At 32.8% G+C, this 72,089-nt stretch overlaps 4 protein-coding genes and 1 non-coding gene across 5 annotated transcripts; 3 read left to right on the top strand and 2 right to left on the bottom strand.

Annotated features, from left to right (window-relative positions):
• The first annotated feature begins 9,789 nt into the window (after positions 1–9,789).
• Positions 9,790–11,064, top strand: LOC131609720 (replication protein A 14 kDa subunit B). Its single transcript, XM_058881510.1, has 3 exons — positions 9,790–9,945; positions 10,316–10,577; positions 10,804–11,064. Exons 2-3 carry the CDS (start codon positions 10,319–10,321, stop codon positions 10,866–10,868), a joined length of 324 nt encoding a protein of 107 aa, XP_058737493.1. The 5' UTR covers positions 9,790–9,945; positions 10,316–10,318; the 3' UTR covers positions 10,869–11,064.
• Positions 11,065–13,568: 2,504 nt separating this feature from the next.
• Positions 13,569–13,641, top strand: TRNAA-UGC (transfer RNA alanine (anticodon UGC)). Its single transcript has one exon. It is a non-coding gene; the product is annotated as a tRNA-Ala (tRNA).
• Positions 13,642–20,320: 6,679 nt separating this feature from the next.
• On the top strand, positions 20,321–22,637 carry LOC131642362 (uncharacterized). Its single transcript, XM_058912624.1, has 2 exons — positions 20,321–20,583; positions 21,311–22,637. Exons 1-2 carry the CDS (start codon positions 20,487–20,489, stop codon positions 21,565–21,567), a joined length of 354 nt encoding a protein of 117 aa, XP_058768607.1. The 5' UTR covers positions 20,321–20,486; the 3' UTR covers positions 21,568–22,637.
• Positions 22,237–26,609, bottom strand: LOC131642355 (ribonuclease H2 subunit A). Its single transcript, XM_058912618.1, has 7 exons — positions 26,323–26,609; positions 26,131–26,254; positions 25,585–25,672; positions 25,194–25,331; positions 25,031–25,118; positions 24,817–24,937; positions 22,237–22,636 (listed from the first exon to the last, which is right to left on the bottom strand). The coding sequence occupies exons 1-7, from the start codon at positions 26,477–26,479 to the stop codon at positions 22,459–22,461; spliced, it is 894 nt and encodes a 297-aa protein (XP_058768601.1). The 5' UTR covers positions 26,480–26,609; the 3' UTR covers positions 22,237–22,458.
• Positions 26,610–30,783: 4,174 nt separating this feature from the next.
• Positions 30,784–32,258, bottom strand: LOC131609728 (small ribosomal subunit protein eS27y). Its single transcript, XM_058881522.1, has 4 exons — positions 32,112–32,258; positions 31,918–32,019; positions 31,799–31,827; positions 30,784–31,163 (listed from the first exon to the last, which is right to left on the bottom strand). The coding sequence occupies exons 1-4, from the start codon at positions 32,112–32,114 to the stop codon at positions 31,037–31,039; spliced, it is 261 nt and encodes an 86-aa protein (XP_058737505.1). The 5' UTR covers positions 32,115–32,258; the 3' UTR covers positions 30,784–31,036.
• Between the last annotated feature and the right edge of the window lie 39,831 nt (positions 32,259–72,089).

Here is a 72,089-nt window from a genome sequence, read left to right on the forward strand (position 1 = left end):
TCCCCGTGGATTCCCCGACTCCGACGATATATTTTAATTTATATATTTTTTATATTATATAATTATATAATTTTACATGAAAAATATTAATGTATTAGAAAATGAAGAGTCATTAGAAGTTATAGATTTGTCACACATAATCAACCACTTGCGTTGGACGACATCGGTATTGTTGTAGTAAATTAGTGGAAGCACGGTAGCAAGTTATGTTACTATTTATTTATTTATTTTTACATAAAAAATATTAGCAACATCAAGTTCTTTTGTTTTTTTTATTTATTATTCATGCAAGATGTATTTTTATTTTTTTATAAAATAAAGATGCAAATATATGCGTTTTAAAAAATACGGAAAAAAAATAACAAAATACTAGTGTCATATTTTTGATCAAAAAGTGTAGAAATTTTCTTAAGATTCGATCTCCGTGGATATCCGTGGGGATCTGTGGGGATGGGGATGGGGGGAAATATTACCCCGTGGCGGGGATTGGAGATGGGGATGGGGACTAAATTTGGGGGCGGGGCGGGGAGCGGAGAAACATCCTCCGAACAATATCTGCCCCGTTGACATCCCTACTTATCTATCATATAAGAAAAAAAGGTGTTCTTTAAAAACCTAAAATACCCTTCTTGCTTCATATCATGCCAAGTGGATGCCTCTAACTTCAAGCAATTAAATAAAATTAAATAATAAACTAATAATTAATAATGATAATAATTACTAATTAATTTTTCCCACAAATTTTCTCCACTTACAAAAACCACCTTTAAACCCACTACTTCATTAACTTCTTCCATCATCCATAAACCACCTTTAATTCCACTAATTCATTAACCTCTTCTATCATTCATTTGTTCATAAATTTTACAAATCATTTCATATTCTATTAAATCTTTTATATCAATTTCTTTTAACCAAATGCTTACTCTTTGAATGTATCTAACTTAACTTTCCCGTTATGATATTAATTCTTCTTCTTTTTTCAATGCTTAATGTTATTGTTGTTTTCTTCTATGGTGGCTAGCTATATATTAACTTTCTTTGATGTTGTTTTAAATGATAATTTGAATTTGGATACACTTGAAGGTTTTGTGATTAAGAGGAGAAATCAACATATTAAGGATGAAGGATTTGCAAATAAAGTTAAGGTATTTTTCATTATTGAATTATTTTGTGTTACGATTTATTACATTGTTTATAACTATTTAATCCTCCAAAAATTATAATAAATAATAACGATTAAAATTAAATAAATATAAATATTTAATTGAGATTCTATTTCTAATAAGTTGCATTTCTACGCATAACATGTAAAATTGAGGTAAAATAAGGCAATAACAAAAATTGAAAGAAAGCACAATCTTTTTCAAATTTGAGAATCATTTTGCATTTCTCTTTCAGATTAAAGAGAAAAAACAATAGTGGCCAATTATAAAAAAAAAAATATATTTTTAACATTTAACTCTACTAATTTTTTTATAGTTTTGTTCGTTTCTTCTTTCTGTTATGATATATTATCTCTTTTTTCTTTATTTCTATTTACTCATAAGTTATTTATATGTTGAATGTTAAAGAAATAATTTTCATTATTTGTTATTATTTATATGTTGAATGGTGAAGAAATTGCTTGCTCATGTGTAGCAATAGAAATAAGAATTTACATAAAGAAAAAGAGATTTCTTTGTAGGTTTTATTATCTCAATTTTCGTGTTCTATTTTATATTTATTTGTAATTAAATAATTTATTATTGGTTTATAATAAATCATCTATTATCTTATAATGTTATCATGCAATCTATAACAATAGAGAAAAAAATTCCAATGCCGCAAATAATTAATAATAACATATTGAAAATTATTTTTAATTGAACAGATTTTTATTGAAAATATAGAAAAATAAATCATACACTATTATTTAAGTAGTATGATTTGTAGTTAAATCTCACTACCTCTTATTCTTCTTCTTCTTCCTTCTTCCTCTTTTTCTTTGTGTTTTACATTCTTCTTCGTAATGGTTACCGTAGACGGTGTTTTGTTGTGATTTAGATTTTGTTTTTTTTGTGTTTTAATTTAAGTTTTATATTCTTTCCATTGGTATATTTACTTTTAAGTTGAGAGTTAGAGTTTGCTTTTGATTTTCATAGTTATAAATGTTTACATGAATCGTGTTGAGGATGATGCACCATTTTCTGGCGACGGTGAATGTGACTATCTAAAAGGGTTTCGCGTTTATGGATGACATATGATTTTGACAATGTGAAAGGCATGGATTGATCGGTTGTGCACGGTAAGGAAATGTTTAGTTTCTAATAACATAAACTTAGGCAAAAAGTGAAACAATGAAATAACTAATGATGCTTTTGTTGAATTTTATAATAATAAATACTTTATAAATTAAAAAAATTACAAAAATGGAAATACAAATAATAATATTTATAAACGGGAAAATAATTTTTTGATCCAAATATTTGTATATTTGAAAAAATTATATTCATGCTTCAAATATAAATAAAAATATGTTTTACTTTTAAAAATATTAAACTTTCTTGGTTAAATAATTTTGTCTTTTAGTTTTTTCATTCATATTACATTTAAGAAACATATGCGCGTAACACATCAGTACTCGTACAAACGCACGAGTATCCATATCAGAATTGTATGAATCCGAACACGAGTAAAATATATTTATTTATGGTACTAATATTTATTTATACAATTAAAATAATATTTTTAAATATTACGTTGTTATTTAATATTTACATGCGGAAAAATACAGGGTTGATCCAAATATTTGTATATATGGAAAAACAATATTTATGCTCCAAATATATTTAGTTTTTTAAGGCATATTTATATTATTGTTTATATACTCAAAATAATTTATGAGTTCAAATATGGAAAAAGTGTGTTTTTTTAATTATTAATGTTACTAATATTTTTAATTTAAGATATAATATTTTAAAAAAATTAATATACGTGAAAATACAAAAATGTGTGTCAATTATCACTAATTTTAATTTATACAATTCAAAATATTAGTATCAAGTGTTCTATCCGACCCTAGCATCTAGGGATGGCAATTTGACTCATCCTCAAAGGGCACCTGCAAAAATTATCATTAACGAGTAGGGTAAAAACCCGTAAAATGGGCACAGGTAATTACCCACTAAAATAAACGAGTATGGGCGCGGGCACGAGTACCTTAGGTCCCACCCCGCCTCATACCCGCATAATGTATATTTATATATTTATTATTATTATATATACATATATGCTTATCAATTTTATTAAATACATCACTATTAGATTTATACGCATTTTGTTGTGAATTCAATGCCAAGAACAAAGTATAATACAAAAGAAGAATAAAGGACAAGGAAGAAGAGGAACACAAGAATTGGTTATAACTGCTATTCTTTCACTTTCTCTTAGAACAAGATTACAAGTTTACAAGAATAACAAATAACCTCTCTCACCCTAAATTAGGATTTGCAGCTTAGCAATGATGAGAGACTAGTATGCTATTTATAATAAAACCTAACATACTAACTAATGGGCTTTTTCAGCAAGGCCCATTACACAAGCCAACTTAATAAACAAGCTAACTTAACAAATTAGGGTTTAAACACTAAAACCTAATTTAACATGCTAACAACTCTAGCATCTTCGACATCTGCATGCTAGACCCATCTTCGACTATAGCATGCACACTTCGACACCAGCATGTGAACAATCCTTCGACTTCATGCTTAACTCTGTCGAACTGTCGAACCAAGAAGCTACCCTTCGACAATACTAGAGTTCGATCCAATATCTCACAAATCTCCACCTTGGACCTAACTCTACAACGTCAAGGAACAAACTAGCTATCTTCATGCAGCTTTATCAACTGCATACAGTGGAAAAACTTGCAACTCGGCAATGTTTTGGTGATCATATCAGCAGCATTGTCTTCAGTCGAAACCTTCAGCACTTGGACTTCTCCACGCTCGATTACTCCTCTGACGAAATGCAGCCTCACATCAATGTGCTTAGTTCGCTCATGATAGGCTGAATTCTTTGACAGGTGTATTGCACTTTGACTATCACATTTAACAATGATACCTCGACTTTGAAGTTTCAACTCCTTCGCAAAACCTTCAAGCCACAATGCTTCTTTCACAGCTTCAGTGAGAGCAATATATTCCGCTTCAGTGGTTGATAGAGCAACAACCTTCTGAAGTGTTGCTTTCCAACTAATTGATGTGCCAAACATAGTGAAAACATATCCAGAAATAGATTTTCTGGAATCCATACAACCTTCCTTCTGAGTGAAACCCCTCGCAACTAACCTTGCCTTGTATCTTTTCGACGTCACTCCTTCAATTCCTTCCTTAACTTTGAAAATCCATTTACAGCTGACTAACCTTGCCCTGACAGGTTTCTTGATCAGTTCCCAAGTATGATTATCATGAAGAGATTTCATCTCATCATCCATGGCCTTCAGCCATTCAGTCTTATTTCGACTCCTCATAACTTCCTTATAGTCTCTAGGTTCTTCGTCTAGAACCTCACTTGCAGAGATTAAGGCATAAGCTATAAGATCTGCATATCCAAGTCTCTGAGGTGGCTTGATGACTCTTCTCGACCTATCTCTCGACAATAGGTAGTCATCGTCAGTTTCCTCAACTTCAGCATCTTCTGCTTCTTCTTCGACTTCATCTGGGATATGCAATTCAGCATCAACATGCTCCACCTCAACAGGAATCTCTACCTGTTCCAGCTCTTCTGCACTTCGATCATCATCATCAGTTTTTTTAAAAGCCATTTCAGCTTCATTGAAAACTACATCTCGACTGGTGATACACCTCCTGTGACCTGGCTCTAGGCACCATAGCCTATAAGCTTTGACTCCTTCAAGGTATCCCATGAACATGCATTTCAGAGCTCTAGGTTCGACCTTGTCTTGCCTAATGTGAGCATAGGCTATGCAGCCAAATACTCTCAGTTTGTCGAGATCTGGTGGATGTCCCGACCAAACTTCTTCAGGTGTCTTCATATCTAACGCTGTCGAAGGACATCTGTTTATCAGATATGTTGCTGTCGAAACAGCCTCAGCCCAGAACACCTTTGTTAACCCCGCACTAGTCAACATGCATCTGACTCTCTCCAAAATAGTTCGATTAAACCTTTCAGCCAAACCATTTTGCTGTGGAGTACCTGCAGTAGTTCTATGCCTTGCAATACCAGAGGCAGCACAAAAACAGTCGAATGCCTCATTGCAAAATTCAAGGCCATTGTCGGTTCTCAACCTCTTGACCTTTCTGCCAGTCTGATTTTCAACCAGAGTCTTCCAACTTTTGAAATTCTCAAAAGTTTCATCCTTAGTCTTCTGGATGAATACCCATAATTTTCTGGAATAATCATCTACTATGGATAGAAAATACCTTGCTCCTGAATGTGATGGACACCTTGCAGGCCCCCAAAGATCAGCATGGATGTAATCAAGGGATCCATGTGTTCTTTGTTTGCCTTTGTTGAACTTCACTCTGCAAGATTTTCCAAGCACACAGGGTTCACAAAACTTCAGCTTTTCGACTTTGTCTCCACCAAGCAGATTTTGTTTCCCTAATTCGACCAGACCCCTTTCACTGACATGGCCCAATCTCATGTGCCAGATTTCTGTTTTCGACAAAGGTTTCGTGGATGCAACATTTGTCGAACCACTTACAACTTCAGCCTCAAGGGTATACAAGCCTTGTTTCTTCACGCCTCTCAAGACTTCCTTCGAACCCTTCATGACTCTTAGGATACTTTTCTCTCCTTGGAAAACATATCCTTTCTTGTCGAATTCACCAAGAGAAAGCAGATTTCTCTTCAAATCAGGAACATACCTGACTTCAGTCAACAACCTTATTGACTCATCATGGAGCTTGAATCTCACAGATCCAACACCTGCAATCTTGCAAGCCTTGTTGTTTCCCAGCAATACTGATCCACCATCTTGATCACATAATTCCTCGAACAAGTCTTTGTTTGGAGTCATGTGCCAAGTGCAACCTGAATCCATAATCCACTCCTTCTTAGAGTCACTGCTTGAAACCACAAGAACATCAGATGATTCGAAATCATCTTGAACAATGGCAGCGTTGCCATTATCCTTACCTCCATGATATTTCAAGCGTTCAGGGCACACCTTTCTTGTGTGACCCTCCTTCTTACAATGGTAGCATCGAATGCCAGATGCTTCGCCACTGTAAGTCTTCGACTGGCTTTTGCCTTTCTTCTTGTCGAACTTACCATCCTTTCGTAAGAGTTTTCCTTTAACGGCCAAACCTTCGCCAACAGTCGAAGGTTTATGCTCCTTTCGTTCATTCAAGTCCTTAGAGTACAAGGCTGATTGAACTTCTTCAAACGTCAGGGACTCCCTTCCATACAAGAGAGTTTCTTTGAAGTGAGCATGTGATCGAGGCAAAGAACACAATAGTAACAGCGCTTGATCTTCATCATCGATCTTCACATCAATATTTTCAAGATCAAGAATCAGCTTGTTGAACATATCCAACTGCTCAGCCAATACTTTGTCTTCAATCATCTTGAATGAATACAAAGCTTGCTTCAGGTAGAGTCGATTTACCAGCGATTTGGTCATATACAAACTTTCAAGTTTCACCCATAACCCTGATGCCGTCGTCTCCTTTGATACCTGCCGGAGAACCTTATCACCAAGGCTCAACAAAATTGCGCTGTGTGCTTTCTCGATCATATTCGTCTTCTCCGCTGCCGTCAATTCTGCATTCATGGCTGCCTCTCCCTTCAACGCTTCCAAACAACCCTGCTGAACCAGTAGAGCTTTCATCTTTAAGCGCCACAGACCGAAATCATTCACTCTGGTGAACTTTTCAATCTCATACTTTGTTGAAGGCATCTTCTCCACGCTCACCGCACCAATTTGTTGTGAATTCAATGCCAAGAACAAAGTATAATACAAGAGAAGAATAAAGGATAAGGAAGAAGAGGAACACAAGAATTGGTTATAACTGCTATTCTTTCACTTTCTCTTAGAACAAGATTACAAGTTTACAAGAATAACAAATAACCTCTCTCACCCTAAATTAGGATTTGCAGCTTAGCAATGATGAGAGACTAGTATGCTATTTATAATAAAACCTAACATACTAACTAATGGGCTTTTTCAGCAAGGCCCATTACACAAGCCAACTTAATAAACAAGCTAACTTAACAAATTAGGGTTTAAACACTAAAACCTAATTTAACATGCTAACAACTCTAGCATCTTCGACATCTGCATGCTAGACCCATCTTCGACTATAGCATGCACACTTCGACACCAGCATGTGAACAATCCTTCGACTTCATGCTTAACTCTGTCGAACTGTCGAACCAAGAAGCTACCCTTCGACAATACTAGAGTTCGATCCAATATCTCACACATTTTAATACGAACGTTTGTTAATTTCTTAACTCAACAATAACATCTTTAATTTTTTTTATGAATGTTGTTAAAAAAACTTAAAACCACATGATAAATTATAATTGATCATGAGTTTTTAATAAAAATGCGGATAAATGGGTATGGGTACTTAGGTATCCATAGGGTACGGGAACAAGCTCAAATGTTGGTGCCCACGCGGATATGTGCTCGAGTACGGGGATTTTTCGAACTGCGGGTATGGGAATGGGTACTATAGTACCTTATCCATACCCTACCTATTGTTATCCCTACTAGCACCTATCATTTGTTATGTCATTATCTTTCTTTTTTTAAATAAAATATTTAAATCTTTTCAATGTATTTAATATAACCAGATATAAATCACAATTAATATTATTAATAAATTAGATATAACATTAGACTACTACTACTACCTATCAACAACATAAATATATTTTTTAATTATTTATATTGTTAATAAATACAAAGTTTTTTCATTGATTCATAATAGTTATCAATACACTGAATAATATTTTTGTAAATAATGCAAAACAAAAATTATGTTTATATAAAAAAAAATTCATTTAAAAATTTTATATATACAAAAAATGGTTAAGTCTAGGATGAGGGCTCAATTAAGTCCCTCACCGGTGAGACCTCTAAAAATAACCATAGGATTAAATGAATGCTTAAGATTTATTAGGATAAAATTGAGAACATGTAAAATTAGTTAGAGGTGATTTTTTTTTTCAGTGTCATTTTTTTTTACTGTGTCATAAATATTTTTACTTTTTGTACGATTTCTGTTTCGTACATAAACATATAACAAATCTCTTTTCTCTTTTCTATTCTCTGTAAATTCTCTGTAAGAGTACAAACCAAATTTCTTCCTTCAATAAAATACCTATCTCTCCATCTTTTCACGTCTAAATTTTTCATCTCTCCATGTTTCTCAATAACATCTCTATTTTTTCCGGTGGTAACCCGTAACTTGAATCGAAGCGGAAGTGGTTTCAGTTACAAACACCTAATTGGACCACCGACTTCACACGGCGGTGGCTGGTGAGGTCGTCGGAGAGGTCTTCAATAGTATACCTATCTCTCCATCTCTCCATGTTTCACGTCTAAAATTTTCAATATATTATAAAATAAGGTCAAATTTTCAAGGAAACTAATTTCCCCCTTGCAACTGAGGTTGCGCGTAAAGTTGTTTCTGCTCCTCTGCACTTTGGAGGTGCTAACCGAAATAAGATGGCTAACTGGAATAAACCAAGGTATTATGTTTTTCTTTGATTGCTATGTGCACAAGTGTTATGCATCAGATACTAATATTTCTTTGATTGCTATGTGCACAAGTGTTATGCACAAGTAATATTAGTATCTGATGCATAACACTTGTGCACATAGCAATCAAAGAAAAACATAATACCTTGGTTTATTCCAGTTAGCCATCTTATTTCGGTTAGCACCTCCAAAGTGCAGAGGAGCAGAAACAACTTTACGCGCAACCTCAGTTGCAAGGGGGAAATTAGTTTCCTTGAAAATTTGACCTTATTTTATAATATATTGAAAATTTTAGACGTGAAACATGGAGAGATGGAGAGATAGGTATACTATTGAAGACCTCTCCGACGACCTCACCAGCCACCGCCGTGTGAAGTCGGTGGTCCAATTAGGTGTCTGTAACTGAAACCACTTCCGCTTCAATTCAAGTTACGGGTTACCGCCGGAAAAAATAGAGATGTTATTGAGAAACATGGAGAGATGAAAAATTTAGACGTGAAAAGATGGAGAGATAGGTATTTTATTGAAGGAAGAAATTTGGTTTGTACTCTTACAGAGAATTTACAGAGAATAGAAAAGAGAAGAAGAGATTTGTTATATGTTTATGTACGAAACAGAAATCGTACAAAAAGTAAAAATATTTATGACACAGTAAAAAAAAATGACACTGAAAAAAAAAATCACCTCTAACTAATTTTACATGTTCTCAATTTTATCCTAATAAATCTTAAGCATTCATTTAATCCTATGGTTAGTTTTAGAGGTCTCACCGGTGAGGGACTTAATTGAGCCCTCATCCTAGACTTAACCACAAAAAATATAGGCACTAATTTATTATTTTTTAAAAATAAAGTAAAATCTGTTGGTTAAATTAATTGACTTTCTTTTATTACTTTTTGAAAACAAATATGTGTACTATACCAGTACCCGTGCGAACGCACGGATATCCCGCTAGTTTCCGTTCAAAAAATAAAGTTTTCAATGTTTTTAGACAAAATTTACGTAAATTTCAAACTAGGGAGAAAATAGTAAAACTCATCCATATTTGTTTCCCGCCACAAAAACCAAAACCAATCGAATCTTTCCCGCTTTTATTATTTTGCGCCTTTTCCGCTCCCAATACATAGAAACTACTCTGTAACGCTCTCTCACAAACGCATTAGGGTTTCTCTTTCATCCACTCTCAGGGTTTCAAGATCAAATCTCCAAAACAACAATAACATACGGTAATTCTCCATTCTTGTTCTCTGATTCAATCCATCTGTATTGTATGAAGTGATTCATTCATCATTCAACATCTCCACCAGATTCTTCTCTCTCTCTTTTTTTTTTGTATGCACTTAACATGTTTGTTGAAAGTCCCCCCAGACTTTTTCCTTCCTTTTTGTTTTTAATTTTGATTTTTCCTTATTCTCATGCTTGATAATTACTGGGTTGAAAGTTAAAATCAGATTTTTGTTTTGTTTTAGATCATGTGGTTGATTTTATGTTTTTGATTGTAACCCAGAAATCAGAAATTTGAGTGGTTTAATTCTTGTTTGAATAAGACCTATAAAGGTGCATTCTTTTTTGATATTGCTGTTTTTTTATGTTCAGGTTATGGACACTTCAAATCCTGCTGCATTTGTCAATGCCCAAGTTCTTCCCAATTTCATTGGAAAGAAAGTAAGGATTGTGGTTCAGGTGAATCAGTCTGATGGAGCGGCTATCACGGGGAAATCCACTGATGAATCTCAGATAATTGTGAAAGGGTTATCATCACAAGTGCCTGTTTTGAATTATGTTGAGGTTATTGGCATTGCTGAAAGTAGTAACACTATCCGGGCTGAGATATTTACAGACTTTGGTGCCACATTTGGTAGGAAGCATTGTTGTTTTATCTATATGATTTTCTTACATGTTATCGATTAATTTGATTAACTTTTTAATTTTCAAATTGTGATTAATATGTTTGTTGTCAATCTTTTGCTTACAACTTAAACACCCAAATTAGAATTAGATACTACTATTTTTTTATTTTAATTTCCTGTTGTTGTTCTGATGTTTACCCACTTTTGTTAATTTTGATTTGTCTTTCTTTGTAGATGTCAACTCTTACAATCAGTTATGCCAACTTGCAAATGGTGAATTCAGAAGTCTGTTTCTTTAGGGATCTTGAAGATTGTTGGATCAGCTACTGGACCGTTTTAAGTTGCAGATTCTTTGCTAAAGAATCTGCATACTTTTTAGCATTTTATGATAGGAACTAATATAATGTATATGTTTATTCACTGAGGATCTGATATGAAGACATGTGTTGTGTTTGAACTATATCTTTATGCTATGTTAAGCTGTCTTGTTTGGTTTATACATGTGCCAATTTCATTATATATGTTTTTACCTGTGTCGATGGGTTAGTTTGTCTGGTATTTCATTTATCTCCCCTGCCTTATGCCACATTCATTCCATTAAAATGAATGAAGCATTAGTTTCAATTAGAATGTTTGGTTCTTCCACATCTAAAATACTTTAATCATCTTCCCTTCTGAACTTCCTAAGAAACCTTGCTAGTCTTTTGAGCCATCCACACTTTTGGTTTTATTATAAACATGATTAAACAGATTTAACTCAATCTTTGGAATAAGAGAAAAAGAATGAAATATCTCTTTGATTGAGTAGTGATATAGTAAATCATTTTGAAAATGTACCTTTTAATAAATATTTTATAAAACAAAGTTTGTTCTACACATAACCTGGACAAACTGACTTCTAACTATATTAATATTACCATCTTGGGAGGCCAATAGTTAAAATGGGAAAATCTAATGGTAGGAAGTGCCATGTCATATTCGTGTGATGCTAGTCTCAATTATTCATTCTCTATTCCTTTTTCTTTTCTCTATTCTTTCTCAATTTGCTCACAACTCTAACAATTTTTTTTTTTGGAAAAGGCAAAATTAATTAATTAAAAGTAACCACAAAGGCATAAGGAATGCCTGTTACACCAAGTTCACCCCCAAAACATAAAATTGCATGTACACCTTATACTATACAAAATTTCCTACAATACCAACAGCTGATACACCTTTTACTGATAAAAAAAAACACCAGTCTCCAAAACATGCCATTGCAGGAACTATACAAAATTGTTTCCTAAAATACCAACAGCTGATATTGCTATAGACCGGCAGCGATACGACGTCGAAGAAACAACAACCTTTCGAAACAATACATGATCTTCAAAATTTGGACCGCGTGGCTGCAGCGTAAGAGTGAAGCTGACTTTGCAATGACTGAATCAAAATACCCTCTTCAAAACAGACTCACAACCAAAAGCTTACCAACAAAAATCCTACACTCCTATCCTGTATATTGCGGATACATCGCTTCAAATGACCGAATCTGCGAGAAACTTCAGCACTGACAGAGCCCCTCAACTGGCGAGATCCAAGTCTATATCCGTTACGATGACCTTGAAACTCTGACTTGCCTATGCAGGCCGTTACATCTGTTATAGCGCCAGTAACTATTTCGGAAATCCAAACTACGATGCCTAGCAAGCCACCAGAACCAACAATCACAGCCTGCATAACCAGTCTCCACTTTGTCACTTTCACTCAGAATTACACTGCCCTCTATCTCCGGTAAAATTTCAAACAGCCCCTTTGTCCGCAATTAGGCCTGCACGCTCGATAACAAAGCTTCCAATAACTATTCAGTCGCCTGTATCTAACACCTTAGGATCCCCGGTTTCTTAGAATTGCAGTTGGATTTTGCCACCACATGGCTAAGTTGTGTTTGATGTCACTTGACTTATCTTTCATCCAATTCCAAGATGTGATTTTTATATTCTCTACCATCATTTCTAGGCGCACATCCTTATTGCAAAATAGTTTCCTGTTTCTTTCCTTCCATATAATCCATATGCAAGCAAACCAGATTATTACCGCCACCCTTGAAGCTTCCCTGTTCGAATCTAACAACCCAGAGAATTGTTGCAGATGCGCCTCACTTTCATTTTGGAATGCCGCTTTAATCCCAATCCATTGACATAATGAGCACCATGTACCTGCAAAGATAGGACACTCGAAGAAAAGATGATTTACCGATTCCTCCCCCCGCACCCGCCCTCGCACGCCAATGATCCTTGCCACAACTCTAACAATTGACATCAGTAGCATGGTTCGACCTCGGAAAAAGATTCAATCTTGGTGAAGGTTCACATTCACCATTGTGTAGTTCCACAAAATATGATAATTATAAGCGAAATTACCAAGCATGCTATCATAGAAGGAAAAAGGATATGCTTGAGAAGGCACACAACACACTGATTATTTCTTTGGGAGATAAGGTTCTTAGAGAAATTTCAAAGGAGAAGATTGCAACAGGCTTATGGTTCAAATCGGAACACTCGTACATGGCAAAATCATTGGCAAACAAGTTACTCTTAAAGCAGAAACTGTTTACCATGTAGATGCAACCAGAAAAGACACTGGATGATCATCTTGATTATTTCAATATCGTCATTCTTGACCTAGATAACATTGAAGTCAAGGTATATGATGAAGAATAAGCCTTGTTGTTGCTTAAATCATTGCCAAGTGAATATGATATTTTTGCAGATACCCTCACTTATTGATGATTTCTCACGGGCTTTCAACCAGGCCTTTGTACACATCACCATTTATACACCTCTAACTGTACTAGAACAAACCTGAAGAGTAGGAGGCTTATACATACACCTCATCTAAATCCCTAACACCATCTCAGTATCATTAGTGTAGAGCAAAACTTTGAAGATCTTCCCAATCACACAAACCATGCTTCATTTAATCAATATAGGTACAATTGTTTTGAAATGAAAACAAATGGGGATGTAGCTCAAATGGTAGAGCGCCCGCTTTGCATGCGGGAGGTACAGGGTTCGATCCCCTGCATCTCCATTTTTAATTTTCTGCTCTGAACTGAAGTTTTTGCCAATATGGGTGATGGAAAAATTGTATCTTTTGCAGATCTATCCTAATGATCTCATTATTGATGTAATATTTTCACTGACTTTTGAAACTAGCTCATGAAGAAATGAAGTCTGCATGTTGAAAGAGATAGGTAGTAGATTACTAAAGAAGTTATGGTGACTTGGTTAGATCAGTCGCTTTGTATTCTGAGGAGATAGAGATAGTATTTAAAGGATGAAGAGTAGGAATTGAATCCTGATCCTTTTGTGGGATGACTCAACCATGAAATTTATTCAAGATAATATTTTCATATCATGGATTGTTTGGTTGCTTTTAGAAAAAGACAGTAAAGAAGAAAGATATAACTTGGATTTTTACAAAAAAAAAAAAAAGTCACAAGGTTTTTTTTAGAGGCTTAGAGAAAGGCTTACATATCTTGAGGAGCAAAAATTTCATGGTGTACTGCTTTGGAAATTAAACAAAAAAAAGTGGCTAAGTGTATCATAGGTATCTTCTTATAAGCTATGAAGCACGGACACCTCAAACACGACTTCGACACTGACACGACAACATCAATATTAATTTGTATAAAATTATTTAATTCTTTGTGGTATCAGAGCCGTCGGGTGTTACCCTTGTTTTTATAAAGTACTCCCTCCGTCTCATAATAAGTGTCTCATTTGTACTTTTTCCTTGTCTCAAATTAATTGTCTATTTACAATTTCAATGCATCAATCATTATTATTTTTCCACTATTATATCCCTATTTATTAACTTTCACGTTATTCAACTACTATTAATAGAGGTATTCTAGTAAATGACATTAACTTTTTTACTAAAACCAACACATCCAATCATTTTCTTAAAAACCGCGCATAGCTCAAATAGGACATTTATTATGAGACGGAGGGAGTAATCATTTACCCGACACAATCTTTATATATACTTAAGAATACAAATCACAACGTTCTAATGGTGATTACATAGAGCATTTAAAAATTGACTAACCACATTGGTGTGAGACTCTTAACAATTTTAAAAAATGAATAAATTAAATGTAATTACAAATGTCGATGCACGTGTCTGAGATCGACACGAATACAGACACGTCTTTTTTTAGAGGTGTCGGTACTGCATAGCTTATAACGGTCTGTAGGTATCGAAGGTAGGATTAAAGGCTCGTGTTCATGCATGCATGCATGTTCATTTGGAATTTGGAATTTGGAATGCACATGGAAATATGTGGTGATTCCTTTTTTTTATGTCTCTTCACCTTATCAAAAAAGAAGTTAAAGAAGGTTGGCATCACAAAATTAAAAATGGCAGCTAGCTCAAAGCTTTATTAATGACTCCATTTTATTAAAATTTGTAAGTAAAATAAAGAGGCAGCCAGTGAACAATGAAATATGTACAAGCTCCTTTAGAATATAAGGATTCGTCAATCAAACTACAAAAGTTCTTCAATACTTTTCACAAGCTAGTCAGTCCTTTGCACAATAAAATCCTCAAAGGAAGTATAACAAACAAAAATGGGGCCTCATTACTCAATGAAGTCATCAAAGAGATATTTGCCTGATTTTTTTAGTGGCTTATACAGAAAACCCATCACAAAGTCAAAATAAGGTATGAAGAACTGTTCTTTTAATGAATATATAAATGAACTTGTAATGTGAAAGAAGATGCTTTCACATATAATAAAAATTCAAATAAAACATAAAAAGAAAAATACACGATGACGAGGGTAAGAAGATGAAGAAGAAATGCAACACAACCTAGAAAAATGAAAAGTCGATGAATCATCACGATAATAATAATGAATTCATTGATAAGAAATGTAATCTTTTGAGGGAATTCAAAATGATTTGGACAAAATTTATTGTTTGGATACAAAAATGAAGAATTATTAAAATGATGGAAATTTATAGAGTATTTTATCTAAGTTAAATTTAATCATTTTGAAATGACACCAAAAACCAAAGAATTTTAAATTCCTTCATACTCCATAAAATGTATTTGTTTCTTCAAATTTTGCAAATTGGTACTCATATTTTTCAAAATTATAAAATTGACCCTAAAATGTTTTTAAAAATTTTGCAAATTGGTACTCATATTTTTCAAAATTACAAAATTACCTCATCCAAACACTCTTAAGGTTCTGAGCTAAGAATAGAAAAAATAAAGATAAGGTCACTCACATTTCTCATGAGAAAAAATGAGATTACAAAATACTAATTATAAAAAAATTCTTCTAAATTTAAATGAGTCATAAATAACACCACCTTATAGACGGCATATCGTGTTCCATCATATTCTTTCTAAAATAAATGCAACGATAGAAACATTAATTAATTATAAATTAAAATTATTAAAATTTCAAATTAAAACTAAATAAATTATTACAAATCGAGTAAAACTAAATATTTAATTATTTTTTCTTACTCTTGATTGGTCCTCAACTCATCAACTTGGATCTCATCTATAACAAGCAGTTTAAAGAATGAGGTTGTCCATATAACACATACTTCAACACTCACTTTCACTCCTAGTGTTAACCTGAGTTCAATTCTCACATTATAGTCCTTAACTAGGCTCAGATACTATGTTAAAAAAGTTTAAAATTTTATTCCAAAATCTAACTCAAAGGATGAGTGTTGTCAATACTAAACAAACTTCAAAATTCACCCTCATGCCTAGCATGCGTCAAGGTCTAATTTCTACATTACAATTCTTAATTCGACTTTGATCCATAATACATCGACATCTAGGCAACACATTAATAACATGATATGCCCTAGCATGTTTCTCCTATAATATCTCCTAATGAGCTAACCTAGGTGGATCTCCCAAAGCATTTGATATCATATAAAGATGTGACCCTCTGAAACACTACTAGACGTAGTCAAATGCACAACTTCAATCGCTAAGAGCTATTGTACCTCGTACTTCAACCGATACTAGATAATTCAGGAAATCATTATACCTAACATCTACATCTCTACGCAGATCATATAAGGATGTAGATGCAGAATCGAAAGGGTATATGGAAACAAATTGGATATACCCAAATCCTCTCATGACTCGCTAAGAGGGATGAGAATACAACAAAAGTGATTCACAAGCCAACCATTTAGAGTAGAAGACTAGGTCATCCAAGGAACGTGTCTGACAGTGATATTCGTACGCTTGAAAATGTAAATCATCTGCTAATGTACGGTCAAGATACACCCCGAAAGGTTCGGTTGACTGCTTCTCGTTGAGTGGGTTGAATGCACAAGCAAGACGCATATCATCAGTGTAGGTGTCAACATATGACCAGTCACATATGTGTGGAAAGTGATGGAGAAACCATTTATGAAAATGGTACATATGAATTATTAGCACGACAAGTTTACTATTATTTTCTAGATGGTTATTAAGGATATAATCAAATTTACGTGGATCCCAATGATTAAGAGAATACTGATTTCACATGTCCTTTCAAAGTTTTTATTAATCGAAGGATGTCATTCATATTCCCAATTCTCTAGCTACTTTTCAAAGGTGCATGCTTTCTATTTTTGCTGATATGATTGAAAATTCCATTGAGGTATTTAGGGATGGTTTTTATGTATTTGGTAATATTTTTCATAGTTGTTATGATCACCTTAATGTCGTTGTAAAAATACGTGTCGAAACAACCCTCGTTTTTAGTTGAGAAAAATGTTACTTTATGGTGACAAAGGTATTGTTTTAGAATAGAAAATCTTTTTGAAAGGTATCAAGGTAGATCAAGCTAAAATTGAGGTGATAATAAAATTACCACATCCGATTAATGTGAAGGAGTGGGAAGTTTCTTAGGATACGTTAGTTTCTACTGACACTTTTCAAATAAGGAAGGATGATACAAATATTATTAAACTGAGCATATTTTTCTTGTGCATGTTTTTGTTGATTCGATACTACTAGTGAATCCTTATGCAAGCTGTTTTTGATATGATGCAAATTAAAATCGAAAGATAGGAGAGCCTTATGTACTATCATAGGTGTACAAGAAAAAGTAATTATCTGATAGCGTTTGTCTATCCTGACGCTTTTGATGTTGATGGTGTTTTTCAACAGATGTGATCAAGGTGTTACGTTGACGGTATCTTTTAGCGGTTGCGATCATGGAACATATTAGAAAGTTAAGATGATAATTTTGTAATGGGTTTATCAGCCTATATTTAGACAAACTCAACTCTCTTATTAAACGATTCTTAGAGAAGGAAAATTGACATTGATTTTTCATTCCCTCTAAAGGGGAGGTTTCTCAAGTTACCTTAAAATTTTTGAGGTGGTCCACTTAATAGATATTAAAAAATCAAAAAAATTTGGTTGATTCTTTAAGTTTTTGTGAAGTAAAGGGGTGTCAAATGCATTACACGTAGAGTCAAATATTAGTCTAAGGCCTAAGGAGGTTGAAAAGATGTTTCCCAAAGATTTTCTAAGGGAAAATGATTTTCTCTTAGAAGGAATTTAATCAAGAAAGAAGTAGATTCTAGAATTTCCTATCGATTTAGAAAGCTTCAAAGACGTTTGAGTTCTGTTCGAAAAAATATAAAGAGGAGAAGTTCTCCAAAGCTTACATACCATTTGATCTCAAAGCTGGATGTTGTCTTGCGTGATGAGAAATAAGACCTTAAGTCCTACTATGGATTGTTCTTATTCATCTATTTATCGAATAAATCGTTCCTTTTACCTAATAAATCGTGTGATCTATATGCGTTTTTTGTTTTCTTCCTTTTTTATTACGCCAAAGGGGGAGAAGTATACTCTCAAGAGGAGTAGAGTATACTATTTACTCATGTGATGAGGATTTTAACCAGTCCAACTTTTATCTCTCTGCTTTATCTTTTACCACCTCCTTGAGAGATGTGTTGTCATCATAAAGAACGGGGAGAATATGAATCTATGTGCTTGCAAATATAAAGTTGATGATTTGCTGAGAACCCTTCTAACATTATGATGTTGACAACACCAATGATTGTTGAAGTTGGTGGTAATAACTTTCCAACTCTCTAATGATGGTGACCAAACTTGAAGACATCTCAAACCTCATTAAGTAGGAGACTCAAGATTCCATTGAAGTGCTTATATGATCGATTTATCTAGCAAAGGATCTTGAAAGCCCCAGAGTTTTGAAAGAGAGGAATTGTGAAAGTTCGCTTGGCCATATCTGTCTTATTGACTAGAATTTTGTAAAAGTAGGAAAATAACTCCTAAGATATTAAGGCAACTCCCACACTCACTTAAAACCTATTGTTATATATCAAATCTCTTTAAAATATTTTCAAGGTCAAACCAAATGATTAGGAAACTGTCAACTTCCTTTTAAAAGCTTTTTTGAACTAACTAATTGGTTTGGACCTTAAGCCAATCGATTAGGAAAAAAATTAACTATCAAATCGATTGAAACCTTAAACCAATCAATTGAAAGAAGCCTAAATAATTGTACAACAGATTATGACAGTGTCTTAATGACTAGCAACGACCCTCTTTCAAAATTTTCCAAAATAGGTCAGAATAATCGATAATTTTAGTAATCCAATAGGTTGAATTTAGGAGCCAATCATTGAGCCATTAAAACACCTATGGATTTTTTTTTAATTTTCCTTCTCCTATATAAAGGAGGGTCAGCCCCTCCTCATTTCATACCAATTTCCAAAACTCTCTATTTTCTTTAGAATTTATGTCTATATTTTCTCCCTCCCTCTAAATATTTTTTCTTTCACTTAAATTGTCTTTGTGCTTTTGAGTGAAAAACCACTTATGCGGAAGAAATTGTATTAGACATGTTATCGTTAGTGGCGGAGTCAGGAATTTTAAGCAGCCTGGACAAAAACTTTACATCATTGATTATTTATTTGTTTTAATTTTCACGTCCTATTTTTACTAATTTTGCCCCTAATTTTATCTCTGATTTTGTCTAAAAATCAGCTATTAAATTGGGAAGAGTACAAAGAAAATAGGGGTTGAGCCCGAACGCGTGCCCAGACTAGATTGCGATACTCTTAAAAAGTTGAGTTTGATTATTAAGATAAACCAATTATAAAATATCTATTTTGATTTTAGAACTCAGCCAAGAAAAATCTTATATTCGAATCATGAAAACTACATAACCATCAGTTATAGAGAAATTTTTGTGAGAAGATATGTAATTGTTTATAGAGGATTTGCTAGATGCCAAGATTAAGCCTAACACCATACCAAATCTAAACAATCTACATATGCCTCACATCACATGTCAAGCAGCGCATAATGCTTGAATTGATTTTATGTAACTAATAATGCATCTACATGTTAATGTGCGTGTACTAATGAGAGCAAGAGTTTTATTCTATTGAATCATACAACCATCATATCATATAATATACAAGGGAGTGCCAATATGGCTTTTTTGCAATTTCATGTAATTATTGAAATCATATGAATGAATGAGACCTAGAGAGAGATTTCTTGTATTTTTTTAGAGATTTCTTGTATCTTGAATCTGAAAGAATATCTAATAGTATTATATAATTCAAATACTAACAAGAAATGACATACAGATCACAGAACTGTAACAGATAATTACAAAATTAGGACACATCAAAACATGACAGATGTGCACTTCAACATTCCAATAACTCATAGATGATATAAAGTGATTAAGGTTTTATATTTGGACCACTCACAAACATGGCACTACACTTGTCTAGTTAATATAAGGCACTTTTTGATAAAGATAACACCAAACTTTCCTTTCTAAACCTACCAACAGTTATTTCAACCAGCTCAATTTGTCATACAAAGTAAAAAACCTGTCTAACAGAAAAATGGGTTTGAGAGTACTAGCAACCTTTTCTCTTCTTGTTTTGGTCCATCTCATCAATCTTGCTTCTTCATATCCTATTAAGAACAACTTGCCTTCAGGTACTATATATCCTATTCTTAGCTTCTCTTTTTGTTTTTCCTCTTTTAAGCTCATAAAAAAGGTTTCCTAAATTGTAAACTGAATTGTTGTGTCACCACATTTGTGGGTTGCATGTTGTTTGTCTGCTAGCCTATGTAAACCTAAGATCAAGAAAAGAGAGACACCGTTGCTATGTGGTCGTGGAGATATCAAAAAGCTTGATATCATAGTTCAAATAGCAATCATAGACTCTGAGACACCGACACCTTTGAAATAAGGCGTCGTGTCCGGAGTGTCCCTGCTACATAGATCAAAGAAATTTTTTGTAGAACCCTATAGCACTATTTCCATTCTATAAGACTATAACAACAGGTCCCTTTTCCTGATTCCTTGAAAGATAGGATGAGGGTAACTGTTAATAGATTCTTTAGTTTTGAGCATTGTGAAAGGAATGCTATTCAGGTTCAATAGAAACAAGACACCTACTTTGATTTATAAAGGAGACAAACTTGTGGATTGATTACTATCTTGCCTTTAAGTTTTGTCTCCCACTAGTAAAAAATTTAGATGCTACAAGGTAGAAAAATTCCTTAGCATGACAAGAAATGTGTTTTTTGCTGTGGATAACTTTTAAAAGAAGTCTCACCACTTTCATCTACCTTTCTACACTGGCCATAGGGATCCGATACCTAATTATGAGTCATTTTCAGCATACTAAAGATTATTACTAAGAGTTTTGTTAAATAGATTTTGTGCAGAAAAGCAAGTTAGAAGATAAGGCAATAAATGGAAGTAAGATGGAAGGAGGTGGTACTCATGGAGGAGGTCATGGTGGCCAATCACACGGAGGAGGAGCAGTTATACCTATTTATGCAGCTGGGGCTGCAAACAAAAATCACAACCATCGTGGTGCTGCCGACTGCAACCTCAACAAAATCAAATTTTCCTCCATGCTTATGATGATATTTGTCTATCCTCTGATGCTGCTTAGTTTGTTAACATAGAAATTACAAAAATAGCTCAGTAAATGTTATGCAATAAATGTAACACATTTTTTTCCCTACAGTAATGTTTTCTAGTTCCCTAATAATAAGGAGTAATGTATTTTGTTCAGTTAGGAATTATGACACTATGCAGAATGTGTCAAAGAAAGAATGTTAACATGCTCAAATTATCAAATTAACATACAAATGAAATAAAGTTATAGATTTCATGTAAGCAGAAAGTTACCTTTGCCCGGATCAGTGGTAAGTCTGAAAAATACAAATTAGTTAGGTTGTCGTGACATGATACATGAATATAACAGAAAACAGCTCCGCGCAAATATTATAACTTTTCATAATTGATTTCGCTTAAGATACAAATTTGAAGCAGTGTTTGCAAGTTTAATGTTACAGTTTATACAGTGAACTAAAGTTCATCTTTAGTAATATTAAAGCTGTCCAGCAAAATTGGCACTCATAATAGTTTTAGAACTATTTTCCCTGCTCAAAATACCATTGTTATTTTCTTCCAAATCGGGGTCATGTTACCTGTGATTTTTGCACAGACATGTCTTTTTTTTTAGTCGAATAAAGAAGAAAATAGCTAAAATCCAGAAAACTACAATCCAAAAGAGAAACACAGATGCAAAGTCTGCTGATAAGGGAATCAAAATAAAGGAGGAGAAACAATAAATTTAACTAATCCAATCACTTCAGATGTCCAAAGTGGACTAATATTCATCTTACATCAATCATACTGATTAAATTAACACAATAGTACATATTGGTTAGACCGAGTACGAGAGAATCATCATAGGAAAGCGTATATACACAAAATGCTCTCCAATATTCTAAATTTCAAATAGCTATAAATAACTTAGATAATGCAAAGATTACAATTAGGCGTCATTTTCAGAAATGAGTAAGGTGCTCAAGTTTCCGGGCCTGAAAAAACCTAGAACGCCCTTTACCACTTGATTCTATTTCTTCACTTCTCTTCTTGGAAGTGGTGAAACCCATATTGTTCAATTTCAATTGCCGTTTGCCATTACTATTATTGCCGTTGCCGTCTTCATCCAAGTCAGACTCCCTATCAAAACATTTTAGTTTTAACAAAGATAAATAAGCATAAACACCAAGCATGTGCTTGGAACATAAAAATGGAGAGCAAAAAGTGATGATCCTCACATACATAATGGAATAAATATTAATGTGAGTGTGGGTGGCGGTGGTGGTGGGGGGGTCCAAAGGTGCAGACCCATTTAATGTTCATGCTTTAAGCTCAAAGTTTATAAGAGAAGATTGTGGCAGAAATATAAATCCAAGCCTAGCATCTACAGCTTTTAGGATAATTGAACATTTACAATACACTTGACTTTATATATTCTTTTTCCTTTTTTGACAACAAAAGACAATGGAAAAATAAAGGCCAATTCCTACTTATCAACCTGAAAACAGCTAACAATCTAACATACATCACAACAAGTGTTTGTAAAAGATTGTAAAAAAACGTAACTTAGATATTAATAAGGATGTTTCTGTGGTGCTAAGACCAGCTAAGAGATGTGAAAATAACACGAGATTGGTAGCCTATACTGTTTCAATTATCAACGACTATTTCACAGCAGATATTAAGTTTAATAATGCAAAAAATGTCCAGAAAATTAACATTCTTTTTTGAGAATGATTCCAGTTATATAGAGCACTAATGAGAATAATAATTTTGTTACCCTAGAAGAAGCAGAACCATAACTGATTTTAAGCAGCGGAGAATGCGGTCAAAAGGTTACTTAAGTGGGGGAAATTGGATAACAGAGAAATAAGTGGAATTAGACAAAATCAAGAAAAAGAAAAGGTTGAAGTGAAGATAAGGTTGGAAATCTAAATCAAAATCTTATCTCAGAAACAATGTTTCAAATAAGATAAATTTATGATCTTAAAAATAAACTACTTTTACAACTAAAAAGAGAAATTTCCAAAAATGACTGATGTGGTGGGATTAGCTTTGATTTGATATTGCTATTCTTGTATCAAATGAGCCTCAAAGCCCCTAAAACTATGGAAATTAAAAAGAAATATTAAAGAAAAAAACAGTGGGGCTGGGAATTATTTTTTATATGTTTTGTATAACTCATCTCAACATCTGACTTAAGTTACTTATGATGGTTATAAATAACACCTAGCAGTATGTCAATATTAACATGGAACAAATTGTGATAGTCAATTGCGCCTATAAGCCTAGTTCAAACACACAGGGGAAGTATGGCAAAATAAATCGAAATAAAAAATATGCTCACAAGTATAAAATTGAAAAACTTGGTTATTTGGTTTTTGTTTTCATTTTGCGTTTTCACTAAGTCATACTCAAATAACTTAGTCGCAAACAAATTTTCTTCCTAATCCAGGTTTTGGTTCCATCTGGGGTTTCTAATTGAAATGAAACGCTTCCTCGTTCTCACGTCAAAACCCCTTTTATTCTTCATTCTATTCTTGCTGCTGACATGGATCGCTGAAAAGGATTGAGAATTCCAACAGACAAGTCACATTCTCGAAGAAGGCTAACAATGTGAGTTCTTATTGTATTCTTTGTCACTATTACGTTAAAATTTCTTCCATCATGTTCTTAGTTGTTTCATTTTCTCCTTAGAATTGTTATGGGATTGACTGTTATGTCTAGTAATATATTTTTATTCAGAAGTTAGATTCTAAGAAGGTGGAGATTCTAAGAGAGCAAATTGCAAAGCTAGACATAAAATAATCGTATGTGTTTTCACTATCTGTTTTGGAAAGAAAGGAATGATATGGACCTAACAAACAAACAGGATTGCAAGAAAATGATTCTGAGGCATTTAACCAAATGTTTCACTCTTTAAGGCTACAGAGCTGAGTATTTTTTAAGAAGATATCAATTTCCATTTGATGTATATTTGCTCACTCCTGCCTGAGAGGAAAACTAGTGAATGAATTTACCTTGGTTTTCTATATGCAAAGATAACGTGTAGCTTCTCACTCATTATAAGATATATGTTTTCTGGACTGCACCATATCAGCATGTGTTGTCTAAATCTATGTGCATTGATTTATTGCTTAGAAATTTATGAAAGAAAATTGAAAGCAAGAAACAAACTCAAACTAAGGTGGTATTTATTTTATAACTACACCTGAAATCAAGAAATGTGAACAAAAAATATTTTTGAAACCATACAAATCCTTAGAAATCAAGAGCAACATACTCATAGATTATCATAAAGATTATAAAAGCTTGCTTACCATAAAACTTCAGCACCAGTTTTAAAATAAGTGCTGCAAGTTCCCCAACTAAACCGGACCAATGTTGGAAAACCAAAGATAGAATGTTTGTGATTTTCTAGCCAAGACTTGGTTGTGGGATCTACACAAACGGAAAAAATAACCATATTTATTATTGCTACAACATAAAACAAACTAATAGATATCATGTGCGATGTACTCATGACATTCTCACCTCCCGGATATCCAGAGCCAAAGTTCCTGAGCATATTATCAGCGGTCTCATCGAGCACCCAATCTCTTACAGCTCGGTCTCTCGTAACCTGAAAGGTTGGATTAAAGGTTGAGTAGGCAAAAAAACTTTATATAGCATGTAGTTTTAGCAGAGAGTTAGATACCTTTGCAGCTATACTTGCACCACTGACAACAGGATAGAGACTATCAGCTTTCTTAGCAACCACAAATTTGATAGATGGAAAATTTTTAGACATCTTTGCTTCATATTTCCCTGGATCTCCAACCGTATCAATATAAACCTGAAGAGCACAAATTATACATTACATTACATCTCTAATAATTCAACTATCTGCTTAACATTACTGCCCAAGTACTTAACAATAAAAGTTACAAAATGCTCAATTTTCTCTCCGTACTCGATGTCATTAAAGAATCGAGACAGGAAATCAAGCAGCAAGAGTTCTTTTCTGAAAGTCTTACTTTGTCGGCACAAAATTTGTGTTTTTACAGGGAAAGTTCCTCTCTTTCAAATATGTTGGGTGATTTTCTTACCTCGGTTAGAAGCACTCCGATTTTGAGTACCCTATCAACGAGTCCCATAGCAGAGTCATGTGATATCTCATTCAAGTTGATCTTATTCCTGTTAAAGTTACAAAAAGGAAGAAACAACCAATGTGAAATTCAAAAGAACATAAAAACAACAAAATCAAAGACTACGTGTATGTTTGGTTGTCTTTTGCAAGAACCAAAAACAAGTCTGAAGGTGTAAAATTGAAATTGGAATGATTTTGAGGTATTTGATTCCTCTAAAGTAGAATTGATTCTATATCCAGAATTGATTCTATATCCAGAATTGATTCTACTTAAAACTATAATTGGTAGTTTTGTAGTTTAAAAGTGATTTTTAGACTAAAGGTTGTTGTTCAACTCACTTTTACATAAATGTATTCAAACATAAATCATTTTATATTCAACTCACTTTTAACCAGAATCAATTCTATAAAATCAATTCACTCAGAATCAATTCTCGTCACCGCAGCAGAACCAAACACACACTAACTAACTAACTAACTAACTGACTAGGGTTTAGGGATTTACTTCTTGAGCATTTTAGCAGAGAGTTCCTTTGGATCAATAACATCAACAGCCCATCCAATAGAATCATTGGCTTTCAAAGCTTCAAATAATTCTTCCCTCTTGTCTTCTTTCAGAGTCTTAGAATCTGTTTTACCAATCATTAGTGCCAATTTAATTGATTATAAAAGAATAAGAAAGAGAGTGAGAAAGTACCTGCGAAACTCAAAGTAGCTAGGGTTTTCTTATAGGAGAGAGGACAGTATAGACAGCCATAGACCATGGGACCAAGAACAGGGCCTCTTCCAGCTTCGTCGATTCCCATTATGCAAGGCTCCGATGCCCATTCTGGAACCATAGCTTCAGATCCCATTTCCGCTTCACAGTGAACAACCACAAACGCGCGTTTGCTTGCTTAATAGCTTTTCAACTTCCCGCCATTTATGTGTGTCTCTGAATTTATGAGAGCGCGATAAAATTAGGGCAGGTTTAAGAAAAGAGTAATGTATTTTCACACCGTACCGTACTTATTGTTCACAAATACATTAAACAGAAACTTTTTTATTTTCACTTTTTAATAATTTTTTCAGTAAAAAAACTTTTGGAAATAAAGAGATTATATATAATCAAAAAACAGTGTAATACAAAGCAACGGGTGCAGTTATCATAAAAATCTATGCACCATGCATAGATTATTATGGACCCTTAGATCATTGGATCAAATTCTAGACATCAATTGTTATTACTCAATACTCAATACTGAATACTCAATACTCAATACTGGATTAAAAACATGATTCAATGGCTTATGTAGACTTATACATGGTGCATAAGTAAAATCCTTATGCATATTAGCCAAAACTCAAAGCAACCTATGAAAACTCACCAATTCCTATTACGTCAACAAAAAGGCTAATATTTTTCAACCCAAACTCTCTCTTAACAACTCTGTTAACAACATTATCTATAATTTATGTAACTATATCACTATTTAAAATTGGTTTGTTATGGTAGGTTTGCAACCAAAGACTATTTAGAGAGGTTTGATATGATTAAGGATATCAGTTGTGAGTTGTGTGACTGTGATGAAACGCTACAACACTTATAACATGTTTGGATTGATTTTTGAAAGACCCAAAATCAATTTTAGAGGTGTAGAATTGATTCTGGGTGATTTTGAGGTGTTTGTTTGATCAAAAGTAGAATTGATTCTGTCTCCAGAATCGATTCTACTTGAAGCTAGAATTTGAAGCTTATACTTCCAGAATTGATTCTGGGTGATTTTTACAATGAAATTTATTGTTCAACTCACTTTTACATAAACGTATCCAAATATAAATCAATTTTGCTAAACTCAATTCTGTTAAAATCAATTCTATCAAACTCAATTATATTATAATCAATTATATTCACCACAAATCCAAACATACCCTTATTCTTTAAATGTCATGGTACAAAGCCTATTCGGTAAACTGTCTTGAATTGGCTCCACATTGAACACCATACCGAACTTCATCATTTCATTAACCAACATTTTACTTTTCATTAGCCAACTTTATTTTACTACTAAATTATTTTGAATATCTCGACGTTTATTAACTAACTTCATCACTTCATTAACCAAGTTTTTATATTTCATTAACCAATTTTATTTTACCAATAAAAATTATTATGTTATACTATTCACAACACTATTCATTAAAAAAATTAATGAAAACACTGTTCACTGTATAAATATGGTGAATAGAGCATATGGTGTCAAATTGGAGTGTAAAGGATGGTGTTAAGATAACACACCTCTTAAGAAAATACACTCAGTCTCATTTTGTTTCATGAATGATATTTTTAAATTATATAAATAATTTATATCAAAATTTAATTCTTAAGAAGGGATGAGAATAGGCTGGGCCGAGTTAGACTTTATCAAAGTTTAAAAAATTCAAAGCTATAACCTGACATGTGGGTTACCATTGGCTTATTTTTCGACTTGAACATGATCTTTTCGAAGGTCTGATTAGCCAATTAACTTGATGTAAAAGCCGATATCATTTGAACATATGTAAATAAGTAATTTAATTAATGTTTAAATATACTAGAGAATCAAAATTACAACAAGATTAAATGTTTGTTTACATTGACTTATCTGAGCTTACATAGTAGCATAAATTTTGTGAAATTATTTGTTTGAGAGAACTTATGAAAAGAATATATGAGACTATTCGTAAGACTTTTTCAACTTATTTTTAAAGTTATTCAAGATAACTAAACTTTACTTTTGTATTTTAATATAAAGTACAAAATACAATATAAAAAGTAATAAATTTATTCATATTTATTAAAATAAACCAGTCTGATAAGTTTCAAAGACTTCTTTTAATATTTGTGATTGATCTTATTTAAGTAAATAAGCTTATAAAAAAAATCTAAATCTTTTCTACTTAGTCTGTGTAGGTGAAAGACATATTTTTACAATTTATTCAATCAAGAATATGATATATTATTGGACTCTAACATTTTCGACATTAGAGAAAAAATATCAAATATACAATTACTACTATTGAATCTAAAAGTAAGAAGTAAAGAGAAGCGTTGAAAAAAAAGAGTAACAGTAAAGCGATAGAGTCAGACAACATACCTATTGATATATGAAAAATTCTAGGTGGTAGAGACATTGAGTGGTTCACCAAACTCTTTAACAAAATTATAAGATCAACGTAAATGTCGGATGAATGCAGAAGAAACACTTTAGTTTCAATATGTAAAAACAAGTGGGATATACACAATTGTGTAAATTATAAGGGGTTGAACTTACGAGTCATACCATAAAATTAAGAAAAATGGTGATTGAACGGAGACTTGAAAAATGGTTTGAGTTACTTCAAATCAATTTGTCTTTATGTTTGAGAGATTGACCATGAAAGTGGGCTATCTACTACAATGTGTGATTAATCAGTATTAAATGGAACAAAAAGACTTATACTTAATTTGCATTGACTTGGAGAGGGCGTGTGATTGAGTTACTAGAGATTTTGTGAAAATTCCTATAGTAGAAATGTGTTATGATAGTCTATATTCGAATTGTCAAGAATATATATAAAGGGATAATTACTAGTGTCTAGATTCAAGATAAAAAGGAAAACGATTTTTTCATTACAATAGGGTTGCACTGATGTCCAACTCTAAGTTCCTACTTTTTTACTTTCATTTTTGATGTACTCACAGAACACGTTCAAGAGCCAACGCTGGGATGTATATTTTTTTGTCTATGATATAGTTTTATTTGAAAAGTCGAAGTAGAATTTAAATAAATGATTGAGGACATAGCGAGGAGCCTCAAAAATACATGTCTTTCGCCTAAACAAAAGTAAGATGAAGTATATGAAATGTAAGTTCAACAAAATGATAAGTGTTTTTAACTTAGATGAAAGTTAGAGATCATATTATTCCAGAAGTCACGCGGTTTAAATATCATGGACATATAGTACAAAACGATTGAGAAATAGAAGAGAATGTAAACTATCAAATTTTAGTTAGTTGGCCAAAATGGAGAGGATCTCAAGGGTTTTATGTAACACAAAAGTATCGCTCAATTTGAAGAGGAAACTTTACCGCACATTAGTAACAACTACGTGGAACAAGACAAAATGTTGGATAATTAAAAATCATCATAAAAATAAAGTAGGTGTAGTAGGGGTGAGGATGTTACATTGGATGTGTGATAAATCTAAATGTAGTAGCTGTAGTAAGGGTGAGGATGTTACATTAAATGTCTGATAAATCTAGACTTGATAAGATTAAGGTTTAAATAGTCAATTGATCCCTATAAGTTGAGGTGTTTTTTATTTTCGTCTTAGTATTTCTTTTATTAATAAGAGAATGCAAATTTTAACTTAAGATATTAAAACCAAATGAAATTCACAATTTAAGAACTTTATCCAAAACAAGACAAAAAAGTCATAGACAAAAAGTAAAAACTTGTCAACTTACATGAATCAATTGACCATTTAATGCTAAGATTAAATATGACTATATAGAGTGAAGGAGTATCACTTGAAAAATATAGAAGAGTATATCTAATAGAGTGGAGGTAGAGGAAGAAATGGAAAAACTATAATAAAATATTTAAAAAAAAGTATATCAAATGGAGAGGAGTAAGGCAACTAGAGGTAGAGAAAGAAATGGAAAAACTCTAATAAAATATTAAGAAAAGTTCTAAACATTATTGAATTGAATATAAACATGATCCTAAAAAATTTTACAGCAAAATTAGATCTATATAGTTAACCTCGTTTAGTATGATAAGACTTGATTTTAATTGTTGTATATTTTCACCCTACTACTAAGCAAATACACACATAACTATGATTGCAAACTTCATCTGTTTTTATTCTTCAAGGCAGTTCAAATATAGGTAGGTTTCTTAAAAAAAAAAATCGTTTTGCAAATTCGATGTTTTGAAACTGTATTTCTCTCACTATCGTGAATAGTGAATAGATATAAGAAATAGACCTATAGGGGATTAAAATTTAAATAAACCTGAAATACTTGGGTGGGATTACTTTAACCTCATTCATGCAAACTACTTTTAACTCTTATCTATTATTCCAATACTTATGGCTTTTCTTTTACTCAATAAACTTGCTAGATTAGAGGCACATACAAAAATATACAATATGGTAACAGGAACAAAATTACTTATCAAACAAATGAGATAATATCGGCTAACCATGTCAAACCAACAAAATTAACTGAAAAAATCTTCTCAACATAGAGAACACGCACAATGACACAAAACAACCAATTGCGTTGAGCAATCTAAACACAGACTAAATAAATAAAGACATCATAAAATTCAATAACACCAAAATTTCTTAATCAATAATAGTAAACAACCTCTCAAAAAGACTAAAGAGCTTTATCATCTTCATAACTAATCTCCCTTCTTCCTGAAGGAGCACCCCTCTGTGAGTCTTGCTTTGCCACCTGTTGGTTGGCACAAAACTGTTTGGCAGTTGCCGCAAACCACAACTGTTTGAGAGTGACTAAACACAGTAGTTCTGCATCCACAAATTTCAACCATCGTAAATTAACAATTCAAAACAAAGTTTTTAGATGATAGCATGTTTAATCATAATACAAAATTTTGAGAGTGAATAAACAAAGTAATTCTGCATCCACAAATTTCAGGCATGATAAATTAAAAATTCAACAATTATAGCTATAGAACTGAAATGAATAAACCAACTGATATTAACCAATATATATGCGTTTAATATTCTTTAGGGGCTCCATATAAACAAGGATTTAAAACATGGCCCCATACCAGGTATATGGCCCCCCACAACATAAGTATTGGAAGTTGCAGATATAGATACTGATATTTACCATTTTTGTAATAAAGAACAAATTAAGGTTAATTCGCGCCGCAACAACACCGGTAGACCGAAATTGCATTGTTTAAAACCGTGTCTATAATATTTATATAAGTTAGACCTAAAGGAAGATAATGACAAACTAAATTTGATGATTGACTCAACTAAACAATGGTTAAATAATTATAATCAAAATTGCTTCTACTTTACATAACAAACAAAAATTTAAAACAAATTAGGGTTCTGTAACATCTCTAACACAGAAAAATTAGATATTTCTCCAACAAATCAAACAACATGAAAATCAAAAAGTTACTTACATGTTGAAGCAGCCTTGGCATTTGACATCCTAAAACAAAACGAAAAAATAAAAAATATTACACCCCGAATAAAAGTCTGTAAACTAAAAAGAAATCTTTGTGATGATAAATATGATTACCATGAAGAATGAATTAGGGGATTGAACCAATCGCTTGAGTTTGTGCTTCCTCTTCTCGAGTTCCGCAGGTGGATTCAGCAGATCAATGTCGTTTTGGAGAACCTGAAAAGATGAAATCGAATATAGAGAATCAGAATTGTAGAAGAGATTTGAAGGTTTGTTTGCGTAGAGAATCGAAGGAGAGAAGGGATAACCATGTTGAGGCTGAAGAGTGAGACAGATCGCAAACCCTAGAAAATTAGATGCGGAGGGGCTGCGACTGTGAACAAAAGCTAAAGGGATGAAAGAGTGAGATGAAATATGAATATAAAGCGTGAGTTTCGTGTGGATTGAAAGTGGTTAAAGCCCGGCCCATTAGGCCCATTCACTCGAATTAGGTTTCTGAGCCCGAATTATCATATTATATATTTATATTATATATTATTAAATAGAGAAATGTTAATGAGTGTCCTCAGGACAATGATTAAATATTTCAAAATAGTAAATTTATTTCGATAATTTGCGTATTTAATGTCTTGAAAATTGAATTATTAAATGTTCTATAAAATATTTTTTTTAAATACTTAACCATTATTTAAGGGTATTGATTAGTAAGACCCTAATAAATATGATAGAACTATTTATTTAATATTTTAATATAGAGAATTGTTAATTTTTTTAATATTTTAATATGGAGAGCTCTTAATTTCACTATAAGAGATGGAAAAATACCTTATAAAAATTTGAAGATGTCATTCCGATTTTGGAGATTATGAAATTCACTAAAATACATCTCAATTAGAAGTGTTTATGGTTCATGAATTGCAATGAACCAAACCATATTTATGGTTCAGTTTGCAATAACCAATTCAATAACTAAAATAATTTAAATTCAATTTAAAACTAGTTTATAATTTTAAACAGATTTTACATTTTTAACTCTTTTAATTTCATAAAAAAAAAAATTAGTATCAAAAAATATTTTTTCAAGAAAAAAAATTTTCAAACTTTTTTTTATTTCTGGAAAAAAATAAATTTTTTATTTTCAGAAAGTTTTTATTTCTGGAATAAATATTTTTTTTGTTTTTGGAAAAAAAATTCCTTTTTTTTTTCAAACAAATTTATTTTTAATTTTTGATATAGCACTGATATATAATTTTTTTAAAAGAAATATTTCAAATTACTAGTTTATAAATTAGAAGTTCAACAACCAAATGAAATTCCAATATATATATTTTTTTATTCTATTGGAGGAGTTCCTCTTCAACACCAATAACATGACTCTAGTAGAAGATTTATAATTTGATGACCATGGCTCTGTTTGATAAGACATGTTTTCGAGCTTATAGCTTATGTCTTATGTCTTATAAGCTCATATGATAATTTAGACCCGTTTGGTAACAGTCTTCTCATCACAAGCTTATAGCTTATTTTACTAGCTTATAATTTATTTTTCAGACGTTGTTTCAAATAGCGTTTTAGCTTATGTCTTATAGCTTATTACTTTTTCTTCCTTTTTTATCCTTATTATTTTAATTAAAATCCATTTTTAACCCTTATAATTTATTTTAATTTAAAATAAAATAATTATATATTAAATATATTTTATGTCATTTTACATTTATAAGTTAATTGAACCGCTAATTTTACCAAACACTTCAATGAACTTATAAGCTATCAGTCTCAACCATCCGTTATAAGCTATAAGTCATCAGTCATCAGCCATCAGTCATAAGCTATAAACTATCAGCTAGCTTATCAGTTAACCGTTATTTTTACCAAACAGACCCTATGTCTACAAATTAATGACAGAGTAAAAATGAAAATTGGTTCATTAGTGTAAATACTTTCAAAGATATATTACTAATTTAACATAAACAAAAAATAAATAGTCTGTTTAAAACTTTAAACAATACTATGCAGTTTTTTTTTAATAAACATGAGAAAGAGCATGGATTAGTGAACAAATGTGAGAAAAAAAAGTAATATTAAAATTTGATGATTTAGATTTATTTAAAATTAGAATTCAATCCTCAAAAATTTAGGTGTAGAACACAACAAATTTCAAAAGCTAATCGCAGAAAATCAAAAACTCAAATGTGGGTGAATTAAAGTTTGATACAAATCATATATATAAAATAAAACTCAATTAGAATAAGCTAAGAAATTAAGGAAAATAAAAACTTGTTTCGGTTACATCGTTATCTTTCTTTTGATGAATTTGCATCCATTTTTAAAGAGTGAATGTAACAAATATATTTTCATAAAAAAATGTTTTTTTTCCACAAATTTTTTATAAAAGAATTTTTGACAAAAAATATTTTTTTTTTATTTTCAATTTTTTTTTATTCTCAATTAATTTTTTATTCTTTTTATTAGAAATTAATTTATATAATTAAACCGGTTTATAAAAGTAACCTGGTTCTGAACTAGTTTTAAACTGAATTTGAACTGTTTGAACTAAATGGTTCAGTTAATTAACCATTTAAGTGATTCAGGTTTTTTATAGTGCAATGTAATTCAGCTCAAATATACAATTCAGTTAACCATATTTCTATACATCCCTAATCTCAATTGAGTTTCGCCCCATATATTTTCTAAAATTTATTTCGAAAATGAATTTTTGAACTAACCCTATCAATTTATTGTATTTTATTTGTTGTTTAGTAAATTTTTTAATTCTGTGATAAAATATAAGGAGGGATTCAATGTAATATTTTTTATCTGCGGTAGAATATTTGTTGTGTCTATTTTTTTGAGGTATGAACATTTATTTCTTCTTGATATTATATATAACCTATACTTAGAAAAAAGGAAAATGGTTGATTATAACTTTTTTTCGATGAAAGCAAAAAAATCAGATTTTTCTAATAAGATATTTGACTTTCTAATTAAAAAATCTAAAATAAGTAAGAGATAAGCTTGTGTTTTACAAAATTAAGATAAGCTTGTAGTAAGGCTTGAATAAGCTTATGAGAAATTAAAGATTTTTTTTTTTCATTTCACAAAATTATAATAAAACATGTAGTGCAAAACATTTGAACATTACAATGCTGGTGCACAAAAGGTTGGAGATGAAAAATGAATGGAAGAAGAGGGAGAAAAGAAAGAATTGTACTACAACAACTTGTTGAGAAAGAAATTGTATATTAAAATCTCTTACCGTCTTAGAAAACCCTAGCTACAAACTTGTTTAAACTAGATATATAGCCCGTGCGTTGCACGGATTTGATTAGAATTTTTATCTTAATATTTTTCAAATGAAAAAAATATATTTAATTAATTATAGTTAATTATAAACTTATGATTAAATGTGTTTTAAAATTGTATTAAATATAAATAAAATTTTAACATTATGAAAGATAAGTCACATTTACGTGAATAATGCAATATTTTTATAAAAATTCAATTATGTTTTTTAAATTTGAAAGATAAGTCACATTTACGTGAATAATGTAATATTTTTAAAAAATGTTATATTAAATTGTTTGTATATATTATTTGTGATTAATCATTAAATTTATAATATGTATAAGTGTTTAATCTATCATTTACAAAAACTATGAATTTTTTTATTTAATGTCAAGTCCAAAAAAGTTTTAAATTATATATTCTCTATATATTTTTTTTTAAAATCATATATTCTCTAGAATTTTTTTAAAAATTATAATATATCATACCATATTAAGTTTTTCTTTAGTGTTCCTATGTTAATCAAGTAACTCAATTTTATATTTTCATGATTTTTTTGTTTGTTTATTATAGTGGAAGAGATATGTTGTGACATGATTGATAAATTGTTTACTTCATGAGATATAAAAAACTATTATTTATTATAGAAAACTATTATTTATTATGGGTTAATGTTTATCAGTAATGAATAGAAATTTTTTATATAATCATGTTAATAAATTAATTATTTTCAAATCAATAGTTAAATTAAATTAAAGAAAAAATGATTTTGAAAATAAAAATAAAATTTTAAAGAGTTTTTTTCCTCAATTTTATATGCATGGATGATTCTAAAATTTATTAATTTAGGTTATTATTTTTTATACAAACTATCTTAATTTTTTATATTAAATAGTGATATTTAGTTGTCACTATGATAAGTCATCATATTTTTTTATCCATTTAATAAAATAAATCAATTATTCATAATACATATTATTTAAATATTATAACAAATCAAATACTCTATTATTACGTATTTCTTAAATAATATTCAGAGTTATGTAACTAACAACTAAATCAATTATAACATTATATTTAATTTAATTTTGCAATTTTAATTCCCATAAATAATTATATAACTTAAAAGGATATATAGAGATAGTTAATAAATATTATCATATTAATAACAATAATATAATAATAATAATAATAATAATAATAATAATAATAATAATAATAATAATAATATAATTTATACAATTCAATTGATGTGTAAAATAAAATATAAATTATACCTATTATTCATATAAAAAGACGTTATTATTAAAATGATGCATAACAAAAATAAATTGTTTTTTATTATAATACTTAAAAGAAGAGAGAAAAAACTATAAATATTAAAATACATTTCTTCCCGATGAATAGGAGTTGTGAATCAGAAGATTGTTATTGGTGGAGGCGAGCTTTGACATAAAATCTACAATTTGATTTAACTTCACGAAGGATGTGGATAACATCAGTGTTTTTAAATAAGATATCTTTGATATTCTGGATGACTCGTAGTTCTGCTCAAAGGAAAGTGTGAATGATACCGCCAAAACCATTAATAATAATACATGAACAAACAATTGAGGGAATTCCAATGAAAAGTGAAAAAGACTGAGTTCCAATGAAAAGTGAATACGATTGAAAAATAAATCTTTGAATCGTGGTTATAAAGACTGAGTGGTTATGAAAAAATAGAAAATTGAAGGGATACCATAAAAAATAATAATGTACGAAATTTAAGAATATTTTAATGAAATTTAAGAGTGTTTTGTAACAAATTTTTTTTTAAGAGTGTTTTAATGAAATTTTAGTGTAAGAACTGTTACTTTTTACATAATATATATATATATATAGATAGGATTAAACTAAAAAAAATTTTTCTTATATTTTCAATGTTATTACAATATTTTATTCTTTATATGCTATTAAATTTACTTTTTTAGTATATAATGTAAAAAATATTAATAGACTATTAAGTTGTAAAGTGTGAAAATTAAAGAGTTTATAATGAATATTTAATGTAATAACCGTTTCTTTTTAATGAATTTTTAATAGTGTTAGGAAATGAAGATTCTTTTAATTAATTTTTAGTACACTAAGTTAGAAATTAAAGAGTGTTTTACGGAATTTTTAATCTTAAATTTTCTATTGTTTTTATTGTGAAACACTCAAAATTAATTTATTATAAATTTATAAATAATAAATAATTATATTCTAAAATTATATATTAAATTTAGATTTTTAAACTTATAATTAGAATAGGAATGTAAACATTTTTATAAACTTTATTTTTTTAATTTATATCTGACAAAAAAGTATTAGTAATCTCACGCTTTAAATATTTTTTTACTTTTAATTTTTATTGAAATTAATATTAAATTTAACTGGATTGCTATAATAAATAAATAATTATAATTTACATAAATCATACTATTTTTAATAGTGAGTGCTAGATATTATATTATTATTATTATTATTTTATTATTATGATTAGCTAAATATTAAATTACTATTTATTATTATTATTATTATTATTATTATTATTATTATTATTATTATTATTATTATTATATTATTAATACAATATTATTAAGTTGTGGTAGTATTATTATTAATAATAGTAGTGGTTGAATATTATATTAATATTAATATTATTATTATTATAATATGATATTAGTTAGATATTATATTATTATTATTAGTGATTGTTTAGTTTTATTATTATTATAATTTATAATTATTTTATTATTTATTTTAATTATTTTAATATAGAGTTTGTATCATTAGGGTTTGTATTTAAAATTATTATATTATTAATACAATATTATTAAGTTGTGGTAGTATTATTATTATTAATAATAGTGATTAAATATTATATTATAATTATTCTTAATATTATTATTATTACTATGATATTAATTAGATATTATATTATTATTATTAGTAGTAGTGATGGTTTAGTTTTATTATTATTATAATTATAATTATTTCATTATTTATTTTAATTATTTTAATATAGAGTTTGTATAATTAGGATTTGTATTTAAAATTATTAGCAAATGATGACATGTGGCGAAGATTGTTACTAAGATGACATGTGGCTAGGGTTGCCATCATGACTTCTTTACATTTATATTAAGTAGATAAACAAGTAAAACTGTCACGGAGTCACACACAAAAAATTAAACAAAATAGCTAAACTAACAAACAAACTAAACTTAATAGTTAAGCTAACAAAACAAACTCAACTCTAAAAGTTAAACACTACTTCTAGACAATCACCTTAGAAGGTTCTGCTTCTGAGCAACATTGTTTCTGAGTAATGGCCAGAGAAGCTTGTGTTTCTAACAACAGCTTCTGAATATGAATTACTTCCAACATCATCACTTAATTTATATTCAGCTAACCAAAATCTACAACACCAATTTCATCCTTCAAATGCACAAATTGTTCAGTCTTGACGACTTTCGTCAAAAAATCTGCTAGTTGCTTCTGGATGCTACAATGAACAACTTCTAGCACTCCATTCTTCAAAGTCCCTTTAATGTACCTCAGAACCTCGAGTTCTTTTTTCATGGCCTTCAATCCCACTTTCTTCTCGAGAGCTTCTTCAATACTAACCAGTTCAGAATCCACCCTTATGGCAGACATATTGACTTCCCCTTCAAAATCAATCTTATTATCTTGCAGCAACTCAAAGTCTGCAAGTCTTCTTGGTATTTTTGTGATTCTCTATTGCCTCTGAACTTGTTCAGAATCTCCTTCTAATTCTAGAATAGTATCACCTTCAGAATCTTGACCACCAGATTCTGGACCACTAGATTTTGGACCACCATCAAAATCTTGACCACTAGATTTTGGACCACCTACAGAGGTTAGATCACCTCCAGAAGCTCCACCGTTAGAAGTACGACCATCTTCAGAAATCCATTTTCAGATGCATGACTACCTTCTAAAACTCTAGCTTCAGAAGCATGACCACTTTCAGAGACTCCATTTTCAGAAGCATGTCCATCTTCTAAAATTGGGTTACCACTAGATTCTAGATTATAATCAGAATCTGGATCAGAATCAGATTCACTTTCATAATCAGACTCGCCTTCAGAGTTATCTTCTACTTCAGAGTCACCTTCGAACTCTGACTCATCTTCAAAATCTTCTTCAGCTTCAGAGTCACTTTCAAACTCTGACTCGTCTACAGAACCTCCTTCAGCATCTGACTCAACTTCAAAGTCTCCTTCGAGTTTTGACTCAACTTCAGCTTCAGAGTCATCTTCTAACTCTAACTCATCTTCAGAGTCTCCTTCTGAATCTGACTCATCTTTAAAGGCACCTTGTGATTCTGACTCATATACAGAGTCTCCTTCAGAATCAGAAAACGTCAACTGCACAGGTTCCTCGTCAGATTCATAAGCCATCAATATCACAGGTTCTTCATCAAAGTCTCCTCTGGATATGTTTGCTTCTTTTTCTTTGTTTGACCAATAATCTTTAGCAAATTGGCCAAACCTATTACAACAATAACATTAAAACATTCTCTTCTCAGGCTTCTCCTTTCCTTTCAGATGTTTCTTCTCATAAAAGTAGAAGGCTTATGACTTTTGAGAACTACCAACATGTCTTTTCTTGGCTTCTGGCCAATAATTCTTCTAGTTCTTCTAAACAAAAGAAGCTTTCAGAGCCTGTGTTGAAATGTATACTGGAGTACTTTTCGTTTATATCGTATCCACAGGGATTATTGCGATATCACCGCCGTTCTATAGTTTATGTTGCGTTGAGTTAAGGTTACTTTGGTTTTGGGTTTGCAAAAGATCATTCAACAATTTAGTAGCAAGGAGTAAAATTAAGAGAGTGCTAAGTTTAAAAGAATGTATCAAGATTTGATTTCACCGACCTAACTTTGTATGTCAACCTATAAATATATATATATATATATATATATATATATATATATATATATATATATGAACTCGCTAACGATCAATATAATTATGTATCGACGCCTATATCGTCCGTGTCCGCAACGATATAGTTAGATTTACTGTATTGTTTAACCGCCGATTTCTCCACCGCTTAAACAATACAAATAACATTTTATAAACCGATACAAAGTAAACATCAAACGCTAAATCCATTTCAGCAATTTATAGTTTGAGGGATGATAAAATTAGATTAAGATACAAACATTGATGTCTCAAACATTTATACCATAGAAACGCTTTAATAAACAAACTAAATTATCTATATTGATCATCACTTGTTCATACACATATATTCACAAGAAAAACATACAAAAGTAAAGGAGGATTACATCTTGTCTTGATACAAAAGAGATTTAGCTATCCATAGACATGGTAGCTTGCTCAATAAGGTAAGGATGAAGAATAACAAGCATCTACGACGATTAATCGACGATCAAAGCTTCGATTCTTCACTTCTCAGTTTGCTACAGTAGATAATGATATATTGAGCTCTCCAAAAGATCAAGAAGAAGTAAAATATCTGATTTGATCTTTATATAGTAATTCTGTTTTCTGTCCAGGGCACGTCGCGCCCTCTAGCGCGCATCGCACCATGTCACTTGTAGATCAAACCGCCCAAGCGCGCCACGCGCGCTTTTCTCTGCTGGAAGCTTCACAAAATATCTAAACCCAGGGCACGACGCGCCCTATTACCACGCGACGCGCGCTATGCTCTGCCCACCAGACTTCAATCATGGCCAAAACAAGCTCAAAACTTCCAGAATTTGCTAGGACCTACAAAATCATAACTAAAACACATATTAACATGAAATAAAAGCTAAAATTATAAACTAAAAATAATTATATAAAACTACATGGAATTGTACGAATACTCGATAAAATCGGTCGAAAGGTGCCACTAATTAAACTTGATATTAACACAATTTGGCACCTAACAACTCTCCCCAACTTAAACTCTTGTTTGTCCTCAAACAAAACAATGATAAATTACCGGGAACACAAATATCAACAATGAACCAATCAAGCAAAAACAAGAACAATTGAATGGTTCAAATTCCAAAAGTACACAAAGATCAATCCTTACCAAGTTCAATCAAAGTACCGTGATAAAGATGCTAATCCTATATACAAATGATATGTCAGAAATTCCACAAGCAACAGAAGTTCAAAACTGAATCACACCTACGCACTTCTCTTTTGAGAGAACAAAAATTGGAGGAGCCTAACACTCACCAGACAATGACGCAAACATCCAGAATTAATTATGAACTCATCTAAGCAAAAGATATATAGAAAGCGTAAAAGCATGAATCATAAAGGACTTTTGGGATTGTAGCTTGGCTTGGTTAACAAGGAAGTGTCATATCTCACGGCCATTGAAACGAAAGTGTCAAAAACCAAGAGAGCATTCGAATACAATTCAACCATCACAACTACACCAATCAAGTTCACCACATTATTCTCTCCATCTTTTCTTTTCTCTTACTTGCTCAAGGGTCACAAATTTTTTTTCTTTCTTTTCTTTTTTTTTTATTTACTATTTTTTTTCGAGCAACCTTCTATTGCTTTTCACAAAGATAATAATAATAATTTTTTATACCCCTTGAGCAACATCTTTTTCTTTTATCCACCCAATGTACACCTTTATGTTATTCTCCCCAACTTGAATATTACCACCACATAATTAAGAATACTCCCTATTATAAGGCAAAAAGGAATCAATCCTAACCATCTTTCATGGCAACACTTCAAGGTAAAAAAAAGAAAATCATCAAGATTCTATCAAAAATCGATAATGAGATCAATATACAACACAAGCTTAACCGATAAGAATCTTGGCAAACGGCTCAAAGTGGTTAGAAAATACTCACACACTCACCGGGTAGGTTACATTTAGATAGGAAGTTATTCTCATAGTGCGGAATAAAACGCCTTGATCACTTTCATGCTTAACACAATTTAATAGAAATGCAAGATTAATCATAATAAAAACGAGTTAAAACGCATATTGCTGGTATCCAGCACAATTATATATATACAGTGGAAAGTCTCCTCACAACTACATCTAGGCTACAGTGATTCACAATTGAACTAATTTTATCAACAGAAATTACTGACAACTAATTTGTACAATTAAAAGCATCAGAATCAAAGGTACTTTAATTAAAACGATAAAAGATGTACCTTGTACGTACAATTTTCAACTTATATCATCACCACTCCAATTGCTTTGCATCACCCACATTCATCGTGACAACAAAAATTCGTGTTCCAGTTAATTAACCATCAGGACAACTTAAAAATACTAAACTAAAAATAAAACTACTTAAAAAAAATTAAGTGCGATAATAAAATAAAATAAACTGAACTTATATACATAAAACCCACACCAAACGGTGTCAACTATCCAAAGGCGTAAACTTAGCCTTTCAAAAATACCTCATCCAAAAGGATGGAACAAAAATATCAAAACATAACATTGTTCTAACATGCTAAAGAAACAATAAAAACATAAAAACACTAAAAACAACATAAACTCTACTCCTCCTCAGAAGTCTCCTGATCATCCTACTTCATCCTCTCCTCAGGATCTGGCCTGCCCTCAGGCCATGAAGCATAAGCAGAAAGATCATCCCTGGAACCTACAGGCTGGTGTAGAGATAACTGTCGGATATAATCCTGCAAAAACATAAAAGCTCTTTGATGAGCCATGTGCATCTGATAGTTCCATTCACTAGCATCACCATACTGAGATCCAGCAGGCGGTGCAGCAGCAACCGGAACAACTCGAGCAGCATCACGATGGTCAGGTTCATTAGCAGGAACTCCATGAGGACGGCCACCAGGAAGACAATACCTGTTAGCAAAAATATCATCAATGACTCCATCCATGGGAATCATTCCCCCAGATGGAAACCTGACCCCAGCCTTCCTGCACAAACCCATAATTATCCCAGGAAAAATCAATCTACATTTTACCCCATCACCATATCGAGTCCCATTCAGGGCGACTCTCTTCAGCTCATTTGCCACTATCCTCGACACATCCACATCCTGATAACATAAAATACAATGAACTAAGCCTGCTATATCAATGGTGATGGAAGAAGTGTGACTTCGTGGCCTTATATTGTAAAGGACCACCGAGGTCACCAACTGAGCCTCTTCCGTCAACTGACTACGAGTAAACGTCTTTGGCAGCCCCGACCTAGTCAAAGTATAAGTGCATCCAGGTTGGCAAATCTTCTCTCTAATACTCTCCACATCCCAATTACCTCTATTCAACTTGGGATGGTATTCACATTCTTCCACCAAAGCAAGAGGATTTGCAAGATAATAAAAAATTGCATCCTTACTAAAATCAATGGCCTTACCTCTTACCCATGTTTTAAATGGGAATGGCTCAGATCCTACCCAATTGCTCGGAGGCAAGGCGTTCGCATAGAATTCTCGCACAATCTCCACTTGGTAGAATTGGCCTGGAGCGAACAACTTGTCCCAGTATGTGTCAGATAATTTGCTCCGCACCCTTTGAAAGTGGTCGTGATAAACGGGAACCACCGTGCGTTCACTCCAAACAACACGACTCTCAAGCTCATGGTACCGCGCTTCTTGTTCCGGTCCTTGAAATTTGGACCGATCAAATCTACCAGACTGTGAGGAGGACCCCTCACCGGAACCTACTTTCTTCTTTTTCAAAACCGGTGCCATAACTGCACAATTAAAACAAACGAAACACACACACAATTTGAAACAAGTTAGCAATAGCAAGCAATTCCTCACAATTAAAGCTCACATCAGTCCACACTCATCCTCAAACAAGAAAACACACCAAACTGTAACACATAGGATGCAAAAAAAAAAAATTCAAAACTGAACCCAGGGCGCGACGCGCCCTCTGCGAAACCCAGAAAAATACTTCATTTTTTTATGAAACAGACAAGGAGGATATGTTCCTCCTCCCTTCTAAGGTTCCCAGCAGGCTTTATATTAAAGAAAAAGCATGTCTTCTACCCTAATTTCCACAATTTCCAGAAAAACCCTAAATCTAAAAACAAAATCTTCTAAAACTAAATTAATGGAGAGAAAGGGACAAAGACCATACCTTAGTTGATGATGAAGATGGAGGACGAATTGTTAGGGAAGGAACTAGCAAAACCTTGTGTATGTGTGAGAATTTTTCTCTTTTCTCTTTTCTTTGTACAGCGCGCGACGCGCCTTCATCTCTGCCAAGAGGGGGGGTATTGAAGCCACACAGCGCACGACGCGCGCTACACCAGAAACAGCAGAAAATGACATTTTACCAGCACACCCGAAAATACCGGTAGATCAGTTCTGGCTCGACGACAACACTAAAATCCCACCTGCAAAAATAACACATACAAAGGTGATTATATATAACTTGGGGGTGCCTCCTAAGAGCGCTTTGTTTAACGTCGGTCAGCTCGACGGTTAAAGGCAATCAAGGATCACCAAACGATAAAACACATGTTTCACGATTAAAATCACTTCCTCGATAAACCTTTAACCTCTGACCGTTAACAACCCTCTCTTGCTTAGTTTTCTGGTCCTCTATCACAATAGCCCCTTGGCTTTTAACATCCTTAACCAAAAACGGTCCTAACCATTTTGACTTCAACTTTCCCGGAAAAAGTCTTAACCAGGAATTGAAAAGTAACACCAATTGCCCTACCTTAAAGTCCTTCAATCTGATCTTACTATCATGATAGAATTTGGTTTTTTCTTTGTAAATTGAATTTGACTTATAGGCATGCAATCTCATCTCTTCCAACTCTTGAAGTTGGATTTTTCTTCTCTCACCATACAACTTGTGGTCAAAATTTAAAAGTTTCAAGGCCCAATATGCCTTGTGCTCTAGTTCTACGAGAAGATGACAACTTTTACCATACACCATTTGAAATGGCGTAAGACCGATCGGTGCTTTGAAAGCAGTCCGATACGCCCATAAGGTTTCATCCAGTTTCAACGACCAATCTTTCCTAGAGCTAGACACGGTTTTTTCAAGAATTTTCTTTATCTCTCTATTGGTCCTCTCAACTTGCCCATTAGTTTGTGGATGATATGGAGTAGCTACCTTGTGCTTCACTCCATATTGTTCCAACACTTTTTCAAGCGGGGCATTACAGAAATGAGATCCACCATCACTAATTAACACTCTTGGTGTGCCAAACCGTGAAAATATATTTCTCTTCAAAAACTTTATCATGGTCTTACCATCCGCTTTGGGTGAAGAAATCGCTTCCACCCACTTCGACACGTAATCCACAGCTACCAAGATGTATTCATTTGACAAAGAGGAAGGGAATGGTCCAACAAAGTCAATGCCCCAACAATCGAATAATTCCACCTCCAAAACACTTTGGAGGGGCATTTCCTCTCTTTTTCCAATTCCACCTGTTCTTTGACAATTGTCGCAAGTTGCCACATGGTGGTAAGCATATTTAAACAAAGTAGGCCACCAAAATCCCGATTGAAGGACTTTTGTGGCCGTACGCAAACCATTATAATGACCACCATACGACAAATTGTGACAATGCCACAAAATGCTTTTTGTTTCCTCATCAGCGACACATCTTCTCAACAGATTGTCACTACTCAACTTAAACAAGTGAGGATCATCCCAGACATAAAAATTTGCATCATTTAAAAAGTTTTTTCTTTGATTCCAAGTTAGACCCTCAGGTATCCAGCCGGATGCTTTGTGGTTAGCCATATCCGTGAACCAGGGTCTAACTTCTTGTACCATGTACAGTTTTTCATCCGGGAATTCATCCCTCACTTATTTCTCATGGTTCGTCACCTCGTATTCACTAACCGAGATAAATGATTCGCAATCAAATTTTCTGTCCCTTTTTTATCTCTCACTTCAAGATCAAATTCTTGAAGCAAAAGAATCCACCGTATAAGCCTCTGTTTTGAATCAGGCTTGATGAGCAGATATTTGATTGTGGCATGATCAGTATAACACACTACTTTCGAACCAATAAGGTAAGAACGAAACTTTTCCAATGCAAATACAATTGCGAGCAACTCTTTTTCAGTAGTGGCATAGTTAACCTGTGCCTCATTTAAAACTTTGCTCGCATAATGTATAGCATGGAAAGTTTTGTTCTTCCTTTGGCCTAAGACCGCACCAACCGCATAATCGCTCGCATCGCACATGAGTTCAAAATCAAGCGACCAGTTTGGAGCGACAATTATGGGTGTGGTGGTCAATTTTTCTTTGAGTTCTAGGAAAGCTTTTAAACATGATTCATCAAAAATAAATTTCGTACCTTTGTTGAGCAAATTACTCAATGGCTTTGCGACTTTGGAAAAATCCTTGATGAATCTTCTATAGAACCCAGCATGTCCCAGAAAGCTCCTTATGCCTTTCACATTCACCGGAGGGGGAAGCTTCTCAATAACTTCGATTTTTGCTGGATCGACCTCCAACCCTTTTGAAGATACCTTGTGGCCAAGAACTATCCCATCCGTTACCATGAAAGTACATTTCTCCCAGTTGAGAACCAAATTTGTTTCAATACATCGCTCCATCACCACATCAAGATTCTTCAAGCATAAGTCAAAAGACGACCCGTACACGGAAAAATCATCCATGAATACCTCGATGCTCTTCTCGATCAAATATGAGAAAATAGCTTGCATGCACCTTTGAAATGTTGCAGGAGCATTACATAGTCCAAATGACATTCTTCGGTAAGCAAAAATGCCAAAGGGACATGTAAAAGCAGTTTTCTCATGGTCCGCCGGATTCACTGTTATTTGATTATATCCTGAATAACCATCCAGGAAACAATAAAAATTTCTTCCGGCTAACCTTTCTAGCATTTGATCCATAAATGGTAATGGAAAATGGTCTTTTCTTGTAGCCTGGTTCAACCTTCGATAATCAATACACATACGCCACCCGGTCACCGTTCTCGAAGGGATCAATTCATTCTTTTCATTTCTAACAACCGTCAATCCTCCTTTCTTTGGAACTACATGCACCGGACTCACCCATTCGCTATCGGAGATAGGATAAATCATCCCCGCCTCTAATAACTTCACAACCTCTTTTCTAACAACTTCTTTCATTGTCGGATTCAATCGCCTTTGAGGTTGTGCCACGGGCCGAAAATCATCTTCCAACATAATTTTATGCATACAATAGGCCGGAGTAATACCCTTCAAATCGGATAAAACCCATCCTATTGCTCCTTGATTCTTCGTCAATATTTCTTTCAATCGATGCTCTTCCTTGCTAGAAAAGCCACTTTTAAGGATAACCGGCTTAGTGAAATTGTCACCGAGAAACACATATTTCAAATGAGACGGTAACACATTCAACTCCATCTTTGGTTCTTCAAATTTAGGCTCATCTTTCAATTCTTCAATTTGAGTTTCAAATGGATTTATTTCATCACATGCCTCGATATTTCTCAAGCAATCTTCAATTTCTTTCTCTTGATCTTTTGTAAGCACTTCAAGAGCTTCCATCAAAGTTTTCTCAAGAGGATTTGACAAATGCATTTGATTCTCCACTTTCATAATAGCTTTTTCTGTAGCATCGATTCTAAAACAATCATCGTTATCACCCGGATGCTTGATGGCTTCAAAGAGATCAAGACATAATTCCTCGTCTTGGTATCGCAATTTCATTAAGCCATCATCAATGTCTATCATCATTCGGGCCGTCTTCATGAAAGGCCTTCCTAGGATCAAAGGGATATCTGGATCTTCTTCCATGTATATGACAACAAAATCAACAGGAAATCAAAATTTGTCTACCTTGACAAGCAAGTCTTCCGCAACTCCATGAGGATGAGCTGTGGATTTATCAGCTAATGATAACGTCATTCGAGTTGGCTTCAAATCATTAATTCCTAACCTTCTCACCATAGACAATGGGATCAAATTGATACTAGAACCGGTATCCACCAAACCTTTGCCTATATGAACATTGCCAATAGACACCGACAACATTACCCATCCAGGATCATTTGATTTATCGGTATAGTGCGTTGAATTAACGCATTACAACAAGAGCTCACTGTCACTACCTCAGGATCCAAGAATCTTCTATTTTTGGTGATGATGTCTTTGATAAATTTAGCATACATCGGCATTTGCTCTAATTCCTCGGAAAAAGGAACATTTATTTGTAATTTACTGAAAACGTCCAAGAACCGAGCATAGTGCTTAACATCATCTTTCTTTGACGGACCGGGAGGGTAAGGCAATTTTTTCACATGAATTGAATCCTCTTTCATCTTCCCCTTTTCACTCACACTCAATTTTTTCTTTTTCTTTTCTATCTCAAGATTCTCTTTCTCAACTAATTCTTTCTCATTCTCATTTTCAACTAAATCACCCTCAACATTTTTTTCTACTTCAAGCACTTTATCCCTTTCAACTTCAATATCTTCCTCGACTACCTCTCCTACCCCCATATCAATAGTTCTACCACTACGAGTTAGAATAGACTTACAATGCTCTTGAGGATTTTCTTATGTAGTAGCCAGAAAAGGTCCTTTGTTTTGATCGGCAAGTTGTTTTGACAATTGCCTGACTTGAGTTTCAAGGTTCTTTATGGCCGCATCCGTACTCTTTTGGCTTGCAATTTGCAATTGCATGAATTGGCTAAGAGTGTCCTCTATTGAAAGCTTTGCTTGCTGAGGTTGTTGCTGTTGTTGATTGTACCCACCTAGATAAGGATTTTGACGATTCGAAGGACCCGCATCCGGCCTCCATCCTTGTTGATAACCTTGATTACCTCTTTGTTGGTAACCTTGGTTATTGTTGTAAGGTTGTTGTTGTCGCCCACCATATCCTTGATTAGGATTTGAAACATAGTTCACTTCTTCACCGGGTGGAGGATAAAACCCAGTTTGTTGGTCACCCCTACACAATTCACAACACAACACTTGTTGATTTTTAGTAGGGATCCCATGTATCTCTTTCATTTGTTGAGGGAGTTTCCACATTTGTTTAGTAAGCAATTCTACTTGTTGTGTCAATAACTTGTTTTGAGCAAGTATTGCATCACTCGTATTCAACTCAAGAACTTCCAGCTTTCTTTGTGATGTACTACGGTTGTGTTTCCCTTGATGATCATTCAAGGCCATTCTATCAATGATAGCAATTGCTTCTTCAGCACTTTTGACATCAAAGACCCACCCGCGGTAGCATCTAAAAGTGTTTTCGGTTGTGGTTGAAGTCCATTTCTAAAGATATGGATTTGAGTCAATTCATCAAATCCATGCTCTTTGCATTTTCGAACCATAGATTTGAACCTCTCATACGCTTCGTTGAGAGCTTCATTCGGACCTTGTGAGAACACCGAAATGGAAGTTTTCGGTTCCATGAACCTATTGTGTGGGAAGAACCTATCAATAAATTTATCCTCTAACTCATTCCAATTAGTCATAACATTGTTTGGTTGATCAAGATACCACTCCTTAGATTTTTCAATCAAGGAATGAGGAAATAGTCTCTTGAACACCTGTTCTTCTTCGGCCTCCGGAGCACCAATGGTTCCGGCTATCTCATAGAACTTCGTTAGATGAGTAAAAGGATCCTCGTGATCTAATCCCGTGAAAGGATTTTGATATAACAATTGAAGTAACCCCGTTTTCATCTCGGAATTCCTTCCATTGTTTTGATCACGAGCAAATTGAGCATTCAAACGAGGGCTATTAACACAAGGCCCTCGAGGTGGAACATTAGGTTCGGGTGCTGCCATCTCTCCTTCAACTAAGTTTTCAACCGGAGTTGAAGAAGAAGAAGCTTATTGTTGTTGTCTTCTTTCCCTAGCTAGTTGTCTCCGTCTACGAGTCTTGTTATTCTGTCTATGCGCAGTCCTTTCAATCTCAGGATAAAAAAGGAGTTGATCTGCAGGTACACGTCCTCGCATAAACTGTAATCTGAAAAACTAACCAAGCAAATTAACAAACACAAGGAATAAAAATTTAGAAACAAGAGATCAATTATAAGACTTAATACAAAACAAACTATTTCAATGCTTGCAATATCTAAACATCCATCCCCGACAACGGCGCCATTTTGTTGAAATGTATACTGAAGTACTTTTCGTTTATATCGTATCCACAGGGATTATTGCGATATCACCGCCGTTCTATAGTTTATGTTGCGTTGAGTTAAGGTTACTTTGGTTTTATGTTGCGTTGAGTTAAGGTTACTTTGGTTTAGTAGCAAGGAGTAAAATTAAGAGAGTGCTAAGTTTAAAAGAATGTATCAAGATTTGATTTCACCGACCTAACTTTGTATGTCAACCTATAAATATATATATGAACTCGCTAACGATCAATATAATTACGTATCGACGCCTATACCGTCCGTGTCCGCAACGATATAGTTAGATTTACTGTATTGTTTAACCGCCGATTTCTCCACCGCTTAAACAATACAAATAACGTTTTATAAACCGATACAAAGTAAACATCAAACGCTAAATCCATTTCTGCAATTTATAGTTTGATGGATGATAAAATTAGATTAAGATACAAACATTGATGTCTCAAACATTTATACCATAGAAAAGCTTTAATAAATAAACTAAACCATCTATATTGATCATCACTTGTTCATACACATATATTCACAAGAAAAACATACAAAAGTAAAGGAGGATTACATCTTGTCTTGATACAAAAGAGATTTAGCTATCCATAGACATGGTAGCTTGCTAAATAAGGTAAGGATGAAGAATAACAAGCATCTAAGGGGATTAATCGACGATCAAAGCTTCGATTCTTCACTTCTCAGTTTGCTACAGTAGATAATGATATATTGAGCTCTCCAAAAGATCAAGAAGAAGTAAAATATCTGATTTGATCTTTATATAGTAATTCTGTTTTCTGTCCAGGGCACGTCGCGCCCTCTAGCGCGCATCGCACCATGTCACTTGTAGATCAAACCGCCCAAGCGCGCCACGCGCGCTTTTCTCTGCTGGAAGCTTCACAAAATATCTAAACCCAGGGCACGACGCGCCCTATTACCACGCGACGCGCGCTATGCTCTGCCCACCAGACTTCAATCATGGCCAAAACAAGCTCAAAACTTCCAGAATTTGCTAGGACCTACAAAATCATAACTAAAACACATATTAACATGAAATAAAAGCTAAAATTATAAACTATAAATAATTATATAAAACTACAGGGAATTGTACGAATACTCGATAAAATCGATCGAAAGGTGCCACTAATTAAACTTTATATTAACACAATTTGGCACCTAACAGCCTGCTCAACCTCTCTTTCAAAAGTTCTCTCAGTCAGACGCAACTCTTGCGCCTCTAGACTACTTTGCAGCTTTTCTATTCTCGTGGTGCTCAGATCTTTAGAATATTCGATTGCTACAATAATATAATCAAACTTGGGAGTAAGAGATCTCAATACCTTCTCAATGATTACATGTTCAAAAAAGGGTTTCTCCACATAATTTCATCTCATTTGTGATCAAAATCACTCTAGAGATGTAATCATGTACATTCTCATTGTTCTTCATGTTGAGATTCTCATACTGCTTACATAGAGATTGATGCTTCACCTTCTTCACTGATGCATCACCACCGTAACATTGTGTCAGTATATCCTATGCAGCCTTCGTTGTCGTCGAATCAATGATTTTTTCAAACACATCCACACACTGATGGATGTAGAACAACGCTTTCTGATTTTTCTTCCTCGTGTCTCTCTACGTGTTTCTTTGTTCCTCTGTCGCATCCGCTTCAACCAGAACATAACCATTGGTAACAAGATCAAGCACATTTTGAGCACCGAAAAACACACGCATTTGAATCATCCATCAATTCCAATTATTTCCATAAAAAATCAGAAGTTTAGTATTCAAACTGCCTTCGTCGTTCATGTTAGTTCTTATGCACTAAAACTCAAACAGATCTCAAATCTCATCAAACACTAGTGTTTCCCGATCTCACAAAATCAAGAAATGCAATTTTGTTACAATTTCAATTGTGAATTCAAGAACAACAAAATCAATCACACACGTCTCACGTACACTGTGTTTCCATGTGAATCGAATCGGAGTTCTAGATACCAATTGTTGGTGCACAAAAGGTTGGAGATGAAAAACGGAGAGAGAGAGAGAGAGAGAGAGAGAGAGAGAGAGAGAGAGAGAGAGAGAGAGAGAGAAGAAATGAATGTAAACAACTTGTTGAGAAAGAAATTGTATATTAAAATCTCTTACAGTCTTACAAAACTCTAGCTACAAACTTGTTTAAATAGACAAGTAAAACTGCCACGTAGGTACAAACAAAAAACCAAACTTAACAATTAAGCTAACAAACAAACTAATGGGGGTAGAGATCATATTATGGATTAAATATAGAGAATGGAATATGATTTTGAAGGACTGATGAAGGCATTCAGTTGATAAGGTCCTTGTGATGAAGTAATAGAGTCTGTGCGGTTTCAACTAAATGATGATTCTTTCGTTCAATGACATTGTTTTATTGTGTTGTATGTGCACATGATGATTGGTGAAAAATTCCCTATAATATTAAAAAATATTGAAATATACTGACGAGCAGTATCACTATGTAAAATCTTAATAGAAGTGTCAAACTGGTTTTTAATTTTACCATAAAACTCTTGGAATATATGGAAAACATCGAAACAATTTTTCATAAAAAAAAAACCAAGTACATCTTGAAAAATCATTCATGAATGTTACAAAGTAATAGTGTCCTAAATTTGACTTGATACGACTAGGATCCCAAATATCATATTAAACTAAAGCAAAAGGTGATGCAACACTTTTATTAACTTGTTGACAATAAGTGATACGAGTATGTTTGCCTAATTGACACGAGTGACACTCACCTAACGAAATTCCCTTCATTTTTCATCAAAAATATTGAGTGACAACTGTTACTTTAGGTACTTGGTAATTGTTAGGACTCTTGATTTTTTTTGTTAGTGTTAATACTTGGTAATTGCTATAATAAGTATTCTCATTATTCAAATAAATAAGTAATATCTCAAGTAATATCTCTATATAGAAATCCTTATATATAGAGGTTGGGGATCAAGGAAGCTGGGGAAGTATATAGCATCCCTAATGACATAGTTTGTATGGTCTATTTGTTGGTTGGATCACATGATCATCTTGTACCTATTGATTTTTTTAATTAATGATAATCTTGGTTTTAAAAAAAATTAGTAATTTAATATATGGATTAATTATGTTGATTTTTATTGGTTTGATTCGAGTTTATGAATACCAAATTAGAAATTCGATGTCCGAATCAATTAATATCGATTTTTATTGATTCAAATCTATTTTTTTTTAATTGAAAAAAATTCAATCCAAATATATCAAATTGGTTTGAATTTCAATTTGATTCAAATTTGCCTGAATCCCTGAACAATCGGACCACTCTAAATATAATGAACTAATGTGAAGTGAAATTAAAAAATCAATTCCCCTTTATCTCTTGAAAATTTCTTTACCCACCTCCCTATGGGGGTCACCTCCAGCGAAATTTCCAACTTACCCCTGCTTCGGAGATTCATCTCCGAAGTTTTTTTTTTTTTTTTAGATTTTTATAGATTTCGGAGATGCATTTCCGAAATGCATCAAAATTCATTTATTTTTTACAATCAGGTAAGAAAACCATTACAGGACTCAGACGGTTACCTTCTAAGAAATGTGGTAACACTTTCCTACTTAAAAGCCTACGTAACAAAAATTGGGAAGCTCCACAGCCACGCGCTAATTCCATTTTGTTACTTACAGTACGTAGTACGTATTTTTATTAAAAGAATAAAAAAAACCTTTTGAAATTTCGAAGTTCCCTTTTCCTTCTCCCCACCACTCTCAGACGGTTAACTTCTAAACACTTTCCTATTTAAAAGCTTCTCACCCATTTTTCTTTCAAAATATCCCAAATCATTTTCGATCCTAAGTCTTCTTCTTTGCTTTAACGTTTTCTATCTCTTGTTACTGCTTTCATCACAATGTCTCGCCGCGGTGGAAGAAATCATCCCGAAAATCGCCGGAGTCAACCATCTCCTGCACATTCTCAACAATCATCCGTCAATGCTGCAGGATCAGGCCGTGGTGGTGGTGGTCGTGGCTCTCGCGGTGGACGTACCTCCGGCTCTTCTTCCTCCGGACATCCACCTCCTCCGTCATATGCTCCGGCCCCGGTTACCTCTCCTCCGTCTGTTGTTGCAGCTCCGGTTGTTCGTCCATCTGTTTCAGCGCCATTTGTTCCATCTGTCGCAGCGCCGGTTGCTTCCTTGAGTTCGGCTCTGATCTCCATCGAGAGCCTGACTGCCGAAGTTAAACAGAAGGCTACTCTAGAGTCGGCTCCGTCGTCTCAGAAGGCGGTTAGGTTCCCTAACCGACTTGGTTACGGTCAATTGGGAAGGAAAATTCAAGTTCGTGCTAATCATTTTCAGTTGCGAGTGGCTGATAAGGATCTACACCACTATGATGTAAGTATAGTTTGCTCATAAGTTTTTTGTTGTTGTTTATTATGTTGGTAAGTTACAATGTGGTATGGATTTCTAGAGGATCAGGACTTTCTAACCTGTTGCAGCGTCTCCTCCATCGTCTTCATCCGATTAAATAAAGCGAATCGTTCTTGTTTGTTATTTTTCTTTTGTCCAGACCTTTTTTCGGAAGTGCATTTCCGAATTCCTCCAAGGGGGGTGAATTCGGAGATGAACTTCCGAGAACACCACATTTTCTGAAAAATAACTTTATTTTGGAGATGCATCTCCGAAATTAATATTTTATATTAAAAAAAACACTTTTTCGGAGATACATTTCCGAAAACACTTTTTTTTTTCAAAAAAAGTACATTTTCGAAAATGAACTTCTAAAAATAGGGGTATTGTGGTAAATTCACCAGAGGTGGCCAAGAAGGTTAGGAGGTGGGTGAAAAAATTTTCTTATCTCTTTTTCTTCTATACGAGTGTAAGGCTTTGATTGTAATATTCTTTCAATTGTCCATATTTAAAATGGTGAGTTTAGACATTAAAACTATTTTAATAAAAAAAATAGTAAATTCTTGACTATCTTTTATAAATTTAAGATGATTTATCTTCATATGAAGTTGACGTGTATCAATTAAAATTTATCATATAAATTAAAAATTTAAAATCAAATATTAATCTAAAATTTTAAATTATTAAAATGAAATAAAAAAATAACATATAATTTAATTTTTAAGTAGTAGGATGTTGGTATATCAAATGTGAATAATAATTTTTACTTTGGATGAAAAAGTGGATATTAATTTTTTTTTAAGTGAGAAAAAAGATAGACCCAATATTTTAAAGTTTTGGATTAATATATAATTTTAAAAATTAATTTTATGTGATAAAATTTTATTGGTACGAAAACAAATTATCTCCAATTTTATATATAAGAGATAGTCTAGCCTAACCTTAAAAACAAATACCTTAGCAGCAACAAATTATAACATTTAGTATCACAGAAAACTTTTCTTTAAATACCCTCTCTTGCATCATAATCCATTGCAACAAATATTCACTTGTGTAAATTAAAGACAAAAACAAGATGAATATCTTAAATTCTTTTTTGAAAAAATTGCAACACCTTTGTAATACATCATGCCAAAAACTTGCTTCTCTACGCAAATCAATTTTTTTCTTAGCAGCATGTTTTTGTCGTTTCATCCTCTTAGGAGCAAACCCATTATGGTTTCAAATTCTATATTGAGAATTTCTTTCTTCACCTTTCTATAGGGCTGACCTCCAGCAAAAATTCCTAATACCTTTATTTCGAAAATGCATTTCCGAAATAATTTTTTTTTAAATTTTTTTTACTGAATTAGGAAATGCATTTCCGAAATCCCATTTTTTGAATTTCAGAAAAAAAACGCAGAAGTTTTGAAGTATAGAATTATTTTGAAATGGTGGTTTAAAATTAAGATCTTCAAAGATTTATACTATTTACTAGTTAATAAAGACAAATATATCGATTTTAATTATAGGTAACAACCATTTCAAATTTTGGACCGATCAAATAAAACATCTTATAAATGGAATAAGTACATTCCTTTTAGAATAAAAAAAAATATGTTAATAATTTTGGAAATTTGTTATATTGAATTAATAATGATACACAAAATTAGAATGAATTTATTATATTAAAATGACCCAAAAACTGTCGTATTCAGTTCATTTTATTTCTATCAATTAATAATTTTTTTTCATTTTGATACTTTGTTTCTCTATTCTTTTGAATCTATCAACTCTTTTTTTAGTATATTAAAAAAATTATAAATTTTGATTCTTCTAAATTATTTGCTACTATTTTAATTTAATTTTTTTTTTGCAAAGTTTCACGTGGTGCACTTGTGTATTTCAAATGATTTTTTTATGACATTTCATCAATACAAATTTAAATTATTATTAGTTTAATAATTTTCCTATTTAATTTTTAAAGTTTATTAATTTATTTATAAATTTGAGTTAAGTTTTAATTGTTAAAATTAAAATTTTAATTGTATTTTTTTTTATAAATTTTATTACTTTTAGATATTTTATAATTAACGTAATAAATTTTAATTAAAGTTAAAACTATATTTTGTAATTAACTATTAAACTATTTATATTTATAATTTAGCAAATAATTAACGTAATAACTTTTAAACGCCCAGAATGCGCGTATAAAAAAATGAAAAAAAAAACGTAATAACTTTTAGATAATCTCAATAATTTAGTTAAATAGTTACAATTTTAAAAATAATTTATTTAATAATTCAACTATTTACTTTTGAAATAGTTAATAATAGTTAAAAAATAAATTAATAAAGATTAAAGTAAAAAGTTTCTTTTAATTTTTTTAAAATATTCTCATTGTTTTTTTAATTTTATTAAAATTAAATTCTATTCTATTCAATTAAAATAAAGTATCAAATAATTTATTTGTAAATAAAGTAATAGTGCATAAAAAATTGTTGAAAAAATTTAATTATAAATAATAACTACAAAATATTTTAATTTAAAAAAAGATGTTAATAATTATTATTATATTTTAATGAAAATGATATATATTTAATAATATATTTTAATTAATACAATTAATTATATTATTAATTGTATTGATTCTCCTTTATTTTAATTTTTTAATAATTATTGAATTTTTTTCGGATATGCATCTCCGAAGACACCCCCTCTCCACAAAGGTGATTTTGGAAATGCATCTCCGAAAACACCTTTTTTTTGTGTTTTCGGAGATAAATCTCCGAAAACACTTTTTTTTGAAAAAAAGTGATTTCGGAGATGCATTTCCGAAATATAGAGGCATTATGGAAATTTCGCCGGAGATGACCAAAAAGGTTAGGAGGTCTGTAAAGAAATTTCCTTCTATATTTCACATCTCTTTCCATTCTAGGTTTTGGAATTCTTAAAGCTCTTCTTAACTCTTCTTCTTCTTCACAAACATCACCGAAAAACTTAGATCTATTCTTCACTTCCATTTCAGCCACGACAGTTTCAAGCATGTCAACAATTGAAATGCAAATTTTTTCCAACTCTCAATTAATGATCATCACCCTAGTGCAAAATGAACAATATAATTTTAAAATTTACACCCGATGTAATAAAAATAGGTGTAAATAAAAAATACGTTGGCACTTTTGTAAATAAAGTGTCAGTTTATGATTGATCATGTGAAAATATACACTCATTTTTTAAAAACGGATGTAAATTAAAAATATTATTATATTTAAATCTCTATTACTCCCGTTAAATTAAAAATTGGGCGTAAATTTAAATAGACTTAAAAAATTAATAAAATAAGTATAAGCAGACCATTAATATACATAAAAGTCAAATTAATTGTGGGATAATAAATTAATGTGTTTAGTCATTTTTCACAAAACTCGTTTTTCAACTCAGTGCATGCATTTCACGAACTCAGCGAAGCCCATTTTTCAATCAACTCTCGGTTTTCAAATCCTTTCACGAACTAGCAATGGTGACGACAACGAAGCTCAATGAACTCTCAGTTTGATTCACGAAATCCTTTCACTTCGCTCATCGCTCATTCGCTCAACTCCTCTGACGACAACGAAGCTGAGAAATGAAGCTCTCTTCTTCTCCAACACCGCACCGCTCATTTGCTCACAGTGACGACATTGGTAAGGAAGAATTAGGGGTTTTATACTTTGAGCGACATTGGTAGCTGAATAATTAGGGTTTTATATTATGTTGATTTTGTTGATTGGTAAGGTTGGTTTTGTTGATTTTGAAAGTGTAGACTCGGGTTTTGTTGATTTTGAGCGACATTGGTAGCTGAAGAATGGATAGTTGATTTTGTTGATTTTGTTGTGCTATATTTCAGGTTGATTTTGTTGTGCTATATTTCAGGTTGATTTTGTTGATTTTGAAAGTGTAGACTCAGAAGGGGTTTACTCAAGCATCATTCGTTTAGTTGATTTTGTTGTGCTATATTTTGGGAGGCAGGTCTGATTCTCTCTCCATGCTTCATTATAATTATATTTCAGTATTAATATGGCTAAGCTTATTGTCGAAACAATTACCTTATGGAATATTGCGGTATCACTAATGAGACAATTAGGTAAAACACAATAATTTTATGGTTTTGAGATTTCTAATATTCCATAAGTTAATGAAATTATATTCCATAAGGTAATTGTCTCAGTATAATTATATTTCATGTTTTTCGACAAAGTTACCTAATTGCCGAAACTATAGCGCTATAACAAGATTAAATAGTTTCATAATATGCTTATGATATTTTCTTTGCTTAATAATCTTAATGAAAACTCATCACTCTAATGAGAGTTTGTCTTTTGCTTTATTGCTTTAGAAGCACTAGAATTTAAGCAAAGAAAATTTGACAAAATTTATGTCATCTTAAATAACACCTCTAATGTGTCTGGATTGCAAAACTTTAAGATTATAGACCTGTGTAATTTGGAGTGTACTCACTTTTAAACTTGAGTCTCGCTTTAAATATAATAAATTGTGAGAGAATTTGAGTTTCTCCATCATTATGTAAGGTCTAGATAAAAAAAAAAATCATAATATTCATATTTTATTTTTAAAATAAACTATATTAGTTTATAGATAAAAAAAAAAAAAAGTACTCAGCCAGAATATCATGTTCATCATTGATATAAGTCTTTAAGAAATAAAATCAATTGCTATTAATATTTATTTTCAATTATTAAACACTGATAATTAATATTTATAAACAATAGATTCTTACCATGGTCACATGTTTACCTTATATTTTTGAGTGCAATCAGATAAACACCTGAAAGATTTACACTCATGCAACATCATTACTGATATGACAATAAATTATTATATATAGACATCCATCTTTACTTAAAAATTAAAAGACTCAAACAAGATACCAAACACATCATTAATTCTCAAATATGCAATTGTTGTGTCTTCCTTTTAGAAGACTATAACAGTTCGCATAAACAATTATGCTATATCTTTTATAATTCTGATTGAATCAAATTTATACAACAGAGATTACTTTTGCAACATATTGCTTCAACCAACTCAATCAAAATTACTAGACATTTTAATAAATTCAATGGGAAGAATTTTAAATTTATAAGACATTATCCATAAATATAGGTCGTATTCATTTAGAATGTCGTTTAATAATAATAATATTTGTTGAAAGCCCTTAATGTGTGAACTAGTTCATAATAAAACATAAATTTTATAAAGTTATACAAATTTCATGATTAAAAAAAAATTATTGTATAAAATAAATAACAATAACCTCAAATAACATAATCATGCTAAATGTATAATTTCAAATCAGATAAATATTAAATATTTATATATCCAAAATTAAATGTCAAATAAATTCACATATGCAGCAAATAATTCTTTAAATAAATTATTTTAGAATCAACAAAATCCATTCTAAATCCAAAGTATTCAAAATTTAAAGAATCAAATCTTTAGTTTTACCTAATAATTTTGAGAGATATTTAAAATATTTAAAAATTTCCACAAATAGAATATAGTAACTAAATATATATTAAACAAATTAGTATTTGTCTTATCTCTCAAAATCGAAATTCATGTGCGGATCTTTTTATTTGATTTTTTTAATTATTGTTTTATTTTTCAATTTGATTCAAAACCAAGAATCAAATCACCAAAATAAATTTAAATTCAATATTTATCTTTCCCAAATAATTAAAATATATGTATAATTCTAAATATATTATTTATTGGCATAAACAATATTGAGAATCAAAATTCTTTAAAAGAAAATAGATTTTAGAATTCTCAATCATCGATCATAATATGTGATTCCAAATATATTTAGCATAATATACCTTAAATGACATATTCCCAAAGAAAATAAAAAATTTCACAAATACTCTTCTTTAAAAAATATACAAATTTTAATTTTCAAACAAATCTTGTCATATAATTTCTATGTCAAATTCAAAACTTTCCATTATCACAAATATAACACTATGAACTATAATTTAAAATAGATTTTTAGCATGATATCATAGCTTTCTTGTCATATAATTTCTATGTCAATTAAAACTTTCCATTATCACAAATATAACTCTATGGACTATAATTCAAAATATTTTTTTAGCATGATATCATAGCTTTTAAATCACAATTATAATTTCAAATGTGATCATCAAAATAAATATAATTTAAATATATGCAGTAACCAAATTTATTTTCAAGAATTCATTTAAAATATATGGCTGATCCTAATCCATATAAATCCTTAGAAAATAAATATAACACACGAAACATAAACTCCATAGTAATAGTAACAAAAAAAATTACTCAAAAATTATCATTAAAAGTTAATGCCTCATAAAACACATATATCAATATTAAAAAAAAAATTAAAATATATGTTTTCATGATCCAAAAAAAAGTGTTTAGAGGACAAATCTCAATAAATAAACATGAACTCTGATACCACTTGTTGAAATTAGGAATTAATTCAGTAACAATTAATCACATATACATCACATATACATGTTCTCTATATTATACCATATACTTTAATGCGGAATATAATAAATAATTATGAACATGTATATAACTCTAGGATCTACCACATGTTAGTATACGAGATATGAGATTTCAGTAATACTATCCATAAGATGAAAACACTTTTGGCAATGATAATTGTAATCATGAAAGAAAAAGTGTAGAGAAAAGTGACTGACACTTGTTGGCTTGTGGATCTTCCTCAACCGATACTCCTAATGCCTTGAACACTCTTGTTGGCTTGTGGATCTCGCCTTGAACGGAAGATTGTGTACGGTATATTGGGGATCATAGCCTTTATATAGTGTGATAGCCAATTAGGGTGCCATTATTCCCAAATGGGCCATCCTGACCTCCACTCATATTTGAGTTCATATCCAATTATTTAATTAATTAATTAAATAATTCTTAAATAAAATCTAAATAGCCTTTTAACATTACACTTTAACATTATTTGATCACATAATTATTTAAGACACTTCATTGATAAAATAGCTAATATAATTAAATAAATATATTTGACCATATAATTATTGGAATACTAATATAAGACTATATTATTAAAATATTCCAAACACGTGCTTGACTGAGAAGTTTCTTAGAAAGCGTGCGAGTGAGGCCAAAGCATGCTAAAACACTCGTGTTGCAGTGGTAGCCTCTTCTCTAAGAACGCGGTGGTAGCCTCTTCTCTAAGAACGTGCTTCCCTAAGAACGTGCTTGATTAGAAAGTTTCTAGAAAGCGTGCGAGTGAGGCCAAAACATGCTGAAAGCACGTGACCTTCTTCTTGTCATTTCTTCTGCTTCCATAAGATTCTCCTCTTTCAGACTTTTTAGAACTTCTGAAGTTCTTGAACTTCCTTTGCTTACTCTTCCAGAGTTGGTTTACCCTTCTGGAGATCATGGACAGTTCATCTTCTTCTTCTGATTCTAATTCTTCAGAATCTTCTTCTTCAGCCTGAAATGTGTTAGTACATTTTTTATAATTAGATTTTAACGCAATAGACTTACCTTTCTTCTGAGGTTCATTAGCGTCTAGCTCAATTTCATGACTCCTCAGAGCACTGATCAACTCTTCAAGAGAGACTTCATTCAGGTTCTTGGTAATTTTGAATGCAATCACCATAAGACCCCATCTTCTTGGCAAGCTTCTGATGATCTTCTTGACGTGATCAACCTTTGTGTATCCCTTGTCAAGAACTCTTAATCCAGCAGTTAGAGTTTGAAATCCTGAGAACATTATTTCAATGTTTTCATCATCCTCCATCTTGAAGGCTTCATATTTCTGAATTAAAGCAAGAGCTTTGGTCTCTTTGACTTGGGCATTTCCTTCATGAGTCATTTTCAATGATTCATAAATATCATGGGCAGTTTCCCTGTTAGATATCTTCTCATATTCAGCGTAAGAGATAGCATTCAGCAAAACAGTCCTTGACTTGTGATGATTTTTGAATTGCTTCTTTTGATCATCACTCATTTCTTGTCTTGTCAGCTTTACTCCACTAGCTTTCACAGGATGTTTGTAACCATCCACAAGCAAGTCCCACAAATCACCATCTAGACCAAGAAAGTAACTTTCCAATCTATCTTTCCAGTATTCAAAGTTTTCACCATCAAATACTGGTGGTCTAGAATATCCATTGTTTCCATTTCCATTATGTTGCTCAGCAGAGCCAGATGTAGATGTAGGTGTTGGAGTATCACCCATCTTGACTTAGTGTTTTTATCTTCCTGAATCTTTTCTAACACGGTTAAGTGCTTGCACCTTAGAACTGGCGCTCTGATGCTAATTGAAGGATAGAAAAACAGTTAGAAAGGGGGGGTTTGAATAAGTGTGACTTTAAAAACTCTTAAGATAAAAACAATTGCACAATGATTTTTATCCTGGTTCGTTGTTAACGAAACAACTCCAGTCCACCCCCTTAGAGTGATTTACCTCACCTGAGGATTTAATCCAATAATCAACCTTGATTACAATGGTTTTCCACTTAGATACCCTCTAAGTCTTCTAGAGTATTCTGATCACACCTTGATCACTCTAGGAACCTTTTACAAATAAATGTAAAACAAATTCTTACAAGAGTATTACAATGCTTATTAATAAGCTATAATCACAACTGTGATATTTCTCTTAAGTTCTAAGCTTAAATCTCACTAATATATTACAAAAGTAATGTGAGGTTGAAGATGAAGTTTGATTCAACAGCGTTTCAGCAAGTTTGCAAAAGTTGTTCGTAAATTGGTAACCTTGCTTCTGATCAGAACTTCACTATTTATAGGCGTTTTGAGAAGATGACCGTTGGGAGCATTTAATGCGTTGTGTGATCTGTACAGCTTTGCATTTAATGTTTCACTCTTTTGTCAACTACCTCGAGCCTTGCTTTTCCTGCTTTAACTGATTTTGCCTTTAATAGCTTCTAACGTTCCTTTTGTCAGTCAGCGTAGCCTGTCATCTTGTACTTGCTTCTGATCTGATCTTTGAGATACAACGTTTGAATATCAGAGTCATTCAGCTTGATGCAGAGCATCTTCTTGTCTTCTGACCTTGAAGTGCTTCTAGCATGATACCATAAGAACTTCAGTGCTTCTGCTTCTGAACTCAAGTTCTTCTGATGCTTCATAGACCATGTTCTGATTCTGCTTGACCATCTTCTGATGTCTTGCGAGAGCATGTTCTGATGTTGCATACTTAAACCTTCTGAGTCAGTGCTTCTTGCGCTGAATTGTACAGACTCTTTATATATTTCCTGAAATGGAAAATGCATAGGATTAGAGTAACACATTGTCTTATACAAAATTCATATATAATGTTATCATCAAAACTAAGAATATTTATCAGAACAATTCTTGTTCTAACAATCTCCCCCTTTTTGATGATGACAAAACATATATAATTGATATGAATTTGCAATCAGAATATCAGATGGCTAAAGACAATTACACAGTTATAGCATAAGCATATAAACATAGTGTGTGAATATGTCTCCCCCTGAGATTAACAATCTCCCCCTGAAATAAATACTGGAAGAATTTATAAATAAAAGACTTCCCTGAGTATTTTCCATTTCAGCCGAGACGTTCACATTTGCCTAGAACTTCAGAACATTCAGAGCTTCTGCTTCTTGTTTCCATAGGACAGCTTCAGAGCTTTGAATTTCTTCTTGAATCATATCATGCTTGATTGTATCAGAATATTCTTGAATGTACCAGAGCATCATCAGAGCATCTTTACATTCTGAAATGTTTCTGAACAAACTAGACTACAAACGTCAGAGCATGAATGAATCAGAACATTCTTTTAAGAAAGAACATGTATCAGAGAAATGCTAAAAAAATATCAGAGCAAACTTTGATAAGTTCTTAAAAAGAATATGTATCAGAATATATGAGGGATAAGAATGTATTATAGCATATTCTGCCACGAGAATATCAGAGCATTCTTCCTTCTTGCTTCTGATCTTGAAGCTTCACAATACTAAGCTAGCTTCAAATCCAAGAACATGCTTCTTTATAGATTTGCATTTCCCAATGTATTTGCTTCTCATGTTGAGCTTTTTCAGAATATCTTCAATCCTGCAAAAAATCTCAAAGACATAGAATTTGCAAATACTGTTAGGAATGTTGATACTTAATCCCAACAACTGATAATGTAAACCAAATCAATTATCATGTTTCTCCCCCCTTTTTGTCATAACATCAAAAAGCATTTAAAAGACTCAGATGAAAAACAATATGAGTGAAGAAGATAATATTTCATTGATTCAAGAAAATATCAGAAGATACAAAAGGATAAAAGCAGATTCAAGAACCAGATGCAAGAAACAAGAAAACAACTAAGACCAAGACACAGTACGACTAGCCTAGCTTAGAAACTATTTTGGCCAGAAGGTTTTGAATCTCAGAAGTACTTGCAGACGGCGTCTTCATGAATGAGCGAAACTCATTGTGAGTATCCTCATGCTTATCCAAATGAGAAGCAAGATCAACTTGATTCTTTTGAAGAGCCTTCATGGCGTTCACCAGAACAAAAGGTTCAGCAGAAGAAGCTTCACAGCTACCGTTCAAAGGAGTAGCATGCTCAACAGCAGCATCAATCATGAGAACATCATCTTGATTTTCCTGAACAGGAAGTTTCTCAGCAGGATGATTCTCAGCAACTTGATTCTCAGCATCAGCTTCTGACATAGAAGCATCTTCAGCATATTCTGGAGCAAGGATATCAGAATCAGAATTTGCAAGAGCTTGAAGAATCTCAGCCAGATTCCTTGGAGGAGTAGGAGCAGCAACTTCTGATGGGTATTCAACAGCCGGATATACCATATCTGGTGCTTTCTCAGAGGGATTCTCCCTTAGCCAGTTGAATAGAAACTGAAAGTCTCCAGTCAGAACATGAAACTGAGGCTTCCATACCACCATAGCAAGAGGTTGTACTTCCTCAAGCTCATCAACAAATTCTTTTTCTTCAAGAGATCTCCAATTTCTGATTGGATGATAGTACCTACCATCATCAACTTCTAAGAAACAACCAGGAGAACCAGATGCCTCAGCCAAGCATCTCTTCTGGATGTTTAGAGCATCAATCTGAAAGTCCTTCTTGAAAATATTCCATAAGCTTCGAATAGCCACATGATCCAACTTGGAGTCATGAGCAGCTTTCAGAGTTTCCATCCTTGTTCTGAATTTAAGCTTTAACAAGTCAAAGCAGATATCAATGGAGGGTTCTGGAGGATTAAAGGTGAAACGATAATCAGGGTACAGAAGGCAATAGGGTTTGGATTTTTTTGAAGGTAAAGAATGTGGAGAAACTGTGGTGAAGATTTATGGAGATGAATTTTCAGAAGGTGTTGGGGGAATGGCATTTAGTGGTTGAGGGTTCAGAATATGTGTAGAAAGAGGTGGTTGGTAACTGTTTGGAATGGTGAAAGAATTGTGGGGTTCAGAAGGAGGAGGCTTTTTCTGAGAGGAACAAGCCGGAGGATCTGCACGAAAAGCTCTATGAATACGCTTAGCAAGATAATCATCAAATTGTACCTTGAGAGGATCAAAGGGTTTCTTCTGCTTCTTAGCTGGCTTAGCATTAGGTCCTGCTTCCGAGGCCTTTCTCTTCAATTTCTTTTCTTTCTTCTTCTTTTCTTTCTTTCTCAACTCATCCAGAGATGGAAGAGTTCTTCCTCGAATCCACACAGGATCAACAGAAGTTTGAGCTTTGACACATGACTTCAAATAGCGCTTAACAGACTTGTCTAGCTCTTCTTTGAACACGTGAGAGAAGCTCACAACAGGAGTTCTTCTAGTCAGAATATATGGAAATATGCTTAGAATAGAAGTTACCTTTCAATCAGTTACATCCTCTGTAAATCAAAAGCATTCAAAATGCGTCCTTGTACAACAGTTACGAACTTGGGTGAACCAACAGCTCTCAGAACATCCATCAAGTCACTTTCTATCAGAATATCTGAAATCATTCTGGCAAAAGGAATAGAATTCTTCTTGAAATTTGGATTCTTCTTACGTTCTTCATCTCTTGATTCTTCAATATTTGTCTTCAAATGTTGAAAGAGAATGTGTGAGAGATTAACTTTCATACCTTTTCCAATGCAGAAAAGTACATACTTCTGATCCTGATTGACATACGTAGCAGCAAGAGATAGCTTTCTATGATAAAGAGATCCCAGAATAATCTCAGCCTAAACTCTATAAGAAGGCTTCAAAGAAGTAGTGAGATGAGATGCAGATCCAGAGGAAAATAATTCTCTATCAACTTTCTCCCAATCAACTCTTCCAGGAAGAGCACTTGAGGTTCCATCTGTGTCATCAAGATCATACAGCTTCCTTATCATCTTCTCAGTCACAACAACTTCATGCCCTAATACGAAGGAGATGATAGCAGTTGGAGTAACTGTTGCATGAGACCAAAAATCCTTAACCAAGAGAGGATAAACTGGTCCAATCAATCTTTCAAAGTAGTTTGACCAACCTTGTACCAGCATTGCAGCCTTGGTTTTGAAATCATGTTCCAACAGATTTTCAAAATCCACCATTGTTTCACAAAGAACTTCCAGTTCATCATTGGAATAGAACAAGTCTTCAAGGGATGATATCCATATTTGTGTTGAACAAGATGTGCCGAAGACATTTTGTTTTGAATACTTGAGGATGGAAGCATGAATTCACTCTGAGATTCGGTTTAGAAACTAGGGTTTATGCAAAAACGAGAAAGAAAGAGATGAACGAAAGAGACAATGAATGAAGAGAGAGAATGTAAAGAGATGAAATGTTATGAAGATGTATTTATTAAGAGACGGATTTGAAATGATATGCAATATGTGTTTGAATGAACAAGGTTATAGAATGAAAAAGAAATGCAATTAATGAAAAGTGACGTTAGGAGAGATAACGTAATATTTGAAAAGATTTGCACAGTTACCTAGGGCGGCGTCTCATCAACTGCACGCATGCTTGTCCAAATAGAGTGAACACGTGTTCATCTTCTGGAATAGTTGTGACAGCTGTTTTGCTTTAACTTTGATTCTGAAAGAGTAAGAACTTCTCATCTTTTCATTCTGATCATAAGTTCGTACTGATTTTCTTCAGAAAAGATCTAGTTCTGATAAGATCTTATTTCTTTCCAAGAATGACATCTTCTGAGTGAGCAGAGATGAGTCTGGAAGATCTTCTGACTGTTGGCTCTTCAGAAATTCTGAGATTCTCTAAAGAAGCAGCAACTTGATCTTCTGATCCTTTGCTTCTGGGTTCTTCAGCTTCTGAGTCACAGACTTCAATATCTACAAAATTCTCAAACTGCTTTGGGTTTTCAAGACCAAGCTTATCATTAAATCTGATATTGATTGATTCTTCAACAATCAGTGTTTCAGTATTGTATACTCTGTAGCCTTTTGAGCGTTCAGAATATCCAAGAAGGAAACACTTCTGTGCCTTAGAATCAAACTTACTCAGATGATCCTTAGTGTTCAGAATATAGCAAATACATCCAAAAGGATGAAAATATGAAATGTTGGGCTTTCTGTTCTTCCACAATTAGTAAGGAGTCTTATTAAGAATATGTCTTATAGAGATTCTATTCTGAATATAACATGCAGTATTTATTGCTTCTGCCCAAAAGTGCTTAGCCATATTGGTCTCGTTGAACATGGTTCTGGCCATTTCCTATAGAGTCCTATTCTTTCGCTCTACAACTCCATTTTGCTGTGGAGTTCTAGGGAAAGAGAAATCATGGGAAATACCATTTTCTTTGAATTAAACCTCAAAGAATCTGTTCTCAAATTCGCCACCATGATCACTTCTGACCTTTATGATTTTACACTCTTTCTCAGATTGAATCTGAGTGCAGAAGTCAACGAACACTGAATGAGACTCATCCTTGTGTTTCAAGAACTTTATCCATGTCCATCGGCTATAATCATCTACGATGACTAATCCATATTTTTTCCCTCTGACAGATGTTGTTTTGACTGGGCCAAACAGATCAATGTGCAGAAGTTCTAGCGGCCTAGAGGAAGAAACAACATTCTTAGACTTGAATGCAGGTTTGGAAAACTTCCCTTTCTGACATGCTTCGCAAAGAGCATCTGATTTATATTTCAGATTTGGGAGTCTTCTGACCAGATTTAGTTTGTTAATTTGAGAAATCTTTCTCAAACTAGCATGGCCTAATCTTCTGTGCCAGACCCATTGCTCTTCGCTAACAGACAGAAGGCAAGTTACCTTCTGATTCTTAAGATCTTGAAGATCAATCTTGTAAATGTTGTTCTTTCTCTTGCCTGTAAATAGGATTGAGCCATCCTTCTGATTTACAGCCTTGCAAGACTTTTGATTGAAGATTATGTCATAACCATTCTCACTTGATTGACTTATGGACAATAACTTATGAGCTAATCCATCTACAAGAAGTACATTAGATATGGAAGGAGAGTTACCAGTACTTATGGTTCCAGAGCCAATAATCTTGCCCTTCTGATCTCCTCCAAAATTGACTTCTCCAGCGGACTTAAGCACCAGGTCTTGGAACATAGACCTTCTTCCCGTCATGTGCCGCGAGCACCCAGAGTCTAGGTACCATGACATGTTTTTCTTTTTCTTCTTTGCTGCCAAGGATATCTGCAACAGAAATTATCTTCTCCTTAGGTACCCACATTTTCTTGGGTCCTTTCTTGTTAGTTTTCCTCAAGTTCTGATTGAACTTGGGTTTAGCATGATAATTTACAGGAGGTACAACAAGATATTCCTTAGGTTGAGCAACATGATATTTTCTATTTTGTGTCACATGCTTCTTAGTGCGTGTAACGTGAAAGCTTTTCGCATGTGAGGTGAGCCTAATATCATGGGAGTGGCCATACTTGAATTGATCATACAATGGCTTGTATGTGATTTTCATATCATCTACTAGTTCAAGTTTGTATGGGGTATCACCCTCATAACTTATGCCAACTCGCTTGTTTCCACTCACAACATATATCATAGAGGCAAGATGACTTCTACCAATACCTCTAGATTAGAATTTCCTGAAACTCAAGTCATATTCTTTAAGAATATTGTTCAAGCTTGGAATAGATTTTTCTGAACCAGAAGATGACTCAGCATCTTTGGATAGTTTTAAAACTTTTTCTTTAAGTTCAGAATTTTCTAATTCAAGCTTCTTAGTTTCAGATACAAAGAGCTTTCTCAGCTTTTTGTACTTGATACTAAGCTTAGCCTTGATTTCAAGAATTTCAGCTAAACTAGAAGCTAGCTCATCTCTAGATAGATCAGAAAATACCTCTTCAGAGTCAGAGTCTGATTCTGATGTAGATTCTGATTCAGCATCCACAGTCGCCATCAGCGTAATGTTTGCCTGCTCGCCTTCAGAGTCTGATTCTGATTCTGATGAATCTGAATCATCCCAAGTTGCCATAAGACCCTTCTTCTTATGAAACTTCTTCTTGGGCTTCTCCTTCTGAAGTTTTAGACACTCACTCTTGTAATGTCCTGACTCATTGCATTCAAAGCACGTGACCTTCTTCTTGTCATTTCTTCTGCTTCCAGAAGATTCTCCTCTTTCAGACTTTTTAGAACTTCTGAAGTTCTTGAACTTCCTTTGCTTACTCTTCCAGAGTTGGTTTACCCTTCTGGAGATCATGGACAGTTCATCTTCTTCTTCTGATTCTGATTCTTCAGAATCTTCTTCTTCAGCCTGAAATGCGTTAGTACATTTTTTATAATTAGATTTTAACGCAATAGAGTTACCTTTCTTCTGAGGTTCATTAGCATCTAGCTCAATTTCAATACTCCTCAGAACACTGATCAACTCTTCAAGAGAGACTTCATTCAAGGTTCTTGGCAATTTTAAAAGCAGTCACCATAGGACCCCATCTTCTTGGCAAGCTTCTGATGATCTTCTTGATGTGATCAGCCTTTGTGTATCCCTTGTCAAGAACTCTTAATCCAGTAGTTAGAGTTTGAAATCTTGAGAACATTATTTCAATGTTTTTATCATCCTCCATCTTGAAGGCTTCATATTTCTGGATTAAAGCAAGAGCTTTGGTCTCTTTGACTTGGGCATTTCCTTCATGAGTCATTTTCAATGATTCATAAATATCATGGGCAGTTTCCCTGTTAGATATCTTCTCATATTCAGCGTAAGAGATAACATTCAGCAAAACAGTCCTTGACTTATGATGATTTTTGAATTGCTTCTTTTGATCATCACTCATTTCTTGTCTTGTCAGCTTTACTCCACTAGCTTTCATAGGATGTTTGTAACCATCCACAAGCAAGTCCCACAAATCACCATCTAGACCAAGAAAGTAACTTTCCAATCTATCTTTCCAGTATTCAAAGTTTTCACCATCAAATACTGGTGGTCTAGAATATCCATTGTTTCCATTTCCATTGTGTTGCTCAGCAGAGCCAGATGTAAATGTAGGTGTTGGAGTATCACCCATCTTGACTTAGTGTTTTTCTCTTCCTGAATCTTTTCTAACACGGTTAAGTGCTTGCACCTTAGAACTGGCGCTCTGATGCTAATTGAAGGATAGAAAAACACTTAGAAAGGGGGGGTTTGAATAAGTGTGACTTTAAAAACTCTTAAGATAAAAACAATTGCACAATGATTTTTATCCTGGTTCGTTGTTAACGAAACAACTCCAGTCCATCCCCTTAGAGTGATTTACCTCACCTGAGGATTTAATCCACTAATCAACCTTGATTACAATGGTTTTTCACTTAGATACCCTCTAAGTCTTCTAGAGTATTCTGATCACACCTTGATCACTCTAGGAACCTTTTACAAATAAATGTAAAACAAATTCTTATAAGAGTATTACAATGCTTCTTAATAAGCTATAATCACAACTTTGATATTTCTCTTAAGTTCTAAGCTTAAATCTCACTAAGATATTACAAAAGTAATGTGAGGTTGAAGATGAAGTTTGATTCAACAGCGTTTCAGCAAGTTTGCAAAAGTTGTTCGTAAATTGGTAACCTTGCTTCTGATCAGAACTTCACTATTTATAGGCATTTTGAGAAGATGACCGTTGGGAGCATTTAATGCGTTGCGTGATCCGCACATATTTGCATTTAATGTTTCACTCTTTTGTCAACTACCTCGAGCCTTTCTTTTCCTGCTTTAACTGACTTTGCCTTTAATAGCTTCTAACGTTCCTTTTGTCAGTCAGCGTAGCCTGTCATCTTGTACTTGCTTCTGATCTGATCTTTGTAGATACAACGTTTGAATATCAGAGTCATTCAGCTTGATGTAGAGCATCTTCTTGTCTTCTGACCTTGAAGTGCTTCTAGCGTGATACCATAAGAACTTCAGTGCTTCTGCTTCTGAACTCAAGTTCTTCTGATGCTTCATAGACCATGTTCTGATTCTGCTTGACCATCTTCTGATGTCTTGCGAGAGCATGTTCTGATGTTGCATACTTGAACC

The sequence above is a fragment of the Vicia villosa genome, linkage group LG1 (assembly GCF_029867415.1).
Source record: "Vicia villosa cultivar HV-30 ecotype Madison, WI linkage group LG1, Vvil1.0, whole genome shotgun sequence".
Lineage (NCBI taxonomy): Eukaryota > Viridiplantae > Streptophyta > Magnoliopsida > Fabales > Fabaceae > Vicia > Vicia villosa.

Coding starts and splice junctions, on each gene's coding strand:
- LOC131642355 (XM_058912618.1), bottom strand. CDS start 26,479: ATGGGATCTGAAGCTATGGTTCCAGAATGGGCATCGGAGCCTTGCATA. Junction 26,255..26,322: donor AGCTACTTTGAGTTTCGCAG/GTACTTTCTCAC, acceptor TTGGTAAAACAG/ATTCTAAGACTCTGAAAGAA. Junction 25,673..26,130: donor TCTGCTAAAATGCTCAAGAA/GTAAATCCCTAA, acceptor TAACTTTAACAG/GAATAAGATCAACTTGAATG.
- LOC131609728 (XM_058881522.1), bottom strand. Junction 31,828..31,917: donor CCCCTAATTCATTCTTCATG/GTAATCATATTT, acceptor GTTTTGTTTTAG/GATGTCAAATGCCAAGGCTG. Junction 31,164..31,798: donor TGCCAAGGCTGCTTCAACAT/GTAAGTAACTTT, acceptor TTGTGGATGCAG/AACTACTGTGTTTAGTCACT.
- LOC131609720 (XM_058881510.1), top strand. CDS start 10,319: ATGGACACTTCAAATCCTGCTGCATTTGTCAATGCCCAAGTTCTTCCC. Junction 10,578..10,803: donor AGACTTTGGTGCCACATTTG/GTAGGAAGCATT, acceptor CTTTCTTTGTAG/ATGTCAACTCTTACAATCAG.
- LOC131642362 (XM_058912624.1), top strand. CDS start 20,487: ATGGGTTTGAGAGTACTAGCAACCTTTTCTCTTCTTGTTTTGGTCCAT. Junction 20,584..21,310: donor TAAGAACAACTTGCCTTCAG/GTACTATATATC, acceptor TTTGTTAAATAG/ATTTTGTGCAGAAAAGCAAG.